This window comes from Phaseolus vulgaris, chromosome 5 (assembly GCF_051622355.1).
Source record: "Phaseolus vulgaris cultivar YP4 chromosome 5, ASM5162235v1, whole genome shotgun sequence".
Classification (NCBI taxonomy): domain Eukaryota; kingdom Viridiplantae; phylum Streptophyta; class Magnoliopsida; order Fabales; family Fabaceae; genus Phaseolus; species Phaseolus vulgaris.
In genome coordinates, this window is record NC_143502.1 from 13366865 (window position 1) to 13438953 (window position 72089).

The following is a 72089-nucleotide window of genomic DNA, read 5'->3' on the forward strand; positions in this document are numbered from 1 at the left end:
TTGTTTAAAAATATATAAATATTTGAACGGAGACTATTATTTGACCTTTTTTAGTTAATTGAGGATTAAATTTAAATGTTTTCATTAACTATAACTTGCTAACATAATATTAAGAATTTGCTAAAAATATATAAACGAGATACTTGACACAATTAAGACTTTAAAAAAATTAAAATCACATAATTGCAAAATTTAAAGAACTAGCTAGAAACACAAGTAGAGTGAATAAACTTGTACAAGTCTATCCAATAGAGGTAGAATTTAAGGATATAAGAAAAAGAAAAAGAAAATATGACGCAATGACTGTGTTACCTTTGTACCCTAAGTTTGAAAACACCGAGGGTATATGAAAAGGAGTGGTCAATGCAAACAAAAAAAAACTATAAAAAAAAGGTAGTAGTTATTATTTGATTGAATGGAATCACGTGACTATGACGTGCGGGAACTAAATCAAATCAACTCACGTTTCTCATTAACTAACTAATCCCATTCACTTTAATTAATCAATTATTATTATTAAAATTATCATTTTAATTAATCATCGCTATTAGTCAGCCTACCACCCACACTCTCTCCTTCGCGTGCATTCCACCGCCTCCAACATTTTCCCTCTTCTTTGCTTTACTTGTGTACGAAAATCCTGGGAGCAGGTTCAAAATTTCAAATCTGTCTAATTCAAAATCAGATTTTTATTTTTACGTTCATAGAATTTCTTTCAAGATAAAAAATAATAAAAAAAGGGAATATTTTTTTAATATACAGACTTAGTTTATACATACATTAATTAAAAATATGGAATATTTCATTACATTATTTCATTTTAAATACGTAGTGATAATGTTCTAAAATCAATTTGTTGCCAATAAGAATTGGGTTTAATAAAATCATCTAATTTTTTAATAGAAATTTAAATTTTTATAAAAAAGATATTTAGTTTCTGATCATGTGTCAAATAAAATTGTTTCAGAAAGGTATATGTGGAGAGAAAGAAAAACGTATATTTCTGAATTGTTTAAAAGTTAAGTGTTATTAATAATGAAAATAAATAAGTTGTCGCCATTGAAAACCATATTCATTATTTTCTTGACTATTACTCGTTTCACTTTTTAATTATTTTTCAAGAGAAAATATTTTTCAGTCATCGTTATTTTTATACGAATTGTTTGAGAGATAGTGATAAAGTTTTTATTTGTTTTCATCTTTATTATTATAAAATTAGAAGTATGTTTAAACATTTCAATCAATTAGTAGTTTTGAAACTTTTTGTTACAAAATGTATTGTTAAAACATGCTCTAAATATTTATTTATCAAAATATTTCGTGACAATAACTTGGTATTAAAACACTCTGCATGCATGGGTAAATTAATTAGCTTTTTCATAAATTCATAATTAAGTGATACGGACGGAACACCAAAAGAAAAGGGATGGCAATTAGCAATCTTAATGACAAAGTTTTGGATTCAAAATGTATAATAAAAATAAACTAATTCTGTGTATCTCTTTTATACTTCAATTTAATAAGAATAATATTTTGTTTAGATTAGGAAGTAAATTTGAGGGAGTAAATTCGAAAGAGTGAATTTGAAATGATTTGAAAGAAAATTATTAATAAAGTAATGTTGTTTGGATTAAGGTAAATAGAGTGAAAAGTATATGTTCTGAGTGCTCTGATGAGTTTGATTGAAATTATATTTTTTAATTGATAAAAAATATATGATTACAAATTTACACTTGTATATAAAAATAGAAAATTTAATATGATTTTTTTAATATCATACATTTATATATTCTAAACTAAAAAAAATAAAAACTTCATTCATTAAATTATTAATAATTTAATAAAATACACATGAAACCAATATACAACCCAACATGCAACCAATATACAAGCCAAATAAAGGAGCATGCTAAAAGAAAATAATTTTACTTCAAATGAACTTTGGCTGAGAAAATCATCCAAAACATAAAACATATTCACTAACAAACAATGATGCTTTGTTCTAACATTGATTAGCAAATAGATTGGGCTTCAAGGAAAACAAACACAACACACACCACCACTCCAACAACACCACAACATTGTGTTTTACAAGGACCTTAAAAGACACAACATGTGTCCAACTCATTCAAGTCAAACAACACAACTCCATCATACTTGAACCACCCCGCTACAGCACCACGTATGCCAATGTCGTCACTTAAGCACCACAACCTTCAACCAAGCACCTGCATCCCACCACGAGCCAACACCAACACTCCAACAACACCATAAAACTCAATTACAAGAACCTATTCAAACATAAAGCACACACTATTAAAATCTACAACCCAGTCAAAGAAAATAAGATAATCACACCTTACCTAGACCATCATAAATGCACATCATAAGGATCTTACAATATATGATTCTCACATACCATACATTCTATTATAATAAAGATAAACATTTACCTTTTGATCCATGAGAGTCCCTATGTGAGTAGTTTCTTCAATCACATTTTCTCAATCTATCTCTTCAAATTCTTTTCTCACACTCTTCTTGATGGTCAATAGTGAGACAACCTCATTTTGCATAGACAAAATCCTAATTTCTTAATGTTTCATAATCTCCATTAGATTAGGTTTTCATGCAGTATCATAATATATATATTTAACCTTCCACATTTTTCAATAGGCCATTTTACATTATTAAACACATTCATGCTCAATGTCCAAAATTTATTTCACACAAGTCACATTATAATTTTAATTTACATAATTTTTTAATATTCTCTCACTTGACTCATAAAGCTATAATACTTCATTATTTAATAATTACATAAATTATAACACACATTAAAATCCTTACATAAATTGGTTATATCATCAATCAAAATCATGGCGGTTACATGTCATTTAATCAACATATTTCCTTCCATGTACTACTATATCATCCTTTCTCCTTACTCTACAAGAAAAAGTACATTTAGCTGCAAAAAAAAGTGACGATGGCACTTGTGAACACTAAATAGTGTCAGCTAAGCCTTCACAATTAAAGAAAATAAAATAAAGTGTGAGAAAGCGTGGGTTATAATCACACAAACTTAAAAAAAAATTAATTTTTTGAAGGTTAAGCTCATGCTATGCCTACTTAAATTTGAAGGTTAAGCCCACACTATGCCTACTTTAAATTTTGAAGGTTTAGCCCCCGCTATGCATTTTAAATTTAAATTTAAATAAACAATAAAATTGTGAAAGTCAAAGTACGCAACTGTTCCATTTTTGGGGCGTAAACTCATTTTGAATGTGAGCTTGAGCATTTGAGTGACTGATAGCATTTGAGCAGTGGAACGTGACCGTGGGCTTGAGAATTTGAGCTTAAGTGATTGAGCGATTGAGCTTGAACGATTGACCATTTTGTACTCACAGTGAGTTTCCCTTCTCCTTTCTTAATCTTTGTGTGTTCTCAACTCTAGCTTCTCGATTTCTTTCTTCGTTTCTGTGTTTTTGATATCCAACCCTAATAGTAGCTTAATTAGAGCAGTGAGTGATGGTTATCAGATAGCAGATGTAGTGATTGTTGCTAGAAGTCTGGGGGCAACGCTTGTGATACCTGACATCAGAGGAAGCCAACTTGGTGACAGAAGGTTAGTGCTGAATTTTATTCTGTAAAAGACTATATACTTGGCAGAGGTCTCTATGGATGAGAGCATTTATTTTAATCATGTGTCCATAGTGTTCCCTCCTCCTTCAGTAATTTGACAATATTGTTTTCAAATGATTCTACGATGTTGCATCCTGTGTTTGATGTTGATCATCATTTTTTGTAGACTAAAAAGTAAAATAGAAAATGGCTTGTGAGTATTTAATTACTTGAGGGTATCTGAATATAATATTTTGTGTGTGGGCGAAAAGTAAGTCAAACCCATGGTTTTTTTTTATAAATTTATCAACACCTTGTAGGCTAAACCCACGTTTGACCTACACAAAAAACACTCGCCATGTGTCGCCCGCACCTGCCAATATCTTTACGTCGAGTACATTAGCTTGGAAAGTACCATTAATGCTATGCCCACGATAAATACCATTTTGCGTAGGTTTTTCATACTTAGGGTCTGTTTTTGGCCCATTTTAATAAACTTCTTTTTGTAGTGTTAATATGACTTTACAGTGAGAAGTCCATGATGACTTCAAACATAATGTCATTTTCATGAACAATAACATAATTTGTTTTCCACGTCATAATTACCATGCATATACACAAAGTGGAAAACATAGATTTCATAAACATGTATGTCAATGAACTCAAAGTGTCAAAATCATTAATAATAACATTCAACACACACTAGTAGACAAAATGCACATATTCTCAACATGGCCAGTAAATCTTTTGGATGATAACCCTTTTCTTAAAGGGTTAGCAATAGGGGTGGCAAAGCGGGCCAGCCCACCCCACATTGGCCTGCAAAAATGCGGGTTGGGTTGGCCCGTCTCGCAAAGTTATTGCGGGCTAGAATTCTCAACCCGCCCCGCATAAGAGTTGGCCCGCGGGTTTGTGGGCCAGCCCACGTTCTTTTTTCTTTTTTTTTGAATTAAATATTTTTATTTTTTTTAATATTTTGTTCTTAAAAAATTGTCAAATTAAACCTATATATTTTTTACTATCGAACCTAAATTCTTTTTCTTCCTTTTCAAACATAATCAAACATCAAAACATTAAACATTAAGATAAATATCAAATATCACTATTCTTCCACTTCCAAAACATTAAAAATACCTAATTCCAAAACATTAAACATAAACATAAACATTAATTCAAAAACATTAAACATAAACATTATTGACGCGATTGTGTTGTGTTTCTTTCTTTGAAATTTTGTGAAAACCTAATTGCGTTGTCTTGCTGCTGCTAAGTGCCAAATTTTTTTTTTTTGCGGGTTAGCGGGCTAGCCCGCCCCGTCCCGCTACTGGCCCGCGCGGGTTGCGGGCTAATGCGGGTTAGCGAGTTGAAAAAGTCAGTCCGCCCCGCGTTTTTTACCAGCGGGACGCGGGCTGGCCCGCACGGCCCGCCCCGCACGGCCCGCCCCGCTTTGCCATCCTAGTTAGCAATCATAATATTAGTGATAAAACGTTTTATTGACACTCTATGTTTCTGAACTTCTTCCCTAACGACAAAATATTTCAATTCTCTATGCTTAACACCTTTGAAATACTTGTCGTTCTTAGAAAAGAAAACAACTGAAAAATTATCACAATAAATTCTCAGTGGCTTGGAAATACAGTTAGCTACTCCAATTCCCGAGATAAAAATTCTACAACCAATTAGCTTGCTAAATTGTGGGATCAAAGCATGCTACAAATTCAGCCTCTCCATGGTGGATGCAACAATGATTAACTACTTTGCACTTTTCCATGAAATGGATCCTTTGGCTAAAAGATACACATAACCAAATGTAAACTTTCTTGTATCCATATAACCAACAAAATTTGAATATGTTTATCCAATCACCTCAAGATGATCAAATCTCCCATAAGTAAGCATGTGACTATTTGTACCTTATAAGTATCTTAAGACTTTCTTTGCACTTTTTCAATAATCCAATTCTGGATTCCCGAGCATACCGATATCAAAACTAATATCTAGCATTGTACATGTTTGAGGATACATCAAACTCCCAAAAATAGATGCATAAGGGGGTCTTCTCCATTTGTTTCTGTTCCAAATCATTCTTTGGACATTGCATGTGACTAAATTGTCTCCTTTTTGTATTAGAAGAAGAGATGTTGAACATTTATCTATTATGAATCTCCTTAAAACTGTATTAATATATGTTTTCTAAGACAAACCTATCAGTGCTTGTGATCTATCACGAAATATTTCTATTCATATCACATAGTATGTCTCACTCATATCTTTCATTTCAAATTTGTTAGAGATAAACTTCTTAGTCTCACTTAATAGACCAAAATCATTAGTTGTAAGCAAGATATCATTAACACACAAAATCAATGCATAAGGGGGTATTCTCCATTTGTTTCTGTTCCAAATCATTCTTTGGACATTGCATGAGACAGAATTGTCTCCTTTTTGTATTAGAACAAGAGATGTTGAACATTTATCTATTCTGAATCTCCGTAAAACTTTATTAATATATGCTTTCTGAGACAAACCTATTAGTCCTTGTGATCTATCACGAAATATTTCTATTCATATCACATAATATGTCTCACTCATATCTTTCATTTCAAATTTGTTAGAGATAAACTTCTTAGTCTCACTTAATAGACCAAAATCATTAGTGGTAAGCAAAATATCATCAACACACAGAATAAAAAATATAAATTTGCTCCAACTGACCTTCAGATATATACACCGATCAACAATGTTTTCCTTAAATTCAAAGGACACAATAATATCATTGAAATTAAGATACCATTTCCTGGAAGCTTGTTTAAGTTCATATATTGATTTCTTAAGTTTTACACACCATGTGTTATTTTCCTTCTTCAATGAACCCCACTAGTTGGTCCATATAAACATCCTCTTCTAAATTTTCGTTCAAAAAGACAGTTTTAACATCCATTTGATGCAACTCTAGATCATAATGAGCTACTAATGCCATGAGAATTATGAAGGAATCTTTCTTAGAAATGGTAAAACATGTTTCCTTAGAGTTAATGTCATCCTTTTGAGTAAAATATTTGGCAACAAGTCGAGCCTTGTAACATTCAATATTTTCATGAGAGTCACGTTTAGTTTTAAAGACTCATTTATACCTAACTCTCTTGCATCATTTTGAGCCATCGATTTAAGCTCATCTTTCATTGCATCTAACCATTTATCAGAATTATCACCATTAATGGCTTCCGAAAATGAAACTGGATCATTATCAATGCCTAAGTCATTTTTTGAATATTGTAGATAAACAACATAATCATTTGAAATAGTGAATTTCCTTTCTCTTTAAGATCTTCTTAATAATATTTCTTGTGGTTGTTCTACGCTTAGGATAATTAATTTGTTGTTGTTCTTCATCGTTGTGTGGTTCAACATGAGGAACACCAATTCTTGAAGTAGAGTTCCAAGTTAAATGAACTTGTATTCTAACTTCCTTAATCAACACATTTTGTGATGCTTCACTCCCACTGGTTTCACCATTCTCAATGGACCGAACATTTCTTTTATAAAAGCTTTCATGTTAGACATCACAATGCAACTTGACATCTCAGCTAGGCTGACACCTCAAGTAACAACAATCATCTACCATCACATGAAAAAAGTATTATTAAAAAATAAAAAAGAAAGAAAGAAAATAGACAAAAAAATACAGGGGGACTAGACCAAAACCCATATGTTAACAAAAACGATATATATATGTAGACAATACATATTCATAAAGAATTTTAAGAAGCCTATTATACCAATGAAATGATTCTCTATGAATAAATCCTAAATTAGCCAACTTATCAGCTCATGCATTCCTTTCACGAAAAACATGAGTAACCTTAAACCTAATTTTCCCACAGTAATTAAAATAAGTATTCCATAAATTGCATTTCCAGTTTCAACAATTCTTATACTATAGGTAGGACAGTAAAACATATACCCTTTTGAATTTACTGGATAACCAATGAAATATCCATTGATTTTCTTGCATCTAATTTTGTATTTTGAACTACTAGGAATCACGATCAACAAATACATGGTAGTTTTTAAAGTATACATCCACAATGATACATGTAAAAATGAATTACTTAACATGCTCCTGACCATATCCATTAAGGTTTGATTACGCTTTTTTGACACACCCTTTTATTGTGGTGTACTTGACATTGTGTATTAAGAACAAATACCTCGTTTCTCAAGGAAGTTAGCAAATGGACTAGGGTGTTGTCCACTTCCATCATACTTTCCATAATATTCACCACTTCTATTTGACCTAACAATTTTCACTTTTATGTCTAATAACCTTTCCACTTCATTTATATAAATTTCCAAGGCATTCACAACTTGAGATTTCTTATGCAATTAATAGACATAACCATAACGTGATAAAATACCTTTCTTTATTGAAGGAACTTACTTCAAAAGATTCACATATATTCGTGTGTACAATTTCAAGAAGTTGAGTGCTTCTTGCATAATTTGTTTGGAAATGTGTCTTAAACACTTATGCCACAAGTAAGCAAAACAATCATTCACTAAATTACGTTTAGCACCAACATTATGATGCAAGGTCGTAAAAGTTTCAACATATAAATTAAACCATCATAAAGTGTAATAAATCCAATCATACATAAAAGTACACTTACACAAATTGAAACAACCATTCCAAATTAAAAAAAGTATCCAACAACATCCACTTTAGACAAAGAAACTGAATTCCAAGAAATACTAGGTACATAAAAAGCATCAAACAAGTCTAAATGAAATTCAGTGTCAAGGATTAAACTATAAGTCCCGACAACTTCCATTGGAACCTTCACTCTATTGCCCATGAAGACTAACTTCTCATTTGAGTTGAAAGGAATCATTGCATCATATTAGAAACATGAGTTGTACATCTAGAATAAATCCACCAAATGTTATGTGGAACTTCAGTTAAGTTTGATTCAAAACATACATAATCATTATTCTCACATTTCTTTTTGAACCAAACTTTACGTTTAGGGAAATACTTCTGGAAATGTCCATATCTCCCACAGAAATAACATTTGTCATTTTTCTTTTGGATTTTAGTAGAGTAGTAATTAATCTTTAATGACCCTTTAACCTTTTCATGTTTCTTATGAACTTTCTTTCCAGCTCTTTAATTATTCACATAATGAATGGAATGACTTCCTTGATTCTTAAGTTTGGTATCTTCCTGAACTAACATACTGTGCAATTTATGCACATTTCATTTGTCTTCATGGTATTATAGTTCATTTGAAAGGCCAAATCAAGATCCAACACACTTAAGTGAAATTGAACTTATTCCCTCCAATTAGAAAATCCAATCCATTAAAGACTAGATCAGACTTAACATGCAAATGTAATATATATGAGCAAATACTTCAATTAACACATGCTTAACATTAATACTTGAGTCATGACTTAAACATACAATATATATTCATAGAACAAACAAATATTATATGCATACTAATGTTCTCCTTTGGGTGATACATTAATACACAAAACATAATGATGCTAATAATATTAACATTATTTTGTAGGTCATATGCATTAACTAGAATTATTTGTCATCTTTGAATATACAAATAAAACTAATAACAATACTTGCTACCAACAGTCATATTCATTTATTATAAGGACAAATAATCAACCTTTGGGTGATCCAAAAATGTCCTATAATAATGAATTTCAATTAACTCATAAACCAATAATTTAGCATCCATTCTATAGGTAATTAAAATAAAATTAATCACTAATTTGGAACTAAATAAAACATAAATATTTTATCACTATGTGATTACAAATCTATCATACAATTAATTCTAGAAATAATATCATTCATGAACAAAATATAAAAATATATATATTTATGCAATTACTTTTATTTATCGTAATCTTTCCCTCTTTCATTCAAATAAAATTCATGAGTTATAATGCAACGAAAGACTTCAGATTTCATGATTTTAATTTGAAATCAAATTCATAACACAACAAAATAAAGGGATAAATTAAAACTTTAAAATTTATGCTCAGATCATTCATAATTTTAAGATTAAGTTCATAAAATTGGGGAAAATATGATTAATGTAAAATCATAAATTTAAGCCACCATGGTATGATATCATATGTAAAATCAAAGCGTACAATAATGAACGCCATAAGGATCTTAAAATATATGATTCTCTCATACCATACATTCTATAATAGAGATAAATACTTATCTTTTGATTTATGAGAGTCCTTATGTGAATAATTTCTTCAATCATAGTTTCTTCAATCTATTTTTCCACACATGTGACTTTCTTTGCCTTTCTTCATATGTGAGTGAGAATCAACAATACCCATCCACACTCTCATTTTCCTTCACATCACTTGGTTTACCTATATACATCCCAGTTTTCCATCTTTATGAACAACCTAACACTAGAACCAAAGACATTGTAAATGCTTTCTTAAATACAACTATATAATAAATAAATAAATATCCAAAAATTATATAAATAACACAATTTATTTTATATCTAACATATAGTTATTATTGAAAAATGGTAAATAAGATTTATATGTAATGTGATATTTTAATTTACTTAAAGATGATGCATTTTATGAGTAAAATTTTTAACTTATGGTTTTTTAATTAATTTATGTTTATTTTTAACATACTAATAAATATGTGGATAATGCAAATATGCGTATATATCTATATTTATAAGTAAATAATAATTTACTTATTGATATAATTTAGAGATAAAATATATATGAATAAATTACTATTTCTTTCATAGATGTGACACATTTTTGAACATCCTAAATTGAAGCAATAGATTTGTTCCACCGAAAGCAAAGAAAATTGGATATTGACTAAAAGGGAGAGGTCAAACACAGTTGGTGAGATAAATTGTCAACGGTCTGAGAACTAACAATTCCTCCATTGAAAAATGTTCACACACTTTCACAATCTTTGTTATTTTAATTCAATGCATGATAAAAAAATCTCTTGACTAGTTTATAACCTAGTTTAACTCTCTATTTGAATCTGGATGTGAGAAAAAAGTGAAGAAAATAATTTGTTATTGATTTGATTGAGGAAAAAACAGAAAAAAAAGTTTTTGAAAATAAAAAGTAAAGTAATTTTGAGAATTAGTTTTTACCCTGGTTTTGACTTGAATGTGATAAAAATAGATGATAAGAGTGAAAAGAAAAGGCATTGTTTGTTGTGTTTTGGTGGTTTTGCAGAAGCAGGAGCAGGAGCAGGCATGGAGTAGCAGTGGAAAGGAAGAGACAAAATTAGGTGGACAGCATTGACAATGAGAGACAAAAATGGGGCCTGCATGTGTTCTTAAGTCACCACCCTTTTTCTGTTTTTTCTTCCCACAAACATTTCTTCTCTTCTCCACTTTCATCAAATCTAACTAACCCCTTTTCAAATCTACTAACTAATACTTATATAAATAATACTCTAATATAATACTTATACAAAGATTCTAATTTTGTACATAAAAACATTAAATGCATATTTTTTTTATACATAAATAATCCACAACATATATAATAAACTTGATAATTCTAATTTTAAATTTCATGCCAACAAATATATCTTACATGTGTGCCAAAAACATATGCATATCCCCGTTTCTATGGGTAAAGAAATATAAATAAAAAAAAATATTTTTTTTAAGGATAAAAATTGTGTGATATTTTTTTTAGTTAAGGGGTTATGTAATTAATTTGATTAAAGTGATTGTACTATTGTTTATTCTATTAAATAATTAAATTGTTTTAATTTAATGAAAGATTAAATTATTTAATTAAAAATAAAAATAAAATCAATTATAAAAAATATTTCTTTCATATAGTAATATGAATAATAATTAATTTTACATGATATATTATAATAGTTTATCAATAATCTTTTTTTTCTTTTCATATAAATATCACGTATGTTTAACATATTTATTTACATTAATAACAATTTAGAAGTATCCAAATGGATTATTCAAACACAATTAAATATATTATTTATGGTATATTGTATTTAAATTATGTGATAATAAAACAATTTAATTATATAAAAACTTCCTTATAAACAGTATTTAGAGAAAAAGATTAAGTTACATGGGAGTATCGTTTTATTATCTCTTAGCTGTTTTTTTTCTTAGTCAAAACTGCATAATGTATTTTTATATATAAATAATACATCTATTAAATTCTTACCTGAGATAATTAATATATTTTATAATGATTTGAATGCATTTGATAAAAAAATCATGGTAACACAGACTTAAATGATTTGATAAATTCATATACAAGTTTAGGAATGATTTAATAATAAAAGTGTGTTAAAGGAAATAGTTTATTTCTTCTAATAAATATTTAGGGGATTCTGAGTAAAGAGAGAGAACTTTCCTTTTCTGTCTTTTACCATCCTACATCTCTCCTACATCATGGTTTTTTGATTTGAGATTTCTGCTATCCTTGTCTTCCTCTAGATTCTATGGATCACTGTTTAGGTTTGAAAATCAGAGAGAGCTGACAGCTATTACCCTTTGGAAGAAAAAGAAAAGAAAAAATCAAAATCTTAAGAGGGAGAAAACAATAAAAAAAGGGTTTGGTTTGGAAGCTGAAGGGGACCCTTTGATGAAAGTTTGTTGAGAGTAGGTTCTCAGGGCACTGTTCTTGGCTCCCCTTTTCTTTCCTCTGCTCGCTTAGTTCACCCTTGTGCTTAAATTTCAAACCTTTCTGGTTTCTGCTGCACCAAGTAAACACAAACTTCATTGTTGTTTGAAAGGGTTGTCTTTGGGGTGTGCTTTGAGTCCCAAGAGATCCCGTTGATTTTTTTCATGTAACTAAATGGTAGCTGTTGAGTTGAGTTGAGTTTTGAGGTTATGGCCTTTTGTTTTTAAGCTCAAAGATCTCACATTTCAGGTTGGAATTGAGGGATCTCACACGCTCCACTTGCGTTGTTGATTGTTGTCTCACTTTCATTTTTTTAATGGCCACTGTTGGTTGCTTCGTCCGCAAGCTGTTGCCATATGGTCCCTGTTCTAATTACTTTGGTGTTTGGGGATATGGGATATAAGTATCTTCATTTGGGCATCTTATCTCTTTCTTCGAGGGAGGTGTTTCTGAATCTGCTTTCAGTTTGAGTTGGTGTTCTCCCACTGTCTAGATCTCTTGTTCTTGGGATTTGGTTTGAGTGGGGATTGGTAATCCAAAACTTTACCTTCAAATTGTGGCTTTCCTTTGCAAGTTGCAAGTTGTTTGTTGCAGTTCGAGGGTTGGAAGTCTTGGAGCTGTGACTAAAAGATACTTCATTGTAGTTCTTCTTCTCAAGCACAACGCTGCACTTTTCAGTGATACTAGCTTCTGCTGTGCTCATGGGAGCTTAGTCCTGATTTTGAGCAGAGTATATATCAGTTTGGTTTCAGCAATGGTGCTGCTCAGATGTTTCTCAATGACACTTTTGCAATGGTGTTTTTTGGCTTCCTTAGTTTGCTTGTCACTAGGGCTTAATAATAATCAAGCCCCTTGTGACCCTCATGATCTATCAGCTCTGAAGAAGTTTGCAGGAAAACTTACCAGTGGTTTTATCCTCACAGCATGGTCCAATGACACTGTATGCTGCAACTGGCGTGGAGTTGTTTGTGATAATGTGACTGGAGGTGGTGGAACAGTTACTAGTAGAGTGACCAAGTTGATCCTGCCTGAAATGGGTCTCAATGGCACAATTTCACCCTCTTTAGCACAGCTAGATCAGCTCAGTGTGCTGAATCTTTCATTGAATCGCCTTAAAGGTGAATTGCCTGTGGAGTTCTCCCAGTTGAAGCTGTTGAAGTTCCTTGATGTGAGCCATAATATGCTGTCTGGACCTGTTGCTGGAGCCCTTTCTGGTCTGCAATCCATTGAAGTATTGAATATTTCTAGCAATTCACTTTCTGGAGTTCTTTTCCCTTTTGAGGAGTTCCCTCATCTCATTGCTCTAAACGTGAGCAACAATTCATTCACTGGCGGATTCAGTTCACAAATTTGCAGTGCTACCAAGGAACTTCGCACCCTTGATTTGTCAGCAAATAATTTTGTTGGTGGTCTTGAAGGCTTGAACAACTGCACCACATCTCTACAACAGCTGCATTTGGATTCCAATTCATTTACTGGCCCTCTTCCAGATTCCTTGTATTCAATGTCAGCCTTGAAGGAGCTCTCCGTCTCTGCCAACAATTTTTCTGGCCAGTTAAGCAAGCAACTAAGTAAGCTCTCTAACCTAAAAATTCTGGTGCTTTGTGGAAACAGGTTTACTGGGGAACTTCCAAATGTATTTGGGAATCTTTTGCAGCTAGAAGAATTAGAAGCACATGGCAATTCATTTTCTGGACCCTTTCCCTCCACCTTGGCTTTATGCTCTAAGCTTAGGGTGCTTAACCTTCGAAATAATTCCTTGTCAGGGCCTATTAATCTTAATTTCACTGGCTTGTCTAATCTTCAAACACTCGACCTTGCTACTAATCATTTCACTGGATACCTTCCAACTTCCCTGTCCCATTGTCGTGAATTGAAGGTTTTAAGTCTTGCTAGGAATGGCTTAACTGGCTCTATCCCCGAAAACTATGCAAACCTAAGTTCACTTTTGTTTGTATCCTTGTCAAACAACAGCATTGAGAACTTATCTCGGGCAGTGTCTGTTATGCAGCAGTGCAAAAATCTCACCACTCTTATCCTCACCAAGAATTTCCATGGTGAGGAAATTCCAAAAAGTGCCACGGTGGGATTTGAGAGCCTTATGGTTTTAGCACTTGGAAATTGTGGTCTTAAAGGTCACATTCCGTCTTGGTTATCCAATTGCAGGAAGTTGGCAGTTCTTGACTTGTCTTGGAACCATTTGAATGGTAGTGTTCCTTCTTGGATTGGTCAGATGGACAGTTTGTTCTATATCGATTTCTCGAATAATTCTCTTACAGGAGAAATACCAAAAAGTTTGACAGAGTTGAAGGGCCTCATGTGTGCAAACTGTAATAGAGCAAATCTTGCTGCTTTTGCATTCATTCCTCTCTTTGTTAAGAGAAACACAAGTGCAAGTGGACTGCAATATAACCAGGCCTCAAGTTTCCCTCCTTCAATTTACCTGAGCAATAACATATTGAGTGGAAATATATGGCCCGAAATTGGTCAACTGAAAGCTCTTCATGTCTTGGACTTAAGCAGGAACAACATAACTGGTACCATTCCTAGCACAATTTCAGAGATGGAGAACTTGGAATCCTTAGATTTGTCTTATAATGATCTTTCTGGAGAAATTCCTCCATCATTTAACAACCTCACTTTCTTGTCAAAGTTCAGTGTGGCATATAATCGGTTAGAGGGATCAATTCCAACTGGGGGCCAATTTTTAAGCTTCCCAAGTTCAAGCTTTGAGGGCAACGAAGGGCTTTGTAGGGAAATTGATTCTCCTTGCAAAATTGTCAACAATACAAAGCCCATAATTTCTTCTGGTTCTTCCAAAAAGCTTGGTAGAAGCAATGTCCTCGGCATAACAATCAGTATAGGGATAGGGCTTGCACTTCTTCTTGCAATTATACTGCTAAGAACGTCAAGGAGGGATGACGATAAGCCCATCGATAACTATGATGAGGAACTCAATGGCAGGCCACACAGGTTATCTGAGGCACTTGTTTCCTCAAAGTTGGTGCTTTTCCAGAATTCAGATTGCAAGGATCTTACAGTTGCAGATTTGTTAAAATCCACAAACAATTTCAACCAGGCAAATATTATTGGTTGTGGTGGGTTTGGTCTTGTCTACAAGGCATATCTTCCAAATGGCACGAAAGCAGCTATCAAGAGACTTTCAGGTGACTGTGGTCAGATGGAACGTGAATTCCAAGCTGAAGTAGAGGCCCTCTCAAGAGCTCAACACAAGAACCTTGTTTCTCTGAAAGGATATTGTCGGCATGGCAATGACAGATTGCTAATATACTCGTACTTGGAGAATGGAAGCTTGGATTATTGGCTGCATGAGTGTGTGGATGAAAGCGCAGCTCTAAAATGGGATGCAAGACTCAAGATTGCACAAGGTGCTGCACGTGGATTAGCTTACTTGCATAAGGGTTGTGAACCATTCATAGTGCATCGGGACGTTAAATCTAGCAACATTCTTTTGGATGACAAGTTTGAAGCTCATTTGGCTGATTTTGGTCTCTCACGACTACTTCAACCATATGACACTCATGTCACCACTGACTTGGTAGGAACTTTAGGATATATTCCTCCAGAATATAGTCAGACACTGACAGCAACCTTTAGGGGTGATGTTTATAGTTTTGGTGTTGTTCTTCTTGAGCTTCTTACTGGTAGAAGACCTGTGGAAGTCATCAAGGGGAAAAATTGCAGAAATCTGGTTTTTTGGGTGTTTCAGATGAAATCTGAGAATAAGGAGCAGGATATTTTTGATCCAGCAATTTGGCATAAGGATCGTGAGAAACAGCTACTAGAGATGCTTGCCATTGCTTGTAAATGTCTAGACCAAGATCCTAGGCAGAGACCCGCTATTGAAGTAGTTGTTTCATGGCTTGATTGTGTAAGATTTGATGGTTCTCAACAGTGATCTTAGTTGCATTCGTTTCCTTGGGTTTTGGTCGGTGTATCATTGACTACACAGTTGTAAAGCAAGTTTGTTGTATGAAGGTGGAATGTTATTGATATAGTTACTGCCTTATTTCGTTTTTTAGTCCTTTAGTTCATTAAAACTGATAGGTGTAATATGTATAAATGATAATTTTAGCAATGAGATGGTCTTGCAATAAACAGTGTGAGTATTTATGCTTTTCTTTTTCCGTTGATAGTTTGTCGACAAATGTTAGTGATTTTAATGTAATGTCTTAGTCGGACTTGTTAACTGTGCCATGCCATGCATCTGCATGTGATGCTTGTGAGTTAGGACAAAATGATTTCTAATACTTCCAAATGTAGCTTCCTTCTCTCTTTGGGCTGACTTCTTTACATGGTCTAAATCACTCAGTTTTGGATTTTTTTTTTGTCTATTCCTCATTCTTAATAAGATTCACTTTCTGTGGCTAATACTTGTGTTTTATGCTTGTACCTAAAAGGCATGAATGCACCATTTCTTTTTCTTAACAAGAGTTGATTCCATTTATTTACAAAATGCAAAATTAGTTTGCACACTTCATTCCTTTATCCTTATTTCAACAGGGAGAAATAACTGCATGAAAACCTTACCTATATGCAGATAAACATCTGTCATTTGTCAGTAGCAGTATAAATCTCTGGCCTGTACATAAATTACCGAAATTTCTCTAGTAGGGGCAAAAAAGAGTTTAAAATATTTATACAAAAAGAAAAAAGATTATAATTTTTCACAAAAAATATACATAATTTCATGACAAAAAAATGTAAAATATTTAAGTTTGTGCAAATTATCAGTGTCTTGTCTTTTACACCTTTTTCATTCTTCAAAATGTTATAAGTTTTTACTGCCAACATCCAAATTAAAAAAAAAATCAATAGACTTATCATCTGACTCTTTACATGTATTTCAAAAGTTTGCGAGTGAGAATAGTGTAGATATAGAAGTGAGATTTCCTTGTTCTTTTCAGTGGAATCAAAAGCTATCCAATACAGGAAATAATATTTGCATGGCACCTTGTGTTCCAATCTCAATTTTAAAGTCAAACAGTATTTTTATGGGAAGAAAACAGTCACTAGTATCTTGAGTCACAAGAGTAAGTGGGCTAAGGGAGAATGGAAAAAACAAATTAGAAATCTGAAACGTGGGGCATGATGGGGATGAGAAGATGAGTGGAGTATGCACTGAGGAATTTGTGAATTGGGTGATGAAACAAACCCCATCATAGCTGTGATGTGAAATTCCACTGCCATCTATTATACATGGGACTGTCTTTTCCATCTCAAACCTTCCTATGCCATTACTTTAATTTCCAGGACCAGCCTGCGGAACACCAACGCTCCAAAAAGTGGCTTTCTGTGGGGAATGGAACAAATTTCTATGGTTGCTTGAAATTCTATATTACCCATAAAGTTTTGATTAACCTAAGATCCCATGAAACTAACCACAAAGTTGCAATAACACATTTAAATATATGATTAAGCTTTTTGGGCTGCTGAGACCTCTCTCTAGCAGCAACTTGGTGTGTGAACTCATCTAATGCTCAAATTGGGTGGTTATAAACATATCCAAGCACTCTCTTCCGCGTATGGTGACCAATAATGCCTTATATTTTAGGATGTACTTTAGACATCAAAAAGTATAATTGATATTGGTCAAGTCATCATCAATAAACCATAATTAATACTTTCACATTTTAAATTGGATTTTTTCAGCAAAATGAGTAAAATAAAGATAATTAAGTATATAAGTAAAATAAAAATATGCATAAATTTTAGATAAAACCTTCACAAAGTCGACTAAAATTTTACATTTTACTTTAACATTTTTATTAATGTGGAATCGACATAGAAGATTGGTGGCTTTGGGAAACACATTGCTAATTGCATTTATCAAGACAAGATCTCTATCATTGACAATTGCTTGAGGAAACATATATAATGTAACCCTCAAAATATTTAAAGGGTCCAAATGAAGTTATTTTCTCGTTCTGTTGCTCACAACGCAAAAGTAGTAGTGAAAGTCAATCCTCTGGGTGTCACACCAACTATTTCAAGCAAATGTTGTTGTAAATATGCGTTATATATTGTTCCTGCCGGTTGACCAGATTGTTGTTAGTGCGTAGCTGCGACTCGCGTATCAAAGACTCCCGCATTCTTGATTCCAGATCTTCACCCTACACCGCCGTGAGTACCTGAAACAGAGAGAACAAAGGGCGCCCTCGCAGCCGTTTGCACTCCGACGCTCAAGTCAGTAGGCAGAAAACACTATGCACCTCCGTATTGGAACACCGTAACTCCAATGTTCTGGAGGCGCGTAACTGTATTCTAACGAACTTCTCTCTCGTGCTCAAGTCACTCGTGTGTACAGTGTGTAAGCTAGCGAATGATTTGAGCGTGTGTAAAAGTGTCAGAACGTACCTCTCTAAGCTTTCAGGAAAGCTTATATACCTTGGGTTTCAGTGCTACTGCCACGTGTCACTTATGACTTAAGCACAACTCCACGTTGAAGGCCTTACGACGCTGTAACCCAACTTAGGGAAATCCCAACGCGTAAGTCTTCCCTCCTCGAAGTGCATCCGGTGCAGGGGGTGACTACCTAGATGCCAACTCATGCGTCCCAGCCTCTAGTCATTCGCCCTGGGAGTATCTCAGCCTTCCTCTCGCACCATGCACGTAGATCACTCGTGGGACGTGGCCCTCTCCCGGATCGTGTCTGTTCCAGCGGTTCTCCAAAGGTGGCGTGGGTACTTCATGAGTCAGGTCGCTCCCTGCTGGTACTGGAAATATGGCCTTGAAGCCACCTTTCTCTTCTCTTTATTACTGTTTTGAGGTACAGAGGCCTGAGGCCTCCACGCCCATACCGTGGCCTCTTACTGTGCCGCCCCCTCCACGGTCTTCCCTACCCGTGGGTATCGGGGGGTGGCACCATCTGGACCAACGCACGCTCTCAGTACAACGGGTCACGCCTTTAAAGGTGGGCGACGCCTAAACCTGGCGATGCCCAAAGCTGGCGACGCCCACACCTGGCGACGCCCATGCTTGGCGACACCCAAGGCGGTCAACACTAACTTTCCTCCTTGGATCCCCTTGGTGGGTCCCATCGTATGTTTGACTTTGGTCAACGCTCGAGGACGGGTCGGTACACAAGCCCCCCACTCTTGAGCTGATAACTGTTTTCAGCGAAAAGACTAAGGCCTCGCCCTACCGTCCCACGTGGCATTCTAGTGACGTGACGCTCTCTGTGTTGGTGACGTGACACTTAAGTGGCGCATTAATCTCTCGACACATGGCCCAATCCTGCGACTGAGGCTGAGCGTCGCTAGCGCTTCTCAAGGTTTACGTTATACCTTTCAAAATCGCGCGCTTTGAGCACTGTTCCATCAATTCCCCCATTTCTTCACTATTCATCTTCTTCTCGAAGCTTTCTCTGAACTCTCTCCTCTCACCCAAAATCTTCCTTCTTCCGATCATTTAAATGTATGGTTTTTCTTCTTCGATAGCTCTTTCTCTCAACTTTATGTACTGATATAACTGCCTGGGTCTGTTTATATTCCTCGCATTCGCGTTCTTCCTCCTCGCTTCTTCGTTCCCCTGTTTCTGAGCTTCTCGCGTGGGTAGGGTTTTTCTGGGGTTTCTTCCCCTTTTGCGCCATAACCCTTGTTTGCTAAACCTTTGCTATTTCTTCTTCTCAGCTTTCTTTGCTGTGCAATGGCGCGTACCAAAACCACCGCCAACCCTCCACCCCCAGCGTCAACTACAAGTCTCAGTACCCTTGGGCTTCTGATGAGTTGCTGGCTGAGACTTCAACCTTAACTACCATAGCTGATTGGAGGGCCCATGTAGGCGAACCAGGTGTTTACAAACACGACGCAAAGGCATGATGCCTACATCTTTGTGCTCCCTTGCACACCCGGGGAGCCCGTTTGTGTGGACGACCGGTCGAACAACGGGGAGGCCTTCTTCTTCTTCTATCAGACCGTGTTCAAGCGCATAGGCCTGCGTTTGCCCTTCTCTGGGTTCGAGAGAGAACTCTTAACCGAAATCAACGTCGCCCCTGCCCAGCTACACCCCAATAGCTGGGCCTTTGTCAAGGCGTTTGGAATTCTTTGTGGGTACTTTGGCGAACCCCCCTCCGTGGACATATTCCTTCACTTCTTCGAGGTCAAGAAATAAGGAAAAAGCCTCTGGGTCAGCTTCAGCGGCATCGCCGGGAGGATCCTTCTATCTTTGTTCCAACAATCCTACAAGGGATGGAGGGGCAAGTTCTTCAGGGTGTGCTGCACTGATCATGACCGCACAGCGCTGGATGGCTTCCCCTTGTACTGGGTACAAAAACTGAAGCTGATCAAACCCAAAACCTTAGACGAACTACCCTCAACAGATCGAGAGGTTTGCCTGATTTTGGCCAACGTGGGGGTCTTGGACAGTGCTGAGCTGATAGCGCGTGAATATAACTCTGAAGCCCTCACCCAATACCTTAGTATGGGAACTACTCCCCACTTATTTTCTCTGATTTCTGCTTCTGCCAACGTTTACTCTTGTTCGTGTGTGAACTGCTTGTTTGCCTTAGGTCTCCATAGAGTATATGATTATGCTTCATGCTTTGACTTAGTTTGCATCTAACCTCTGCTTTGTTTGCTTTCTTGGTACATATTCAAAAATGGATATGAACAAGAGGTTGAGGCTTGCCAAAGCTTTGGCAAACCGGGGCAAAGCCACATCCAAAGGAGCTAATGCTTCCACGCAACCAGCCCCTGAGTCTACTCCTCCAACTTCTCCAACATCTCACCCTCAAGACCTCCCAACAACAACAACTGCCCAAGACCTTCCTTCCCCTCATGCCACTCCCAACCCTAGCTCTCCACCTCCCATCGTGGCCGTGCCCATCACCATGGTCGAGACTGCAACCGCACCAGCCCCATAGACAAAGGCAAAGGGGTGGTGATGATTCCCTCTGAGGATGATGAAGACACCGAGGATGGGCAAGTCTTCAAGAGGAGGAGGACCAACAAGGTCGTCATCTCCCATTCTTCCTCCCACCATGGTGTTGAATCCCTGAGGGAGCACCCTCCAAGTGCCACATCATCGCCCCATCAACTGGCTTTGGGGGGTGGGGTTGAGTCCGCACCCACACCTACACCTGCGCCGGCCTCGGAGCTTCCCCCACCATTCCAAGGCTTCATAAAAGGCTTCATGCACCAAACTGACACGACCACAGAAGAGGGTGTCGCCTACTGCGTTGGGGAATACCTTTCCAACGCCCGCTCTTGGCGAGAACAAGCTGAGGCAAAAGCCAACCGCTGCCTTGCCCTCGAGGAGGAGTTGACCTCGCTGAAGGAGCAAACTCAGGCCCAAGAGCGTCACTAGTTCCATCAAGAGGTTTCCTACAAAGAGACTTTGAAGGAAGCTCAAAAAGCGAAAGATGCCACCAACAAAAGACTCTATGAAGCAGGTCAGAGCTACACTGAACTTCTGGGGGCAAGTTGTGCCTCTTCGCACGGAGGTTGCTGAGCTCAAGGATGCAGTTGAAGCTTCCAAGATCAAAACGAAGAAACTCGAGGACCAATGTGTTGATCGAGAGGTAAAACTGGGCGAGGTTGAAGCGGCGCTCGACGCCAAGACCAAAGCCTTCGACTTGCTGGAAGCTGATTTTGCAAAACTGCGGGCAGAGAAGGACGAAGCTTTAACATCTAAAGACAAAGAGCTGGCCTCCCAAGCCGAGCGCTTCGAAAAGGCGGAGAAAGAGCTGATCGATGACGCCGCGGGTGCCTTCGCTGATGGGTTCGCAGAGGGCCTAGCTCAAGCGGCCTGCGCAAACCCAGGGATCGACACCTCTAGCTGCGGCCCTCTCAACCACATCGTTGAAGGCAAAGTTGTACCCTTAGATATCCCTGAGGATTAGCCTCCTTTTTAATTTTGTAACCTCAGGGACGCCCATTTCTTTGTACTGCTATGCTTGAATATAATTAGTTATTTTGTCTTCATATTCTGGTATACTCTTCTTTTCCTTTACTACTTGGTCAACGTGTTTTTACTTTATCTTCGTGTCGACCATTGACTCTCCTTGCTGTTTTCAAAGGTGTATCTGTTACTTTATCTTGGACTTACTTCGACTTGCTTACTTACTTTGCGAACTATAGGCAGCACGTGCCCTTCTTCGTGGCACTGTGACGCCTACCTTCGATCTATACTTAACTCTTCTGGCCTCGACATTGCTTAGAGGCGAAGGAGGACTTATCTTGGCCGAAGCCTACCTGCTCGTACTGGGTGCCCACACTCAAGGAGAGACCTGCTGAACGTAAGGTCGTATCGTCCTCAGCGTGCCTAGACACTTGGGACAAAGTTGCGCTTTGGTGCCCACGCATGAGGAGAGGCCTGCTGGAAGCAGCGCCGTATCGTCCACGGGGTGTCTAAACACCAAGGCAATTGGTCCTTATCTCTGCGCACTTGGTGCCCACACTCGAGGAGAGGCCTACCTGGAGGCAGCACCGTCTCGTCCTCGGTGTGTCTAAAAACATCGAGGCGATTAGTGTACTTGATGCCCACGCCCGAGGAGAGGCATCCTGAAAGCAGTGCCGTATCGTCCCCGGTGTGTCTAAACACCAAGATGACCAGGGACTTGGTGATTACGCCTAAGGAGAAGGTTTCCCGAAGGATGGCGCTTCTCCTACAAGGCGTGTATCTGCACCAAGTCGCCTGGCTCTCCATTGCTCCGAACTTCCTCACTGCCCGATGCCCACACTCGAAGGACGCGCCCCCCGCCACTTCCTTGCGAGGTGTCTAAACATCAGACACAGGGGCTAGCCGTTCTTACCTGGGGAGGGGACGTCCCGAAGGAATCCTTTAACCCCTGCCTAGGGGCTAGACGCCCGGATTTAACTATACTATGCGTACCTTTCAAACCTGACGCCCTCGCCCGAAGAGTGCGCTCCCGGCACTCCCTTTGGGGGTGTCTTCACGTCCAAGTTGGTTCGCGCGCTTGGTGTTCACGCCCAGAGGAGATATCCGCGTCCCTCCTGCTGAGGTGTCTACACACCATGGTGGTGGGCTCGTTCTTAATGAACCGCGCCCTTTCCTTTTAACGTTTCTTTACATTGTGAGAAAGGGAAATTCGAGACAATGTATGCTTAAACTACTTTTTACTCGGGTGACCTCATTAAAAAACCCCGTGAGGGAAAAAGAGTGTCCCCTTTAAACTGTGTTCTACATAAAGTTTTTAACTAAAGTAAAACTTCAAATAAGCTGCGTTCCAGGTGCGTGGAATGGGGCCTGCCTCCAGAGTTTCAAGCCTGTACGATCCGTTCCCCTTGGCCTCGGTTACTCTAAAGGGCCCGGTCCACTTGGGAGATAGTTTGTTCTCTAACTTGTACGGGTGAGCCTTGCGCATGACGAGGTCCGCTACCTGGAACTGACGAGGCCTCACCTTGGAGCTGTACTGGTGCTCCACCCTTCTCTTCACTGCCTCAGCCTTTATTCTCGCCTCTTCCCTGGCCTCGTCCAATAGGTCTAGATTCACCCTCCTCTCCTCGTTGGACTCCTCAGCCACAAAGCTCTGAAAGCGCGGTGAGCTCTCATGGATTTCCACCGAGATCATGACATCCGACCCATACACTAGGCTGAATGACGTCTCCATGGTGGAAGACTGGGGCGTGGTGTGGTAAGCCCACACAACCCTCGGTACCTCTTCCGCCCACGCTCCTTTGGCTTTCTCAACCCTCCTCTTCAAACCCCTCAATAAAATTATGTTTAAAGACTCCACCTGTCCGTTCGTTTGGGGGTGTTCGACAGATGTGAACACCTGCTTGATGCCTACTTCTGAGCACAACTTACCCATTTGCAGACTGGCAAACTGGGTACCGTTATTTGAGACGAGGCGCCTCGGTACACCGAAACGACACACAATGTTTTTCCAAACGAAGTGTTGTACCTTGTGTGTGTTGATCTATGCCACCGACTCTGCTTCTATCCATTTCGTGAAGTACTCGATAGCAACTATCAAGTACTTCATTTGTCTTATGGCCAAGGGGAAGGGCCCCAGAATGTCAATTCCCCATGTGTGGAAAGGCCACGGGCTATAAATTGACCTCAGCTCTTCTAGATGCGCCTTGTGCCAGTCAGCGTGCATTTGGCACTGCTTGCATCGCTGGGCATACCTCACACAATCCTCCCTTACTGTCGGTCAGTAGAACCCCGCACAGATCATCTTGGACGCCAAAGACCTCCCCCCTACATGGCTTCCACAGATCCCTTCAAGGAGCTCAGACATTATCCTTGTGCACTCGCCTCCGCTCACACATGTTAGAATCGGGTGCGTGAACTCGTGCCTGAATAGTGCTCCATCCACGAGAGTGTACCTCGCAGAGTTTTTCTTATCTTCTTGCCATCTCCGGGCTCTACTGGGAGGATCCCGTCTGCGAGGTAGCGCCTATAGGACATCATCCATGCGTCCCCCTCTCCTCTAAGACGCACACCTGCATACGATCCTCTTCTTTAGGCGAGGCCAGATAAACGCTGATGCTGGGGACCCTCGTCGTGTCCTGAATCAAAGACTGATGGCTCTTCGGCTTTCCCTTGGTCGTGCTGACATGGAGGACATCCACCCTATTATCTGCCACAAACGTTCGTGGCGCCTTGAGGGTCTCCTGGATGACCGTCCTCTGCCTTCCCCCCTTGTCTGAGCTGGCCAACTTGGCGAGCAGGTCAGCTCTGGCATTCTGCTTCATTGGGACGTGGACCAACTCGAATGCCACAAACGCTCCCTTCAGGACCTGGACGTACTTCAAATATGCCGCCATCTGCGGGTCCTTAGCTTGGTACCCCCCAGTTACCTGCCCTGTGACCAACTCTGAGTCGCTCTTCGCCAGCAGACTCCGCACGCCCATATCCTTAGCTAGGAGCATCCCAGCTATGAGAGCTTCGTACTCTGCTTGGTTGTTGTTGGCTTTGAATGCAAACCTCAGGGCCTACTCAATCAGCAAACCCTTTGGCCCCTCCAGGACCACGCCGGCTCCACTTCCTTGCTGATTGGAGGACCCATCCACCGAAAGCATCCACTGTGAGCCTACCTCCTCCTCTTGTTGTGTGCTTCCTGGCGAGAGTTCTGCTAAGAAGTCAGCGTATACTTGCCCCTTGATGGACCCCCTAGGCTCGTACTGAACGTCAAACTCAGACAGCTCTATCGCCCAACGAACCATCCTTCCTGCGACGTCTGGCTTCTGCAACACCTTCTGGATAGGGAGGTCCGTCATCACAACTACCGTAAAGCTTGGGAAATAATGGCGGAGCCTCCTAACCGAGAACACCACTGCCAGAACCGCCTTCTCCAATGATTGATACCTCGTCTCCGGCCCCTGCAAGACCTTACTGACGAAGTATATGGGCTTCTGAGTCTGGTCCTGCTCTTGAACCAGCACTGCACTAATCGCCCACTCAGTCACTGCGAAATACAACCTCAAGGGCACCCCCTCCCGTGGCTTGCAGAGCACAGGAGGAGCCGCCAGATATTCTTTGAGCTTGAGGAATGCCGCCTCGCACTCCTCGGTCTATACGAACCTACTATTTCGCTTGAGGCATTGGAAGTAAGGATGCCCCTTGTCTCCTCCAGCTGAGACAAATCTGGACAGTGCGGCCATCCGCCCTGTCAGCTGCTGTACCTCTTTCACCGAGGCGGGATTCCTCATGGCTAGGATCGCCGCACACTTGTCAGGGTTCGCCTCTATACCCCGCTCGGTGAGCATGAATCCTAAGAACTTTCCTGCCTCGACCCCAGAAATGCACTTCTCCGGATTCAGCTTGAGGCGGTACTTAGCTATCGTGGCGAACAACTCTTCCAAGTCAGCTGTGTGTCGCCCCCTCTCCTGAGAGGTCACCACCATGTCGTCGACGTAGGTCTGCACGTTTCTACCCAGCATAGGTGCAAGGATTCTATCCATCAATCTCTGGTAGGTGGCGCCTGCATTCTTCAACCCGAACGACATGACCTTGTAGCAGTAACTACACGTCTTGGTCATAAACGCCGTTTTGCTTTCATCACGTGGATGCATCTTGATCTAATTGTACCCCGAGAATGCATCCAAGAAGCTTAGCATTTTGTAGCTCGAGGCGCTGTCCACTAACGCGTCGATGCTGGGAAAAGGATACGAATCCTTGGGGCATGCCTTGTTCAGGTCTGTGAAGTCTACGCACATCCTCCACTTCCCATTCGCCTTCTTCACCAAGACCACATTGGCCAACCACTCAGGGTGCTGAATCTCCCTGATGTGTCCCGCAATCAACAGCTTCTTGGTCTCTTCCTGTACGACAAGGCGCCTCTCCTCATTGAACTTCCTCCTCCTCTGTTGCACAGGGCGGACCTTGGGGTCCATGGTGAGATGGTGCCACAGAAAGTCGGGGTCGATGCCTGGCATGTCCGAGGCGGACCATGCGAATGCGTCCAGGTGATGCGAGATTACCGCTGCCACCTCATCCTGCTCCTCTTGGCTCAACAGTCGCCCCAACTTGAAGATCTTACCCCCAATTTGCCTCTCAACCACGTTCTCCACAGGCTACTGAGTTCACTGAGCGCACATACCTCTTGCGCTGAGAGGCAGTGCATCCTTCTCCTGAGAAGCCACCAGAAATGGTGTGCACTTCCCCATGGATCGGCATCTCGTGTGTTTGATCCTCTTCTGGTACTGCCAGGGCCGCGGCCGTAGAAGACCCGGCCAGATAGTCCTTCAGGAACCCATTCTTTACTAACTCGTCCAACTGATGACCCAGCGCCAAACAGTTGTTGATGTGATGCTGAAATGCTTGATGGAACTCGCACCATGCGTCCTTGTGAGGTCCCAACACTTTGTCAGTCTTCGCTGGGGCCCTTAGCCTATATGCTGTATTAGGCACGATGATTAGCTCTTTCAACTCCACCACAAAATTATGCCTGAACGGCCTATTCCCCTCCCTCACCGACCTATTCCCCTCCGATTGCCCCCTTACCTGGGGCCTCATCGCCTCATATGGGTGCTTCCTCTCCTGTCCTTTCCTTCCAGTCGCGGCCTTGTTCACCCTGACGGGCTGTGCACTTCTCACCCACCTCGCCCTCTGTTGCGATGTGCTCCACCGCGCGACGCCTGATTTCTGCAAAGGTTTGGGGGCGACTTCGGATGATTGATTCGCAGAATGGTCCAAGGCACATCCCCTTCCTGAATGCATAGACAATCATCGGTTCCTCTGTGGTGCCAACCTTCACCACCTGCGCCCTAAAGCGATTGATATACTCTTTCAAGGTCTCACCTTGATACTGCTTCACATCAAAAAGATCATACGACACCGGTGGAGGGGCCCGGTTTGCAATGTACTGCTCCCGGAACAGCTGTGAGAGCTGTGAGAAGGAGGTTACGTGGCCATCTGGAAGGCTGATAAACCAATCCATGGCCATTCCTGTTAACGTGCTCATAAAGAGCTTGCATCTCACGGCGTCAGAGCCGCCAACTAACATCATCTGCGTGTGGAACGCAGTGAGGTGGGCCTCAGGGTCTTCCATCCCCGTGAACGTCACCGTCGGACCTACGAACGTGGGAGGAATTACCGCCTCCATGATCGACTGCGAGAACGGCATGGGAAACTCCCTAGGTGGTGTGTAATACTCGCGGTCTTCTGCTTCACGACTCCTTGGGTGATTGCGCAACCCGCGGCGCAACTCCTCGTTCGCGTGACATAACTCTTCGTTCCTCGCTTGCGACGCCGCGAGGTCCACCTGTATGCGCTCCTCCTCTGCCTTTGATGCTGCCATGGCCTCCTGAAGGCCTTGCATCATTTCCATGACCTGTTACATGGTCATGTCATCGCTCTCAGCGCGCGTCGAACTCTGCCTTGTTGTCCTCATTCTTTGCAGTTTCTTGGAGAACTTCGAACTGCAACTGTGATTCTTGAAATATCCTTTGGTGAAAACCGAGCGAAAACACAACGAACGGTAGAAACTTAGGAAAACTAGGAAACGAACGGTTAAAACTAAGCAAGACCGAAGAGAATCGGTAAAAACTGAGCCAAACTGGAAAACGATCGGTGAAACTGAGCAAAACCACGAACAAACGGTGAAACTGAGCGAAACTTCAAGATGAACGGTGAATCTTGCAAGATTCTTGGAAAACCTTCACAAAATCTACTTCTGAACATTCAACAACTTGCGGTGGGACTGATGTTTTAGATCGGGCCCCACGGTGGGCGCCAAATGTTCCTGTCGGTTGACCAGATTGTGGTTAGTGCGTAGCTGCGACTCGCGTATCAAAGACTCCCTCGTTCTTGATTCCAGATCTTCACCCTACACTGCCGTGAGTACCTGAAATAGAGAGAACAAAGGGCGCCCTCGTGGCCGTTTCCACTCCGACGCTTAAGTGAGTAGGCAGAAAACACTATGCACCTCCATATCGGAACACCATAACTCCAATGTTCTGGAGGCGCGTAACTGTATTCTAACGAACTTCTCTCTCGTGCTCAAGTCACTCGTGTGTACAGTGTGTAAGCTAGCGAATGATTCGAGCGTGTGAAAAAGTGTTAGAACGTACCTCTCTAAGTTTTCAGGAAAGCTTATATACCTTGGGTTTCAGTGCTACTGCCACGTGTCACTTATGACTTAAGCGCAACTCCACGCTGAAGGCCTTACGACGTTGTAACCCAACTTAGTGAAATCCCAACGCGTAAGTCTTCCCTTCTCGAAGTGCATCCGGCGTAGGGGGTGACTACCTGGGTGCCAAGTCATGTGCCTCAACCTCTAGTCATTCACCCTGGGAGTATCTCAGCCTTCCTCTCGCACCATGCACGTAGATCATCTCTGGGACGTGGCCCTCTCCCGGATCGTGTCTGTCCCAGCGGTTCTCCAAAGGTGGCGTGGGTACTTCATGAGTCAGGTCGCTCCCTGCTGGTACTGGAAATATGGCCTTGAAGCCACCTTTCTTTTCTCTTTATTACTATTCTGAGGTACCGAGGCCTGAGGCCTCCACGCCCGTACTGTGGCCTCTTACTGTGTCACTCCCTCCACAGTCTTCCCTACCTGTGGGTATCGGGGGGTGGCACCATCTGGACCAACACACGCTTTCAGGACAACAGATCACTCCTTGAAAGGTGGGAGACGCCTAAACCTGCCGACGCCCACACCTGGCGTCGGCCATGCCTGGCGACGCCCAAGGCGGTCAACACTAACTTTCCTCCTTGGATCCCCTTGGTGGGTCCCAACGTACGTTTGACTTCGGTCAACGCCTGAGGACGGGTCGGTACACTATATATTGAAGAAGAAAGTGAACCGTTGCAGTTCACATTCCGCAGGGTCGTTGCAGATCGACGAACAACGCGAGATCTCCTCCATTTTTTCCGGCGATCCGTTTCTCCACTCGCTTTCTGTTTGAAGTTCGTGCCTTTGAGTTTGAAAGGGTTTTTGGAACGTTGCAAGACCTGTTCCACGGTCTTCCTTCTATTTTGGTGGTCTTCCACCATTTCCGGCACGTCTCCGACGTCACCTCCGAACCGCCAGAACAGCTTTCACCATATCCCCTTTTTCGTGGGTTTTGAGCTTCTCTCCTTGCCTATAAATAAGAGGCACGAGAATGCTCAAACACACTGGCTTACTGCACATCCTTCTCCTCTTCTTCTTCCTCATAGCATTCACCACCGTGCCTTCTTCTTCCTCCCACCTTCTTTCACTTTTTCACTTTCTCTCTCCTCACTTTCTTTATTTTAATTATTATTATATTTCTGGATTCCATTGGGTATTACTCTTTTAAGAGTAACTTGCTAGTTCTGATCCTCGGAAATTACCGGGAAGTTCCTGTTGTATCCTGGGGGACTTGCGCAATATACCGCGGATAAGTCCTTACGGACAGTGATTACTCACGCCTCAGGAAACCATTATTTTTGATCATTTTAAAGCCTAGTTTACTACAATTGTAAGGACTTATGGCTGAAAATACGAACGACAACAACAACGTTGCTCAGAGAACATCAAATGTTGTTTCCGCAACGCAAACCATTTTTACAAAACCATTTCCAGATTTCTCAAAAATTGAAGTCTTCACCAGTCAGAATTGTCGATGTTGGGAAGAACGCATGTCCACCCTATTGGACATGTACGAAGTTGCTCTTGCACTTACAACTTCCAAACCCGACTCAACCACAACTGCGAAACAAGTTGACGATTGGATCCATGCAAATAAGGTATGTCGTGACACTTTACTCAGTGTGTTATCTAATGATTTGTTCGATGTTTATGCTTCTTATAAGAATGCAAAAGATATTTGAGATTCTCTTATCCTCAAATATACTGCTGAAGACATCGTCAGACAAAGGGTCGTAAATGCAAACTACTACCGTTGGGAGATGATCGAAGGCAAAAACATCACAATCCAGATAAATGAATATCACAAGCTGATTGAAGATATCAAAACTGAAAGCATAACCTTGCCGGATGAATTCATGTCCGAACTCTTGATCGAAAATCTTCCGCAATCTTGGACGGATTACAAACAACAATTGAAGCACAAACACAAACAGATGTCACTATCAGACCTGATCACCCACATCATCATCGAAGACATAAACAGGAAGGAGTGCGCTGCTGCAAAGGCCAAAACTCTGTCTGCCAAAGCAAACGTGGTAGAAGACAAACCAGTTCCAAAAAGGTATGAGAAAAAATTTGATCATAAAAAGAAATACAATAAATTCTCTCATCCCAGTGGAACTAACCCCACTTTCAAGAAAAAGGGTAATTGCTTTGTCTGTGGAAAGTCAGGTCATCATGCACCTTAGTGCAGACATAGGGCTAAAAACGACTATCCTCCTAAGAAAAATCCAGCCGAAGGGGAAGATACAATTGTGGCAGTCGTTTCACAAGTAAATCTTGTGACAAATGTGAGCAAATGGGTGGTAGACTCTGGGGCTACCAGACACATATGTGCAAACAGATTGTGTTTACCTCCTACACAAGTGTGGGGGATGGAGAAAAACAAGTATATCTCGGTGACTCCAGGACAACTCCTGTCTTAGGAAAAGGAAAAGTTCTTCTGAAGCTCACATCTAGTAAAACTCTGGCTTTGAATGATGTGCTGCATGTGTCATCAATTAGAGTTAATTTGGTCTTCGTGGCATTGCTAAGCAAAGTTGGGGTGAAAGTGTCATTTGAATCTGACAAGATTGTTATGACAAAAAACAATGTTTTTGTGGGAAAGGGATATTGTGATCAAGGCCTTTTTGAATTAAACATTTATGAAATTATGAATGAATCTAAATCTTCTGCTTATATTGTTGACTCGTATGATATATGGCGTGCTAGATTAGGACATGTGAATTCTTCGTATGTTATAAAATTGCAACGACTAGGATTAATCAACATTCATGACAAACAAAGTAGTAAATGTGATGTATACGTAGAATCTAAAATAACGAAGAAAGCATGTCACTCTGTAGAACGTCAAACTGAAATTCTTGGTTTAATACATACCGACCTTGCTGATTTAAAACAAACCATGTTTAGAGGTGGTAAAAATTATTTTGTAACTTTTATAGATGATTTTTCTAGATACACCAAAGTGTATTTAATTAAACATAAGGATGAAGCTTTTGACATGTTTTTAACTTATAAAGCGGAAGTAGAAAATCAACTGAATAAGAAAATTAAAAGAATTAGATCAGATAGAGGTGGTGAATATGTTTTATTTAATGATTATTGTGTAAAAGAAGGTATTATTCATGAAGTAACCCCACCATATTTACCTGAGTCTAATGGAGTAGCTGAAAGGAAAAATAGGACTTTTAAAGAAATGATGAATGCAATGCTTATTAGTTCTAATGCTCCAGATAATTTATGGGGTGAATCTCTACTTACTGCGTGTTTTTTGCAAAATATGATACCACATAGGAAAACTGGTAAAACACCCTATGAGTTGTGGGAAGGTTATCAACCTAATCTGAAATACCTAAGAGTGTGGGGGTGTTTAGCTAAAGTGATGTTACCTGATCCTAAGAAAAGGAAAATAGGCTCTAAAACATCTAATTGTATTTTCTTAGGATATGCAGAACATAGTGTTGCCTATAGGTTTTTAGTTCTTAATAGTGATATAATTGAACGTAACACTATAGTAGAGACGAAAAATGCCGAGTTCTTTGAACATATCTTTCCTCTAAAGAGTAGTGGTACATCTAAACAACCTATAGATAGTGCTAGTGATACCTTGAGTGAGTATGCTAGGAGGAGTAAAAGATAGCGAAAGGAAACATCTTTTGGAGATAACTTTTATACTTATCTAGTTGAGAATGATCCAATAAGTTTTGTAGAAGCTACTAGTGCTCCTGATGCTAAACATTGGGATAAGGCCATTAAAACTGAGTTTGATTCAATTAAGAAAAATAATACGTGGGCCTTAGTAGATCTGCCTAAAGGAGCAAAACCCATTGGTTGTAAGTGGATCTTTAAGAAGAAGTACCATCCTGATGGATCCATAGAGAAATATAAGGCAATATTAGTTGCTAAAGGTTTTACTAAAAAACATAACATAAATTACTTTGATACTTTTGCACCTGTTACTAGGATTTCCTCTATCCGTGTATTGCTAGTAGCCTTAGCATCTATCCATAAGTTAGTAATTCACCAAATGGATGTTAAAACAACTTTTCTGAATGGTGAATTAGAAGAGGAAATTTATATGACTCAACCTGAAGGATGTGTAGTTCCAGGTCAAAAGGAAAAAGTATGCAAACTTTTAAAATCTTTGTATGGTTTGAAACAAGCACCAAAACAATGGCATGAAAAACTTGATAATGTTTTACTTTGTGAAGGTTTTTCTACCAATGATGCTGATAAATGTGTGTATTTTAGATCTGAAAATGGTGAATATGTCATTATATGTTTGTATGTGGATGACATGCTAATCTTTGGTACATGCAATGATATAGTTTTTCAAACAAAATTGTTTCTTGGATCTAAGTTTGAGATGAAAGACATGGGTGAAGCAAGTGTGATTCTAGGAGTTAAATCATAAGGAAGGGAGATAATATATTACTATCCCAAGAAAAATACACTGAGAAACTTCTAAAGAAGTTTGGTTACTATGACTTTAAGTGAGTGAGTACCCCTTATGATGCTAACTCTAAATTAAAGAAGAACACAGGATAATCTATTTCTCAAACTCAATATCCCCAGATAATTGGGAGCTTATTGCATTTAATGAGCTTTTCTAGACCAGATATTGCTTATGCAGTAGGTAGATTGAGTAGATACACTCAATGTCCTAGTCAGGATCATTGGGATGCACTTGCAAGACTCATGAAATACTTGAGAGATACAATGGATTATGCCATTGAATATAGTGGATTTCCCGCTGTGCTAGAAGGGTACAGTGATGCTAACTGGATCTCTAATTCAGATGAGACAAAATTCACTAGTGGTTATGTATTTACACTTGGGGGTGGTGCAGTTACATGGAGATCAGCCAGGCAAACTATTATTGCAAGATCAACAATTGAATTTGAGTTTGTTGCTCTAGAAATGGCTGGTAGTGAAGCTGAGTGGTTGAAAAACTTCTTAGCAAACATTCCTTTAGGAATGAAACCAACCCCATCTGTATCAATGCATTGTGATTGCCAATCAGCAATAGCTATAGCTAAAAATAAAAGCTACAATGGAAAGAATAGACATATACAATTGAGACATAATTTGGTGAAACAGCTATTAAAGAGTGGAACGATTTCTATTGACTATGTCAAGTCAAAACGGAATTTGGAAGATCCTCTGAAAAAACCCCTAGGAAGAAAAATGATTTTAGAAACATCGAGGGGAATGAGACTTAAGCCACTTGCAAACAAACAAGTGATGGAAACCCAATCTTTGTGATTGGAGATCCCATGAATAAGGTTCATATGGGTAAAAACAAGTCACTTGTTAGTTCTGCTAGCACTAATATTGATTCAAAATCAATTTTGTCCATTCCTATGGTGTGTGTGAAAGTGCTAGTTAATGCATTATCGAGAGGATAAACTTTGTGGTTAAAATTTAGAGGTAAAAGAGTTTTAACGATTTACAAAGTTTTAATGATTTTCATATCCCTTATGGGTGGTGTATGATTTGCAGCATACGCCTGATGAAATCACCTATATGAGTGTCAAGTGGGGCCGCTTGCATGAGATCTTGACAAGATCTCTATAGCACTCATGAATACCGGGCACGCGCATGGCCTAGTAGCGCAACACAATGATAACAACAAGTGATGTGGGGGTGTATTGTGAATGATAAACCTCTAACACATACTAAGTGTCTTGGTTCATATAGCTTGCTAAACCAATTACACTATGTGTTAAGTTCATCAATCTAAGACTGGTTCATATAGCTTGCTATACCAGTTCTGATGCATTACATCTTAGATAAACCTAGAATTTCCTTTTTTCTTCTTTCTTTCTTCTGCAATATATGTTAGAATGGATGACTTTAAACTAGAGGGGGAGTGAATTGTTTAAAGAGGGTTTTCGCAAACTTTTAAAACAAGAATGAAATTATCACAAGAAACAATTGATAAGAAATTCAGTTTGCCAAAACAGCAATAAAAAACAGCAGTACCAGAAAAAACAATCGGTTGTTTCACAGAAACAATCGGTTGTTTATACCAGCAAACAACAAACAAAACTGAATTTAAAGAGTTAGGGATAGAGAGATTGCACACAGATGTTTATATTGGTTCACTCCAAACCCAGAGCTACATCCAGTCTTCTCAGAAACCCTGAGAAAATCCACTAAGCAATCACACTTTGATCACTTACACCACAACCAAGAAAGTGACCTTGAACACCTCAAGACACACACTCTTTTTGGCCAACACACCAACACTAAGATTGTTGATCTTGATCCCCTCAAGAACACACAACCAATCTCAGCACACACAGAAACGAAACTTGTTTCACAGAGTACAAGGATTACACTTGTTACAGAAGATAATCTGAAATCAATACAAGGAGAATCCTATTCCACAAACTTTGATCAATCACAAACTTTCAGCAATCTCAGCTCTTTGAAAAACTCAAAAACTCTTAGCAAAAATCTTGTCAAAGATTAATTCTCAAATCTGTTTTTCTGAATTTATTCAAAGATGTAGTTTGTTATCAAATCTTAACAAACTCTTAAATTGCATTAAAATATTGGTCAAAGCATTTAATGACTGGAGCGTAAGCAGTTAAATCATTTAAAGCTCAGTCAAAGATAAAACAGTTTTTCTGTTATGGTTCCAAAACAAACAATCGGATGTTTCCTCGAATCAATCGGTTGTTTTGGTTTTAACAACTTAACCATTTGAAAAACAGTTTTCAAATCTTTTCTCAAAATATCTAAGTATAAACAATCGGTTGTTTCGATAAAACAATCGGTTGTTTAAACTTAGTTTGAAAACATTTTACTTTCACAAAGATTGAGAATGCCTATGCTTTAGATTCGATCAAGGGGTGGATTACAACACTCAAACTACCCCAGAACTAGACTAAACCAGCACAGCAACAGCAAGCACAACCAAGGCTTCAACATCCTTCAAAGGGTTTGGATTCTTCAAAGCTTGAACACCACTTGGTTCAACAGGGGATTGTTGTAAATATGCGTTATATTAAAGAAGAAAGCGAACCGTTGCAGTGCACATTCCGCAGGGTCGTTGCAGATCGACGAACACCGCGATATCTCCTCCATTTTTTTCGGCGATCCGTTTCTCCACTCGCTTTCTGTTTCAAGTTCGTGCCTTTGAGTTTGAAAGGGTTTTTGGAACGTTGCAAGACCTGTTCCACGGTCTTCCTTCTGTTGTGGTGGCCTTCTTCCATTTCCAGCGCGTCTCCAACGTCACCTCCGAACCGCCGGAACAACTTTCTCCATATCCCCTTTTTCGTGGGTTTTGAGCTTCTCTCCTTGCCTATAAATAAGAGGCACGAGAATGCTCAAACATACTGGCTTACTGCACATCCTTCTCCTCTTCTTCTTCCTCACAGCATTCACCACCGTGCCTTCTTCTTCCTCCCACCTTCTTTCACTTTTTCACTTTCTCTTTCCTCACTTACTTTATTTTAATTATTATTATATTTCTTGGTTCCATTGGGTATTACTCTTTTAAGAGTAACTTGCTAGTTCTGATCCTCGGAAATTACCGGGAAGTTCCTGTTGTATCCTGGGGGACTTGCGCAATATACCGCGGATAAGTTCTTACGGACAATGATTACTCACGCCTCGGGAAACCATTATTTTTTTATCGTTTTAAAGCCTAATTTACTACAAATGCAACCTATGTTTGTTGGTTTTGTATGTGTTGTCTATCAAAAATACAATGTTGAATGCATTCACCAACTTAACCGCATCGGGATGTGTCCGAAAAAGATCTTTAACAACCTGTGTAGACTCATTACACTGACTCCAATGAATATAATTGTCACGCTTTAGCAACATCATCAACTGTTGCATTTCAGTTCTACCTTCTCTATGTGATCTTATATGCCTATCTAACACTATAAATTTGCCTTGTTGTTGTGATGTTGTCCTTATCATGATCTTTCAAGGTAAGTAATATGTTTGCTGGCTTCACTAAACTCTGTTAATGACCATCGAATGCTCATCCACTTTAAATCTTATAGGGTAAGGGTGCTAACTAATGTATTAGACAAATCATGGTTATGATTACCACATATTAGCCTCAACATCTAACCTTCTCCGTGGGCAATTGGTTTACCTTGTAATTTAAAAGGACGATCACACTATCTTGTACCCGTTACAATCACTTCCAAATTATTTATGTATTTCATATATTTACCACCATTTTCACAACCTAACAACACACAATTCTTCCTTCCCTGTTGTGCATTTGCTTTGTCAGACGTTAATATAAAAACTACAAACCTAATCCAAATGCCACCTTACGCACCCATTAAAGTACGTTATCTCGCATAACAAGTGTCTACACAAATACAACAAATTTTTATAATATCGGATGTCACATATCTTTAACTGTAATAAATGAAATTACAACACTTACCTCATTTTTTATAAATGGTCGAACGCATTCTCCTCTAACTGATTCATTTTTAGATGGCACTCACTTCATTGTGTGTAAACGCATCCACGTTAGATAATTTATCTACTTCGTCAGATATTTTGCTCTAGTGTTGAGATTGTATCTTTATATTCAACAACCACTATTAAATACATTACATCACATTTTCAATCAAAAACATTTATACAAAAATTAAAATAAATGTTAAAATGCATTACAACTATATTTTAGAATCTGAAATACAAATATGTATTCCAAAACGTAGAATCCAAAAAATATATATGCATTCCAGATTCTAAGTTATTTCATATTCTAAATTCTAAGTGTCGGAATATAAAAAATCAACTTCTAACATTTTGGAAAGTGCAATTTGGAAGATCATTGTCATGTACATTATAGAATTCAATCGCAAAACGAAAAAACGCAGATTCAGTAAAATTATTATAAAAACCACCCTTCAACTAAATCGGCACCACCCCGAGCCACCAAGCACACCAACCACTGCCTTCAACCACCACAAGCCACCATGAATACTCCAAATGATGTAAGCACCCTTCAAGCGTATGCGAAAGGCTCAAAAGAACTTCAAACTTTTCCCCAAGTTTCAAAACAGAAACTTGAGAGGTACCAATTTCCAAGGAAGGATCCTTGGTGGAAAACTTATGAAAAGAATACTCCCATTTTTAAGTGACTTTGAAAAACAAGAGGACAAACCTTAATGCATTTATTTGAATTGAGTAAAAAAGTTATGCCTAAATGATGTCTCACTTGAATCAAGTTCACTCTATGTTACCACCAATTTGTGTGTCTATCCTAGGACTCTTTAGAAGTTGGTTTCACCTCTCCTAAATCTTTACTTCCACACCTCAAATTCATCTTTCTATTCTAAATTCTACCTTCATCCAACTTTTGCATTGCCTCCATTGAATTCACTCAACATTAGAAACTCCAAAACAAGAAAGGATTCAAGATCGCATTAACACCAAACCTAAAGTATGTTCTAGAACAACACATTGCCATCCACATTTGAATTTTTATTTTTAGAAGAGCAAAATAGTCATTTAAAATTATATGAAGATATGTAGGTTTAAGTTCATGGGAATGAAGAATGCAAAACCTTACAAGAAAACAAGTACCAAAACCTACACATTTATTATTTTTATATTTAGGCCCAACAAAAAGCAATACTTAAAATATCACAAGTAGTGCTTGAGCATAAAATATGTCATTTATTTTTTTAAAATATTTTATTTTATTATTATTGAAGTTACAATTGTATTGTGATAATCAAAATTGTGTAAGGGGTAAAAATATATACTAGTAATGTTGCCTTCATCACCTTGTGCTATTCTTATATATCAAAGCTAACAACAACACTAAGGTAGCAATTTCTATAAGAGATTGCAAAAGAGCATCACCAACGTTGTTACAATGTTGTCAGCCAAGAAAACAATCATCAATATCTCCAAAGCAATTCACTTTTACATTTTCCCTCGCCTTTTGTAAAGAAACATAGTGAGAGAAAATAATGATAGCATAAAAGAGAGAGAAGAAGGAAAACAATGATAAAAGTTTGTGTTATTATTATACATTGAATAAAAGCTTACAAGTTATATATAGTAGCTAAACGATAGATGCTATACAGACTAACTAACAACCCCCCTTAAACAATTGGTTGGATTTAAAACATCCATTAGTTTATCCCAAAAAGAGAGTGAAAAGAAGAAGTTGATAAAGGCTTGGCTAGAATGTCTATTGTTTGTATTGTGCCACGAACGTGAATAAGATTAAGTTAATGTTGTTGGATTGAATCTCAAACAAAATGTAGATCCAAATCAAAATGTTTGGTCTTGGAGTGCATGATTGGATTAGCAACGAGAAGCAAAATACCAAGATTATTAGAATATAAGGTTGAAGTTTGAAACGTTATACATAACTCATGAAGAAGATTATATGCCCACTTGATTTCGGTTAGAGCAGCTGCAATGCTTCGGTATTCAGCAGCTTCAGTTGTGCTGCGAAAGGTGACCTTCTGTTTGTTGGATGCCCATGTTTTTTGCCAAGAAAAACTGTATAGGATCCTCAATCTGCATCTACAAAGACTATGATATTTAGCTGAGAAGACTTGCGAACAAGAATACCATGAGTTTGAGTTCCTACAACGTAGCAGAGGATTCCCTTGACAACTTTTCATTGATATTGTTGTGATGAATACATGAATTGAAAAACCTTGTTGATGTTGTATGATATCTAATGATGTGTTATGAGAAGAGCTTGAAGAGATCCCGAACGATATAGGGAAGCATCATTAACAACAGTAGTATCATCCCGAGTTAAACGAGTGGGCGAAAGCACTGGTGTTGGTGAGACTTCGACTATAGTATTCCAGATTTAGTTAAAAGATCTTTGATGTATTTATTTGGAGATAATTTAAGAGAACCATCAGAGGTCCATGAAACTTCAACACCGAGAAAATAGTGGAGCTTGTCGAGATCCTTCAAGCGAAAATGTTTTTACATATATTGAATGAGAGATATGATAGTAGCAGAGGAGCTTCCTCTAATAATTATATCATCAACATAAATGAGAACTAATAAAGTAATATTGTATGGAAATTTGATGAATATGATGTACCTTATATAGTGGAAGAAAAGCCAAAACATAAAAGAGTTATACTTAACTTCTGGAACCATGAACATGGAGCTTGTTTGAGCCCATAGATTGTTTTATTCAATTTACAAAACAAATTAGGATTGGCAATTTCAAAGTCAGGTGGTTGAATCATGAAGACATTTTCTTGAAGATCACCATAAAGAAACACATTACTTATATCTATATGATTAATGGGCTAGTTATTTGATAAATCAAAGGTTAGAATGATACAAATTTTTGTTGGTTTAACTATAGGACTGAAAGTCTTGGAGTAATCAAAACCTCCAACTTGATGAAATTTTTGTCATTATAATGTTCCATCAACATTGTACTTATTTTTTGAAAACCCATTTGCAGCCGATGGATTGAATCCCTGGAGGTAAAGTAGTCAGAGTCCAGGTTTTCTTTAGCACATAAGGTAGCGTAATCATCTTGCATTGTAGAGTGCCAATGTGGATGTTGAAGAGCATCTGATGTAGGAACAAAAAAATGAATTGTATAGCCTATAAAGGTACAAGGTTTAAAGATCCCATATTTTATGTGATTAATCATGGAATGATCATTGTGAACAGTAGGTAATCATGAGGAATGAACATCTGAAATCTCTTTAATTTGAGCAGTTAAAGCCAAATTGGCATCGATAGTAGATTGAAGACTACTCCTGGATTCAGCAAGCTCTCTCTTTAAATTTTTATGCTCAGTGGTAGAAGCATCATTTACAACTTCTTCCTTAAGTTTCTTTGAGATTAGCAAACACCGAGTTGAAAGCTCAATAATTGCATCCACCAAAGAATGAATGGTTGCTGACCAAAAGACTTATCATTCAGGTCCATTTAAATTGATGTTAATAGATTCGAAAATCTGCATGGAGGCACTGAAAAGACTTTTTGAAAGAGGTAAAGAAGAACTACCAACACCATGAAGATGATGCCTTGGTGATGAGTGGGATCGTCTACTACCTATATCCCTTTTCTTGCTCTTCTTTTGAGGTTCAACATGAGTGCCTTCAAGAACAGGATCAACCCAAGTAATGGGCTCAACATTTTTGGCTTCTCTTCTTGGCTGAGGGGTGGAGCCATCACGCTTATTCAGAATTTTTTGGAAATTTTCTCGACCTTTCGGATGAGTAGAAGCCATTAAACCTGCAATTCAAGAGAAAATTTAGCAAAGTTAAAACTCTTCTATAAAGCAAGTCAAATTAGAATAAAGCATACTAATCAAGTTTCTTTCCGGTTTGGGGGAGAGGTAAATTCTTAGCAAGCCACGAGTTGGAAGCTTCCGAGATAAGTGATCAAGAAACGAAAGGACTTGAAGATCTCCCGGCTTCCATGAATGGCGCGACCAAGAGTTGAATTTCAAAGGACTATTAGTCCAATAGAAAGGAAACTTTTGAACATTTCCATCATAAAAATATTTTTTATTGGTTTCCTCTATAAGAATTTTAAAATTCCTCCTTTGAAAATTTTGATAAGAGGAAGTGAAAGGTTAAAGTAAACAAGCCTTAGACTGACTAATCAAAGACAACCAGCCAGGACGCTTGCCAAACTGAGAGCTATAAAAATGAAGAAAACTTTTAGGAGTAGGAGTTAATGAAAGAAATTTACACACGATATGAAAAGCTTGCATAGAAGCCCAAGTATTAGGGTACAATTGAGTAGAAGCTACGTTTAAAAGGCGAAGAATGCCCATTTGGAAGTCATCAAGAGGAAATCGAACATGAATGTATGTAAAAAGGAACTCAAAAAAAAATAAAAAAAATCACAAGTCTCACCTTCACGGCCATGGCAAACATTGTCGATAGCCCGACAACGCCGAAAATAAATGATTTCCTCAGTAGCTTCAGGATAATAAATGGAAATATTTGACAAAAAACTACGTAAGGCAGATGACCACAATATTGGGAAAAATATTCTTAGACTCTGTAGTTAACCCACTCATAAGCTCTTCTGAGGCTCTAATTTTCTTTCGTCCTTTTAGCTCGTTCTTCAGCCTCAAGATTCAGAGCTTCATTACTTGAGGTTAAATCAGTAGAATTTTTATTTCTTGCCATTGATAAAGTTGTTGATGAAGCAGACAAATGCACACTTCTATTGATATCCTCAATCACTCTTCCTACAACTTGTGCACTCGCGCTAAAAAACCCCGAATCCTCATTATAACCGAAAACAGAGCTTGAGGAAGACATAATACCTTCTTAAAAATTTGAAGAAATACTTCTTCGCATCAACAAGACAAATCCAACAGAAGCAGTGGGCCATTGTCATTCAAGAACGGCTATTTATAGAAATAAAAAACCTCTTACAAACGAAACGACACAACATCTTGACCATTGATTTTCGGTGCATCCAATGGCCAAGGGTTAGAGACATTTCACATTAAAGGCACAATATTCATCACGCACACGAAATGATACGATCTTCCATACAAAATGCATTTAATATATAAGATACCCTAAAAATTAAAAGGGTAATGTCAATCAAATTCAAAAAAATAGGTGATTCTTATCGGCATCTCGTCATTTCCAAAATCCTCATGCATGGGGGCTAGTGTACTGACTAGGTCGAGAGGTTGTCAACATATTAAAAGTTAAAATAATATAAATAAATAATAGAATAAAATAACATTGTATCAAAGCCTAATAAATAGGCCCAAAACGCTAAAAATATATTTAGTAATTGTAAGGTGTGAAAAGTAAAAGCCCAATCAAGTTAAAACCCAACAACAATCCCTATAAATAGGCGATTTGTTTAACAGATAAGTAGAGTGTTTAATCTGATAATCAAACAAGTTGATTTTGACTTTATCAAGCGCCTTGCAGGTACACACACCCATCCGAGAGTGATCATGGACCAAGAAACCAAAAGTTTACCCAAATACAATAGCTGAGAGCAAGCTCAAACCCACGTAACAAAGAGTCCAAACTAGCTAATCCAATAACTGAAAGCCCAAGTCATAAGTAAAAGACTGAGAAACCTAGAAGAGGAGAATAAAAAGTTAATTGTTTGTAAAGCCCGGTAAGAACAAGAAATATGTTAGAATTTAAAACTCAAATAGATTGATGATTTGTAAATCAATTCTTGATTAAATCAAAAATTGGAACCATATAATATTTTCTTTTCATTGTAAGAAAATCATAAAATAAAAATTAATTTTATTGTAAAAAAATCATTAAATAGAAATTAATTTTATTGTAAGAAAATAATTAAATAGAAATTAATTTTAAAGACAAAAAATAATTAATCAAACTAAATTAGATACAACAAATTATTGATATATCTAAAGTAGTTTTTATTATTAATGAACTTTATAAAACTATTATTTAATTAACTACAAAGGTTTAACTACTAATTACTTTAGATTTTAAAATTGATAGCTAAAACGTTGGTAGCTAATTAAATACAAATTTACAAACTAATTTATAAATTTTATTAATAATAAAACTATTTTAAATACCAATAATTTAGTCTCTAATATAATATCAAATTTAATTAATATAGTCACTAATTATTTTTTTTAAAAAATTGTTTTTTATTTAATTATTTTTTTTAGAAAAATAAATGATTACAAGACACAATATTATCTTTAAGTTTAATGAAAAATTAATTTAATATTAAAAGTGAAAATATTTTAATTATCATTGAACTCATTATTTAAAAAAAAATCATAATTTCCGACATGATTTTTTTCTTTTACCAGAGAAACCTTAATATTATACATTCTTTCAATTATGGAATTAAAATTTAGTGTTGGATAAAATATTAACAGAATCTCCCCAGCGTACGGTAGGGTAGGCTACCAGTTCCAACTTTCTATTGGACTTCTATTACGAGTCTACCAGCCCAAATTGGATTGCTATACATCAAATAAGATTGGGCCTGTTTAACGCAAGGTTGATTTGACCCAGATTAATTTTGTTTACTTTTCGCAATTAGTTTTAGGTTTCTTCTTCCTGCACCCCTACTTTTTTCTTCCTGCACCCCACAATTTCTATATTCGGAAACTAGTCTTGACCTTTTATTTGAAAAAGGGCACCGTGGTTACCGGAAATATGGATTTGAGAGTGTGCTACGGATTCATCAATTCAGAACTGAATATTTTTTTTCTGAATAAGGGGTGTTCCGGAAGCGATTTTTGCATAAATTATTGATTTCTGGATTGCTGAATCCGGAAGCCTAATTCTGTTACGGATTGGTGGATCCAGAATGCTTTTTTTGAATTATAGATTTCTGAATCCGGAATGCATATTTCTGTTACGGATTGGTGGATCTGGAATGCTTTTTTTGAATGATGGATTTTTAAATGTGAAATGCATATTTTTGAATTACAAAATTGGTGGATCCAAAATTTTACCGGAAGTGTCAATCCAAAAAATTTCTGGATTCCATAATCCATAATGCAAAAAGATAAAAATATTTCTAGTGCGTTTTAGGATTTTTAAAAAATAATAGGAACAATTTGATCTTTACATAATATTGAGAGAGGTACAGGAAGAAAAATGTAGGGGTGAAGGAAGAAACTGCCTTAGTTTTTACATGATTTATTCCTGTGCCACACACTCAAATCTAATTTAAAATACATTTGATGTGGTAGAGGGGAAATTTTATTTTTCTGGAGAATTTGAGTCAAGTTTTGAAAAATTTGTTTGGTCAATTTTTTTTACAAAATTTATTTCTAGAAAATAGGAGAAAATCTAACTTTCTTGAGTTAAAATAAAGTTTTTAATTGAAAAGTGTTATACTCTTACAAAATAATTTGTTGTGATGAAAAAAATTAAAATTTTAGGAAAAATAATACACGACTTTTTAATTTTAAAAAAATCATGTAAATAATTTTTAAGAATCCACCAAATTTTATCTAGTTATAAGAATTATAATTCTTAACATTTGCAACTTTTATAAATTATGATTTTGGGGCATAAAAATATTTCTGAAGTACTAAAAACCCCGTAATAGTATAGTTGATATAAAAGAGAAAAATATGTAGATGAAAATAAACAAACAAATAAAAACATATATGAGAAATAAAATTGAAGTTTTAAGATAATTAGAATGAAGAAAAATTGTGTGTAGATGGTGGTACAATAATTGGAGACAAAGAAAAGGTTCTAACAAATGTAATCAGAAGATTCATCGTATAAATCCCTTTATTTTGGGAAGATGTGTCTGCCAAAACAAAGTGTGTTTTTATGTTATCCCTTTGTTCTTGTCTCTTCCTTTCAATTCACCTCATTTCCACCGATGAAGCTCTTGACATGTGTCATGCAAATACCACACTGAACGTGTTGAGTTGCTAATTCACCATTCCTCATGACTCATGTTCACCATATTCCTTTCTTCCACCGCCTCTCTTTCACACTCCTTTTTCTTCACTTCCCTTCTCTCTACTCTCTCTTATATAACCTTCCCTAGCTCATCATCCTTTTAGGTATGAATCACAGTTGTTGTCACATCTACAAATACACAGAAAAAATGGCTAAGAGATTTCCTCATCTTTTCTCCAACAAAAACTTGTTTAAACACCTTCAATCAACTACTCCTATGCCTCCTATAGTTTGTAGCAGTGGATTGTGCATCCCAAATGCAAATGCTCATGTGCATACTCAAGTACAACCCTTCCTTATATTAATCACATACATGAAAAATTAGATTATGCAGTACAATTCTTTTACACTAATATTTAACTACAAATCGTTATAAGTTATAAACTTGTTTATTCTTATTTGACTAGTTTAAATGTTATACCATCCATGACTTTTTATCGCTTTATGGTAAACCTGTTTTAGGATTCATAGTGTTAAACTGTTCTAGTTTATACATGAAACTCTAAACCTTAAAACTGTTTTTTATCACTGTGTATAGTTGTTAAATTTGATGATATTGTTGTTTACTTTTTTTAATTTTTCAGGGTGGTGACTCAATTGTGGGAGCAGCAGCAGAAGGGGCAGTGAAGGCAACAGAGACAGTGGTGGAGAATATGGGAGAAAGGGCAAAGGAGACAGTGGAGACTGCTTTGAATGCAGCAAAGAATACTGCAGGATTGGTTGCAGAGTCAACCATAGCTGAGGCTGAAACCAATGTTGTGGACACAGCTGAATACAGATGTTCTGAGGATTTGGGGGGGCATCTTGGAGATGGCCATGATAGTTACAATTGAATGTGAGATAATGGTTTTTGCTCTATGACTTTTAAGATATTGTATAGTGTTTAGAAGATTGAAGAAAAGTTAATGTTATTCTCTATTTTGTTGGTGTAATATATGAACATAACTAGCTTTCTTTGGAGATAAGAAGCAATATGGTACATATTTTGGAACAAGTAATGTTATATAATTAAAGCCATTTTGAATCATCTTTTGATATTGAAATCAAACTCATAACCACTAAATACACTTCACTAGACAATTTTCTTTCCTCATACTACTTTATATATACTTTGTACTACTAGTTCTCTTTGACAAATTCTTCTTAGTGTGATGACCACACTAAATTAAGTCAAAATATAAAAAACACTTCCACTTCACAAAATAATTACTTACATGCATTAGTTTTAAATATTTATAACTAATAGTATTAATAGTTAATAAATTCTTTCATATTAATTTCTTTATTTTTTTATAATATTAATAGATGTCGAAAATATATATACAACTATCAGAAAACATAGTTGAAAATATACATACAACTAATACATATCTATGTAATATATACTAATTATATAAAAATATATATATGTTATAGAACGTGTATGTAATTCTTGAAAATATTAAAAACTCCTTTATGAACTAAATAGTTTCTTAGTCCCGCTTGATATGATGAGTTTTATTATTATTTATTTGGGTGACTTTTATTATTTATTTTATATTACTAGTATAAAAATGTTGTCTAACGATGTCTATTGATTTGCTGCCATTTAACGCCGTTTGATAGCTACACATGGTTTAAAAAAATGTGGATTAATAGCTATATGTCATTTATTAAATGCGGAGATATTTTTGATCTTATGAACGTATAGACGTTGTGGGAAATACATCATTTATATAGCGGATTATAGATGATGGTTGTAGGAAATACATCATTTAAATAGTGGGTGGAAAAAAAATGTGATTTAATAGCTATACGTCATTTATAAAAATGTGATGGTATTTTTGACAAAAATGTGAATGTAGAGATCGTGGTTGTGGAAAAAGATCATAATTTATATTTAGCAAGAGAAAATACACATTTAGCAAGAGACAATTATTTGAGGAGAATAGGCAATAGGCAACGAAGTAGAATCGTCATCTATACGCATCATAAACAATAATTTTGACGCATCATAAACAAAATAATTATATGATTTTTTCAACCTGTTCCATAATGATGTGAGTTGATTTTTAAATGTTTTCATTTAGGTGATATTTTACTTTAAGATTGAGATTTTAGGAGTTAATAGTGACAACTTTAGAAGAATTCTCACTGGACACTAACTTAACCAAGTGGTTAAGTAGGTGTGAAAGTGCATTTCACAAAGGCAAAGATAAAAAGACACTGTATGGTGACATGTATGCAATTGTCGAAATAAAGAAGAAAACTAGGAAACATTAATGGAAAGGAAACACGAAGAAAATGGAAGAAGAAACTTATGGAGATGGTGGTGGGTGGTCACGCCACTTGATAGGTGGAAATCGTCAAAATAAGTGCTAGGCCGCCACTTGAGAGTTTCATTCTCATTAAGATAAGACCAAAAGGAAGAGGAGACAATACTCACTCAAGCTCTCACAATATTTGTGCAGGGTTACTTTTCTATTCAGTTTCAACAAGTAAAATATAATGGGTAAGTCTCCTATTTACAGGTGAAGGAGCCTTGGAAAACAAGCAAGATGAGTAAGATGGGAAAAGGGAAAAAATGGGCAAACTTAGGGTTTGACTAAGTCAAACCCGCATCCTAGGCTTGTACTTCTAGAAACTAGGTCAAATTATCTTCCTAAAGGGCTAGGATCAAGCTAAAATGATACCTACACCCCTATGCTAAAGGCACCTTATTCTAGCCTATCTTTGCTATTTGGACCCCTAAAGTGAGCCCAATTTATTTACAACTTGTTTTATTCTTTAAGAAGACCAACATGAAGAATATTAGATGCTCTGGTTTGTGTCCATTTCTTCCTCTGGTGAGGTCTGCTAAATCCTTGATAAGGTGATCACTTGATTGTTAAGATGACTTCTCATAATATGCATCCTTAGTCATCTCCTTGTTGGCTTGGTTTGCATCACATAATCTCTCTTTACTTTGCATTTACTGAATTTTTCGAGTTTCAAAGGCTTTTCTCCTCTCCGTATCGTTGTTGGTACGAGTTTGTTGTGTGTTTTTAGGTTTTTGTTTATTAATCATGTTTGTTTGTTGTTATTAGGTTATGTATTTTTAGGTTTTTGTTCATTAATTATATTTGTTTGGTGTTTCTAGATTGTGTGTCTTCTTTCGTTGTTGGTGATCACTATTTTCTTCTGTGTTTTTAGGCTTCTTTGTCACTTGTTTTTTCTATTTGAACTCTACCATCTTAGTTTTTCTAAATTATATTTTATTTACTTAATTTTATTATTAGTTTTGAAATAATTTTATAATTAATTTTAGAATTTATAACTAATATTATTTTAGTTATATATTAATATTAATAAATATAACTAGTATTAGCCAAATTTTATAATTAATATTAGTATTTATAGTTAATATTATTTTAGATAATGTTGTTTTATTTATATAATTAATATGAATAAATTTTAGTTTTATAATTAATATTTTAATTAGATTATTATTTATATTATTAATTTGATTATTGATTTTAATTGTTATAATTTAGAAATGTATAAGCATAATTATTTATTTATTGAATTGGATGCATATTATTTTTTTTGAATTTATATATATATTTTAATTTTTTAATATGTGTTGATCAGGAGGTTCCAACCTTCGAAAAATTGTTAGATTTTGGACTGATAGATCCAAATTTAGTAAACTCTCATTGAGAGATTCTTAGTTTTTCGTTTGAGTTTTAATACATGTATTTGTCTACTATTTCTCCAATTATATTTTTTTCTTAATATATTTTTAAAAAAGTTGAAGAGGTTGTAGTGACAGTAATTATAATGATTCTTGAATTGTTGAGCTAGTTTGAGAAGAGAAATAACTTTTATTGTTTTATTAGTACATAACTTGTAATCTACATCTTACATATTTTAACGTAATTTTGGATAATTAAATTTTATGTGATGCATATTTGAGTGGAGATTTCGTGTCATCATTTTCTTTTGGTGTCACCTAAAGACCAATGCGAGATGATACCGATTTTTTTTTTTTTGAAATATAAAGGATGATGATTAAAATATATGTGCAAGTTAGAAAGTATGACTTTAAATTAGAGGGGAGGGGGGGGGGGGGGGGGTAGTGAATAATTTAAAGATGGTTTTCGCAAACTTTTAAGTCTAGAATGAAATTACTTCGAGAAAACTTGATTCAGAATTCAGTTTGCCAAAAACACAAAGCAATTTAGCACAGCACCAGAAAAACAATCGGTTGTTTTGCATAAACAATCGGTTGTTTATATCAGTTCACAATATAAACTGAAATTAAAGAGTTCAAGGGATAGAGAGATTGTACACACAGAGTTATACTGGTTCACTCTTAAACCAAGAGCTACATCTAGTCTTCCCAGAAACCACTGGGGAATCCACTAAGCAATCAACCCTAGATTACTTACAACACCACCAAAGAAGTGACATTGATCCCCTCAAGACACACACTTCCTTTGGCTCAGCACAAACACCACTAAGAATGCCGATCTTGACAACCTCAAGAACACACAACACTTCTCAGCTTCACAAACAAAGTTTCTTCAAAGTACAAAAGGATTACACTTGTTACAGAAAGATATGAAATCAATACAAGATGAAAATCATATTCCACACTCTCTTGATCCAAGAAATCTCAAAGCAAACTTCAACTCTTCAAAAGCCAAATCAGTGAAAAACTCAAATCTTTTTTTCTTTTATTAAATCTCAGTTCTTGTTTGTTACGTAAACATAACAAACTATTTATTACTTTCAAAGAATGGTAAAAGCATTTAAAACTGGAGCGTAATCAATTATAAAATCATTTAATGCTCAGTCAAAGCACAAAACAGTTTTCTGTTATGGTCCCAAAACAAACAATCGGTTGAATACTCGAATCAATCGGTTGTTTTGGTTTGACAGCAAGTCAACCATCAAAAACAGTTTTCAACCTTTCTAAAAACATCTAAGTATAAAACAATCGGTTGTTTCGATAAAACAACAGGTTGTTTTTCACTTAGTTTGAAAAACACTTTCAATAAAAAAAGGTTTAAGAATGTTTAAGCTTTGGATTCAATCAAGAGTGGATTTACACAAAAAATCTACCTCAGATCCTATTCTAAAACACCTCTGCAACAGCAAGCACAACCAGCCTTCCACCAAACTTCAAAGGATTTGGATTCTTCAAAGCTTGAACACACTTGACTCAACAATCTCCCCCTATTTGATGAAGACAAATCCCTGGTTGCTTGTGTTGGATTTGATTGAATCTGAAGCAGTTTCTGCAAGACAAATTTTAAGCAAAGCACAATATCTCTGATAGAAGGTTAGAGCAAAAACAGAAACAGTATATCAACAGCATTAAAACCAGCAGAAATAAGGCTTACTTAAACACTCATACACAATCATAGAGTTTGCAGAAATATTAAACAATAATGAAAGACAACACAACATAAAATCTCCCCCTATTTGTCTTCACAAATAGACAAAAAGAAAAGATAAAAACATAATTGTTCCAAATTATACAGAATTGAAAACAAAAGCACTTAAACTGATACAAAACCAAAAAACAATTGGTTGTTTCGTGAATTCAACCGGTTGTTTTTCCTTTAATCATCCTTGCCATACTGGAGTTCAAAAATCTGATTCTGAACAGCTTCTATATGTTCATCCAAGGTCATAAACCGTGTATCCATGCTGTTGAATCTGTTGTCTATATTCTGGAAGTTGCTTACACACAAATCATGAAGATTCCTTTGATTCTCGGCAAAACCATCAAGCCTATTTACCATGTATCTTTCAAAAGAAGACATGGATGGCATTTCATCTCCTTGATTTCCTGCACTGGTTCCAACACCTAGATTGGTTTCAGGTTGTTCTTCATGGTGAAAATCCATGTCAGCAGCTTGATTTTCTTCATCAAAATCAGCAGTTGCGGCACTTGATGAAGCACCATGATCACCATCTTTGCTCACCCATTTTCCATTTATTTTGGTGAATCCCATCTTGCTAAGAGAGCCATTGTTCATCTCTTGTGTTGACTTAACCAGCTCAGATGTCTCATACTCAAGATTCACTTCAAAATAGAGCTAGAATTTAGAGATTAAAACAGCATAGGGATAGTGATAATCACTTAACCTCATGGCTTTTTGCATGTGTTCTTTGATGATGTGGATCCAGTTGATTTTGATCTTCTTCATGATGCAGTAGATGTATACAAGGTCTTCTTTTGTTTGGACAGAATGGTTGCTCCCCCTTGGAGTAAGAATCCAAGTTACAATAAGAGCAAGCACCCTTTCATCTAGCTTTAAGCCTCCAACCGAACAAGTTCTCACTTGGGCATTTTGATTCTTCAAGCAACTCTTGTAGTATTGAACTTTGTTAAAATCCTCCACTACTCCAAGATTTCCCTTGTTGATTCTTAGTCCAACATATTTCAGACCAGCAACAACAGTTCACACATCATAAGTGATCTCCATGTCAACTCCCTTCACATGAGAAACAAGATTGTTTCCCTCAAACTTGAGATTGGTGTAGAATACCCGGATCAAATCAGGGTATATGTTTCCCTTCATCTCCAATAACCTTCTTAAAGATTGATCTTTGAGCAGCTTGCTCACATTGTCTAGGTTTTGGCTTTTCAGCCAATCAAAGGAAACAACTTTGGGTTGTTGATCACCTTTGTGCTAGTTTCAAACCTATACCTTTCAATGAGCTCATTGTCTCCAGAAAACCAGCCCTCTAATCTCCCTCCAGACCTCACAGCTCTGGTTTTGACCCTCTTTGATGTAGGAGGAGTTGATTCCATGATAGCAGAAAAAAAAAGCAAAGAAGACTCACACAAGGAGAGCAAGAGATGGCTCAATTGATTGTTCTTGTGAGAGAGAACAGCTGCAACAGAATTTAAAGAAACACAGAACCAAACTGCATTCAATGATGTGAGTGGGTTTCAGTCTTCATAGAGAAAAGACTTGACCAAGACCTGCACAGAAAACATCAGAAAAAGCAGAAAATCACATGGTCATCACATGTGATCTTTGACTAGTCATAAAGGCTCTTAAATTTTCAAGATTTTGGAATATATTCCTTTATGACATGTTGTAACTTCCTCCAGAACGTGATTAACTTTCAACACTGCTTTATTGACTAAGGATTCTTTCATAATTGAGATCTGCAACAAACATAATTCAAAAAAGAATTAAATCCATTCTTTCACAGAGGAAACAATCAGTTGTTTCGAGGAAACAATCGGTTGTTTTTTTGCAACAGCAAAATAAATTTTGAATTTTAAGAATTTGCAGATAGAATTCAGTGTAGATGAAATTAAACATTTAACCAGATATATTAAGCATGAATATGAATTTTAAAAGGAATTAAAGATAGAGATAAGGAAGGTCTTATCCTTTATGATGTTCCTTCAATGAGTCATATAACTTTGATCAATAAGCCTCTTTTGACTATTTAGAACCTTGGACTGATACACAACATTGATTCAGCTTCAATGTTAATCTTTTTCTTCCAAGAACCTGTTCAGATGACTCAGTTCCTCATATTCTTCTAGATCATGAATTCAAGCAACAAGGTTTGGTCCCCTTACAAATGTGGGTCCATTTGGTTTATTTTTATCATATGAAACCTCACAACCTTTGGGAATCCATTTCATAAAGCCTCTGGGAACATAAAATTTTCTTATTTTGCAGAATCTAACAGAATGGTCTTTCTTCATGCAATAAAAGCATGTAACAACCGGTTGTTTCGACTTAACAATCGGTTGTTTTACTGGCTGTTTTGGAAAATTCTTTGAAAACTTATCTTGCCTGTTTTGTGGATTAAAACCTAATCCAGCTCTTCCAAAAACACAATTTTGAGATGCTAAGACATTCTCAAAGTTGGATTTTCCTTTTGAAAGCTTATCCACAGTACTCACGAGATAATGCACTTTCCTTTCAAGATTTTCACAATTTTCACAAATGAGAGTGTCACACTTGCAAGAAGAGTTTTTGCAATGAGTTTCTAGATTTTAAAAATCACTTTTTATTTTTTATTTTTCCAGCTCTTCTTCAAGTGTCTTAACTCTCTTTTCAAGCCAATTGTTAATCTCTTTCAATCGGTTGTTTGAAAGCTCTTTCAATCGGTTGTTTGAAAGAACCAATCTATTAGCTTCATCGTGTGTTTCTTGAAAAGCTTCAAGCAATTCACTATAATTTTCAACATTTAGAGAAGCACATGAACTTACATCACTTGAACTGCATGACTCATCATCCCCTTCTGCAATCAAGCATATGTTTGCGTTTTCTTCTTCACTTGATGATGAGCTCGATGAGGAGACTTCATTCTCATCCCAAGCTATGTAGGCCCTTTTTGACTTTCCCTTCTTTTCTTTGTAGCTTGACTTCTTCTCCTTGCTTTCTTTATTTGGGCAATCTGCCTTTATGTGCCCTTGCTCACCACAACCAAAACAAGTATAGTTATTGGGATTAAAATCATTGGATTTTTTGTTTCCATACCTTTCTTTGTTGGTGTCTTTGTTGCGGTTCCTTTTCAAGAATTTGATGAACTTTCTAGATAGCAAACTAAGGTTCTCTTCATCACTTTCATCACTGGATTCTTGCTTGCTTTTGTGCTTGACAACTTTTAGGGCAATGCTTCTCACATATTTATCTTCACTTTCTTGAACATTGAGTCTATTCATTTCCAACTCATGTTCCCTAAGCTTACCAAACAAAAAAGCCATACTCAATGATGTTAGATCTTTTGATTCAGATATAGCAGTTACCTTAGGTTGCCACGACCTATCAAGACATTTGAGGATCTTGATGTTTAGCTCTTCTTTTTCAAAGGTTTTCTCAAGGCTCATGAGGTGATTGATGATGTGAGTGAACCTCTTCTGAACTTCAACAATGGTCTCACCCTTGAGCATTCTGAACATTTCATACTCTTGGATTAGAGTATGCTTTCTGTCTCTTTTCACCTCATTGGTACCTTCATGAGTTACCTCCAAGGTATCCCACATTTCCTTTGCTGATTTGCATTGAGAGACCCTGAAAAATTCATCTGAATTCAAGGCAGAAGTTATTATTTTTTTAGCAATGCAATCAAATTTGGCCTTCTTGCTTTCAGAATCAGTCCATTGAGACCAAGGTTTTTCAATGGAAGATCCATCTTTTTCAAATTTTCGAACAAAGGGGCCATTTTCAATTGCATCCCAAATACCTTTATCAAGTGATTGCACAAAGATTTTCATTCTGACTTTCCAAAATTGGTAGTTCAAACCACAAAACAGAGGTGGTTTGTTGATTGAAGCACCTTCCCCAAAAGGTAGTCTATCAGCCATATAAAAACAATTTTAGGATCACACTTGAATACATTTCAAGAACCAAGCTCTTGATGCCAATTGTTAGAAAGTATGGCTTTAAACTAGAGGGGGGGTGAATGGTTTAAAAAGGGTTTTTGCAAAATTTTAAGTCTAGAATGAAATTACTTCGAGAAAACTTGATTCAGAATTCAGTTTGCCAAAAACACAAAGCAATGTAGCATAGCACCAGAAAAACAATCGGTTGTTCACAATATAAACTGAAATTAAAGAGTTCAAGGGATAGAGAGATTGTACACACAGAGTTATACTGGTTCACTCTTAAACCAAGTGCTACATCCAGTCTTCCTAGAAACCACTGGGGAATCCACTAAGTAATCAACCCTAGATTACTTACAACACCACCAAATAAGTGACCTTGATCCCCTCAAGACACACACTTCCTTTGGCTCAACACAAACACCACTAAGAATGCCGATCTTGACAACCTCAAGAACACGCAACACTTCTCAGCTTCACAAACAGAGTTTCTTCAAAGTACAAAAGGATTACACTTGTTACAGAAAGATCTTGAAATCAATACAAGATGAAAATCTTATTCCACACTCTCTTGATCCAAGCAATCTCAAAGCAAACTTCAACTCTTCAAAAGCCAAATCAGTGAAAAACTCAAATATGTTTTTCTTTTATTAAATCTCAGTTCTTGTTTGTTACATAAACATAACAAACTATTTATTGCTTTCAAAGACTGGTCAAAACATTTAAAACTGGAGCGTAATCAGTTATAAAATCATTTAATGCTCAGTCAAAGCACAAAATAGTTTTCTGTTATGGTCCCAAAACAAACAATCGGTTGAATACTCGAATCAATCGGTTGTTTTGGTTTGACAGCAAGTCAACCATCAAAAACAGTTTTCAACCTTTCTAAAAACACCTAAGTATAAAACAATCGGTTGTTTCGACAAAACAACAGGTTGTTTTTCACCTAGTTTGAAAAACACTTTCAATAAAAAGGTTTAAAAATGCTTAAGCTTTGGATTCAATCAAGAGTTGATTTACACATAAAATCTACACCAGATCCTATTATAAAACACCTCTGCAACAGCAAGCACAACCAGCCTTCCATCAAACTTCAAAGGGTTTGGATTCTTGAAAGCTTGAACACACTTGATTCAACACTATTGCATTATAATAAAAGTGAATATTTTCGAATGGGATAGGTTCATTCCTTTAATAAAATAATGTGAGATTTTACATGCATTAGCCAACACTTCAACGACTGGATCGAGATTGGATTAGTTCATCCCACGTAAGTGATGAGTATGAAAGAGGAGTACAATTTGTGGAACGTAATGTCAACAGTAATGGTGATGGAGTAAAGTTTAGGTGTCCATGCATTAATTGTTTAAACGAGTGAAAATTGGATGTTAACAAAATTAAGGAGCACCTTCTATGTGATGGGTTTCTACGACCTTGTACAGTTTGAACATGACATGATGAATTATTACATTTAATAAGTGTGTCCATATTCCAAAAATATGTTCAGTCCACCATGGATGATGATTGATTAGAGGATATGATTTGTGATGTTGGAGCTAAGTCTTTTATAGAACTGCATGGATACGAAATTATGTCCACCAATGTAGAGACTCCACTATATCCTGAATCAACTAACTTTACATGATTGTCGACGATGTTAAGATTGACAAATTTGAAGACAATGAATGAATGGAAAAAATAAAAACTTCACAGAATTGCTTCTATTGTTGAAGGAAATGCTTCGATAGAGAAATACTTTACCTAACCAAACTTTTGAGTCCAAAAAGATTCTTTGTTCGATTGGTATGGAGTATAAAAAGTATATGCATGTCTTAATGATTATTTCGTGAATTTTGTGTGCTATCTTCTGATTATTTGAAGGATTAAGCGTTTGTTTTCAAATTTAAATGATGCTAAAAAATTCAGATAACATGCAGATGAGAGGAAATATGATGGCATGTACTATCATCCATCTAATTATATTCAATAGAAAAATTTTGATGACGAGTTTTCCGAGTTTGGTAAGGAGTTAAGAAATATTCGACTTGGTTAATGAATTTTTTTGGCAATTTGAGTACGAACCGTAGTTCATGGTCTGTTTTACCGGTTATTTAAAACTTACCTCCTGGATTGTGCATGAAACAAAAATACATGATGTTGTCTATGATGGTATCCTGTCCAGCCGCCTATGCCTCCCACTCTCAGGAGCACAAAGAAGAGTTGTGCAACTCCTGCAGGATCAGGGGATGACATTGGTGAGATAAGCCAATGTGAGTTACTTGTAGAGGGCGGATTAACTCCTCGAGTGATGGTCTTAAGGAAAGTATTTCAATGAGGGCATTACCTCACATAATGTGGCTCTCCCCTTATGTGGTAAAGGTCATGGTAAAGAAAGTATGAGTTGATGATGCTTTTGTTCCTTTGCCTACTAATGAAGTCACTACTGTGGTTGAGACATTTTAAACATTCATAGCCTAACCAAGACACCTTGTTTGACTTATTCCTAAATCACCAGTAAGAAATTAACTTATGATTATTAATTTATATTTATGTATTATATTTAGTTTAATGAAAATGTTTTTTATTTTGTAGTAATTGCATAAAAAACCAAGTCTGCAAAGAAAGAAGCAACCAATTTTCATTGATGATCATGTAGCCGCAATATTAGAGATTTTGTGGCTATAGATACAAATCTAGTGGAGGTTTCGTGGGATGACATTGGTTTTGAAAGAAACATTGACATCCCTTTATACATACACATGTCTGATGTGTTAGAGGTTGTAGTTGGCAACGAGTACCTGAATATATTTATCATTCAATTGAATGATGTAAGTCTCTTCCACCTATAAATCAATTTACTTTATTATATTAAAATTATTGATTATGCTTTAACTAATTATACTTGTAGGTATTTGTTTCGACTTTGTATTAATGAGGGAAAATATGATGTCTCTAAATATATGGATCTCCAATCAATTATTCTAATGGGAAATAAGAAATATGAAACGCAGACATACAACACCAAGTGTATGCTTACAGGAGAAACACATATATTTTCCCCTTTTTATTTATGAGTAAGTATAGTCTTAAGTTGTCAATTATTAGTATTTTATCCCTTAAAGTTTTATTATTGTTTTCATGGATGATGCAGACGTCTCTAACAGTTACTTGTGATATTCTTATTTGATAACATTGTTGTGTGGTTCTATTCATTGCACAAGAAGTCACCTGTATATTTAAATCAATTAGTGGACATGTAATTAAATTATCAACTTACCTATGTATATTACTTAAACATCTCTTAACAAGTTTTTTTTTATTAATTAGGTCATATACTAGACATAACATATTGAGAGGTTGACCATGTGCAAGATCTCAAAAGCTCAAATTGTTGAACCTAAAGGTTTGTAATTTCATTAATTGATTTTCTGTCTTTCTATCTTCCTTGTTTGTCAAAATGTCAATATTAACTTTTCATTAATATTAAATTGTAGTGTAATAAACAACCAGGAGGTTATGAGTGTGGCTACTATGTAATGCAATGGATGACTACCATTATTAGAGTTGGTATTAGCAGAGGTTGAGAGCAGGTAATCATATTTAAATTATTTTTAATAATAAACTATGCATACTTTAAACATTAATTTTAGCTTATTCTCTATTGCAGTATTTTATGGATGTTTAATCACTAAATTCATAATCAATAGATTATGTAAGTAATTTTTGGGCCACATATTTTATTAGAATAAATGATGAATGATGAATAGTATAGGTAATTTTTGGGCCACATATTTTATTAGAATAAATGATGAATGATGAATAGTATAGGTTCAATGTGTATGTTTTTAAGTGTTATTTTATATTACATGATTCTAATATATAAAAAAATTAGTCAAATAGATAGAAATATATATTAGTGGATGTAATTTATCAATATATATATATATGCGATGATTATGGACATAATTGTTGCCTATAGTGGATCACAAACTACGATTTTGGCTATAATTGTAGTCTATGGTGGCTCCATGCAATAAATAATACAAGACCTAGAAAAAGGTATATGCAACGAATCCTATGAGAACCGTCTCCAATACCCTTCTTTGGGTCTTTTATGTTTGTATTTCACATACGATATAAGTGACAATTCTATTACAAACCTTCATATATAGTTGTGTAATAGAATATGATTGTTTGACCTTCGTCTATAATTTTGAATTATAAACGACGTGTGCATAAACTATGATTCTAAATTCTTCGTTTAAAGGCTTCAAAAATCATTGTCTAAAGACTTTTTTTACAGTAGTGACCACTACAAGAAAATCATTAAATAAAAATTAATTTTAGAAATAAAAAATAATTATTTACTATATTGACTAAATTAGATGCTATTTTATAAACTAAAAAATTATTGATATCTAAAATAGTTTCTATTATTAATGAAAATTTATAAATTAGTTTTTAAATTGATAAACTAGTTTATAAATTTTCATTAATAATAAAAATTATTTTAGATACCAATAATTTTTTGGTTTATAAAATAGTATCTAATTTAATTAATATACTAACCAATTATTTTTTATCTCTAAATTAATTTCTATTTAATAATTTTTTTATAGTATACCATTACTAAACATTTGTTATTAATATTATATTATCACACTATAAAATATCATAACAAATTATATTCTAATTAGACAATATCATTATATCATATCTAAGTCACTTTTTTTCTAGTAAAACAAAGATTACTTAGGTAAGAAAATACAAAATACTTTAAAAACTCGTTACAAACTAATACATAAATTACTAAAACGATAACATTTTATTACCAAACACTTCAAAAAAAATTTAAAAAATTTGTAACCAATTTTGATGTGGTTATACAACGAGGTATCACAATTTGTTTTTACAAAATATGATTATCACATTGTCACATGAAACATGTTACATAAATTTATTTATTTTTAAATAATTAAGATAATAACATTACACGTCTTTGTTAATTATGATAGAAACATTCATCACAAATATATTTATTATTCACTTAAAGGGGCCATGTTTAAGATGAAAATATATGACTTGAAACAATAATATAATCATTAGGCGATAATGTTACTTAAAGTGAAATAATGATGCTTTAAGTGAGTAATAATATTTTGTTTTTGCTTGATGTACTTCTAGATTTATTACATGTGACATTAATTATCTCATGGTGAATACTAAATAGACCAAGTTACAATTGAATTGTAATGTTTGAACTATTACTTTCTTAAGCAGAAAGAGTTGTATCTTACTCTCAACTATAGTTTTTGGCTTGATAGTAAATGTTTCCAACAATTGATATCAGAACCAAAGCCACGAGTTTGATTCCCAACAGTGAAATTGTGAAAGGTTGCGAGTAACATCAATTATCCCATGACAGAGGCCAAGTGAATCAAACCACAATCGAATCGTGGCGTTTTGGCTACTACACTCTTAAGTAGAAAGAGTTGTACCTTGACTATCAACTATTACTTTTATTAAAGTGGTAAATGTTCAATCTAACAAAACTCGCTTAAATGTGACATACACTTGTCTATTGAGGTGTGCTTGGATGCACTTAAGCGACATTGCACTTAGATGACTAAGTCAAAATATGGTCACTTGGAACAAAATATTGCACTTAGATGACTAAGTCAAAGAATGTTGCTTAAAATTAGTATGTAATGCTTGAAGTGACATTCATAGGAATGCTTGCTTACCTGTGTCATGTTTTGCGTTGAAATCGTTTCTTAATCAAATAAGTTATGACAATTTTAACTAATATTAATTATAAAAACATTACTTTATACAACATGTTAAATGACATGTGTTGCGTGTGGTTTGCATAAGACTGTCGCTTTACGCTTTGTGGTGCCCAAATTTATGATGTTTTATAAAACCTTCACACACGTATATAGTTGCGTTCATAAGCAACAATATATACAAAAATAAACGTCACCACATACACGAATTTTTGTAGTGAGTTTCATTTCATTGTAAATATTTTGAAAGTTGTAGACCTAAGGTTGAAAACCAAGAGTTTTCATATTAGACTTAGTATTCAAACTATTAGTTATTCTTTGAATGCTTGTTTCCATGCAAATATTATGTTTAAATAACAAAGGGATTAAAATTTCTATTTTAAGATTTAGATTCTTCCCACTAAGGAATTAAGGCTTAAGTAGGCTATGAGTATGGATGAAAAAGTTATGTTAAAAAGTACATTGAAAGTTTGTAAACTATTGCCTTAAGTTTATGAAATCCAACTGTAGTGGTTTCTCTATATTGTGTAATCAAATTGAACAATAAGAAGAAGAAGAACTTGGTGAAAGAACCTATACCTTGTATTCGTTGAAAAATGTAACCCCTCCCTAGGATGCAAACAATTTGAACTCGGTGTAACTATATTGGTTAGTCAGGAGTGGCTAGGTGTAACTCGATGTTAACAAGGATTGGCTTGAGTAAAGAATACTCAAGGGGTTATCCAAGAGTGGGTATGAGCCCAAAGAATACTCAAGTGTACTTTGTAGCAATAGTCTTCCTAGTTGAACTTGGTTTGTTGGCCAAAAACTGGATACAATTTGTTGTGACACATAAACCAATATACATTGTTATGTATATTTTCTTTCTTTCTTACGAAAGTGCTTTCAAAAGTAAGTATTTAATTTACACCTGTGGTTGTATAAACGTAAGAACTATGACCAAGTGATTCAATTGAGATGCAAAAGCTACGTCTGTTGGGACCTCTCAGAAAAAAGAGCTAAGTTTAAAATAAGATTTCAAATATGTTTTTCTGATGAAATATATTATGAAGTTTGATGTTGCATCTTCTATATTTCATCGAATGTGCCTTATTGAAAACTATTTGTGAAAACACATTTCGTTAAGTTAGTTTGTTTCAACAAATTAACACAATTCTACCTTGCATATGAGTAAGTTCATAAGATGAGACACTTACTGATGACTTTTCTACGACAAGTGCACCGTGTTGTTAGAAGTAATAATTTGTCCCTAAGGACTGATATCGAACCCACAAGGAACAGTTGAATAATCAAGTAAAAGATCCACTAAATAGAAAAGAAAACAATAAAGTTTGCTGGGATTTGTTACGATGACAATGATTAATAAGAAAACAAGTCAAATAGTTTGTTGTTTCAATTGGAAAAATAGGGATTGAGGTTCATCTTTCTCACTCTTTTGTATTTTGATTAGCATGATAATATTGTGTCATTTGATTGATATTGATGCCTGTATAAAAATCAGTTATATCGATTCCTCGCATATAAAATTATTAAGATGCTTCCAAAATATTGATTCCTCGCATATTTATAAAAACTTCTTCTCAGTAAGATCAGACGTTGATAGCAATTAACATTTCAAATATATTCCTAGCACTCCAATATGTTAAGCATTATCATTTGGGTCAAAAACTTAGAAGTACTTTCCAGTCAAATCTAAATTTCGAGAATAGAGCGAACAAGCATTACTAACAAAATGATAATAACAATCATCAATCAAGAACATGATATTATGTTTAGATATCACCTCAATACATAAGGGTCTGAATAGATTACTCGCAATCCCAAATGGTAGAATTAGCCACACATGTTGGCTATTACAAACAGGGAGAGCGATAAAGGAAGATTCTGAATGTTTCTCCTTGACGATTGCCTAGGATTTCTAACACCTCTTATTCTCCCAATTAGATTACAATTCACTCAATGGGGTTTTCCTATCAATCTTGCACGTCTAGGGTTGTGCCTCAAGCCTCCTATTTAACCTAATTTTCTTGGGTTAAGTGACTTCTCGCTTGGGGTGGGCTCACTTGGGCGAGTTTCACGAAAAAAGGTCCAACATCACTAGAGCAATCTCGCTTGGGCAAGATCCTCTAGAGGCGAGTGGCTTAGGCGAGTTTGGGCGAGCTTTGGTGAGTGCTAGTCCGTTCCAGCTTTCCTTTTTGGCTTTATATATTCTCCTTTTTCTCAATCATCCCCATTCTTCCCTAGAATCCTGAAATTAACACAAATATGGAAATAAATCGTTCTTATTCAAATTAAAATCACAAAATATGTAAAATGGTATAAATTCATAAATTAGGGATTATTTTATCAATTAATATTCATAAGTGTCTGTATTTTAATATGAAATATTACTAAAATCTGACACTTATCACTTACCATATCATATTTTAACCAAAACTTTTGTCTGGAGACTCACAATGAGACTATGATAGTGAAAATATTTTAGAAATTAATTATGTACTCCCTCTTGTTGTGATTTCTCTATGTTTTACAACATATGTAAGGGAAAGTGACACACCCATGATTTTGATTAAGTATTAAAAATAACTATGTAAAACATGGTCATACTTTATCTAAAAAGATGATAGCTTTAATTCAACAAACATATCATGTAATACACAAATGCCTCGTCTATGTCTGTCAGACAATACAACACTATGTTATCTTCTTTTTAGTCTGAAAAGCATGAATATGCTCAAACGATACATGCATGAATATAAGCTAACCTTGCATCATATATATATATATATATATATATATATATATGTTTAACAATATTCATCAAGCATATTCGTTCAAGAAATGTATGTTACTTTCTTGGATGAAGAGCTAAGTTGTTTTCTTCAACATCTCTCTGATACAAACATATATTTATTCTGACCTAACTATCTGCCTAGAACGATGTGAACCTCTACCATGTTTTGGTGTAGAAGGCTATGCAACAAAGGGAGATAAGTATTACTAGTTATCAAGGGTCTTACGTAAAGAGGTGACAATTAATGTTACCTGGACTACATTTAATGCATCCTTCACGAAAAACAAGCTTATTATTAGACGCAAAAAAAAAAAAACATTTAAGTGAGTTAAAGTTTCTCAACGGTTAGAAACAATCTTTGCATCAACTACATTCTTCAATGTGTATATAAAACCATTACTGAAGAAGAATAACAAGTTTAATAAAGTTGTATGGTGTTGAAACTATGTAAAAATCTTCTATGCCTTAAAAAGCTTTATAAAGAATAATGTAAGTGTAGCGAACTAGAAGAGTGCAAAAATATCATATACATCGAAAGATATTTTCTCTCTCTAGTGAGCGATCTGGTGATAAGTTTGATCACTAATAAGATAACTTATCTATCTTAGACAATGGTTGTCTGGAAAAGAATACTCAGTTTTAGTCAGGGGAGGCTTTGTTCCCAAACAATACTCAAGAGGTTAGTCAAGAGTGGCTACGAGCTTACATAATATTCAAGTGGTTAACCAGGAGTAGCTACAAACCCAAAGAATACTCACATTGTAATTCAGAACATTAGTCTACTTAGTGGAACCCAATCTCTTGATTGAGAATTGAATGTAGTTTGTTGAGTCAAACGAATCAATATAAAAATATTGTGTGCATCTCTCTTTCTCTTTAGCTCTTTCACCTTACATGTTGTTATCATTTATACTAATATAAGAAAGAAAGTCATTATAAAAACTAAGTTAGAAAAATTCTTTTGAACAAGTGAATATGTTACATGCAAACCTACGTTTGATGTATCTTATCAAAGACAACTCATTAAGAAAGTAATTGAAAACTCACTTACAGAATAAAACTATCACTTGAATAATGAAGTATCAAACGATATTTATGTGAAAGTTTTTTAAAATAATTATTAAAATACAACTCAACATCCCTTGTGTTTTTCTAGTTTTCTACAACATGATATAGTCATTTAAATACATCATATGCACATAAACTAAGTGCACTTATCTCGCTCGAACAATCTTACTCCCTCACAAAGAGAAAGACTTTCCTACCAAAGCAACATCTCATCGCTCGAGTGACACTTACTCTAGAAAATAGAGAATTGGTTGAACTCCTCTCTCGCTCGAGTGATCTCTCATTACCTAAAAAGCCATTATCTTCTCTTATCGCTCAAGAATCACACAAATGCATGAATGACGAGACTGGTTGTATATTCCAACAAGTTACAAAATTACCAAGCACACTAGCTCCTCCAATGATTGCATAATTGTATTATTACAAAGTGGCATGGTTAACATCTTCCAAAAACACCATGCACCACCACCACTTCTTACCACTTGAGTGATATGTTTTTGCTTGAATGTACTTATACTAGAGGAGAAAGAATTGTTTTCACATCTCTTTCCCTTAAGTGTCACGTCATAACTTGAGTAATATGCTAACGCTTGAACAATATTGAAGGTTTCATGCAATAATGACACACTCCTTGAATAGTAGTTAATCCTTTAAACGATCACCCAAAAAGATAAATTCCATAAATAATACATACAAAATATCAACTACAATACCTATACCCGATTTAAAATACTTCTAAACATCAATTAAGCTCTAAATATATACTTTATCATATGATTTATTTTATAATCATACTCAAATTTTCAACAATTATACACGTACATGCCTAATAATCATATTTCAAACAATAGTGTATCAATATTTCATTTGAAGTAGATACTATAATTAGCTCATCTTACTTAAAAGGTAATCCAAGTTGAAATTCCAAAGGAAAGAACTTTCCTATATTTAGAGTATCTCTCCTTAATCATAATAGCAAGGGAAAAAACTAAAAAGATTAATAAAAAACTATATTTTTATACTTTAATTAAAAATTTATTTAAACTATCTTTATCTACTAGTTGTGACCTTTTAAAAGAAACAGAAAACTATAAAATCTAATTTTCTAGTATGTGTAAAGCGAATTTAAGAAAAGAAATAAAATTCTTATGAAATAAAGAACTAAAATGTTATATTTAAAAAGAAAATTATCAAATTTTTTTATTTCTTATACATCAATACAGAATAACAGATCATGCTTTTGTCATAATTATTTATAAAATTAAAAACATTATTATCAAATATTAAAGCTTTTCTTAAACTAGTATGGGAAAGTAATAAAGCTATTACATCTTTCTAATAAAACTTGAATTATCATTAAATATATATTGGGTTTCTTACACTTGAGATGATTTAAAAACATTACCTATGGGGGGAGAAGAAGTATGAGTTCGCATGGGAGACAACACAGTATGGACAAAATTATTTATTATTTGGATCCAATCTTAATAAATGTGAGTATGTTTATCATATTTATGAAATTTTATTTTTGTAAATAATGCTTCTTAAATAATCATTTCATAAGTTATATAAATATAATTTATGTGTCTATTTATCTGTATTTATATGTTATTTTTTTAGTGCATTCACCAAAACAACATGTGTATATGTTAGTTTCTTGCTGTGTTAACCACATCAACGTATCAAAACAAATTAAGGAAACCTTTATAATTTTAAATATACTATTGACTTATCACTCATCCTTAAAATGACCAGCTTTCAAACTTTGTATTAAATAATATTTATTAATTAATAACTACAAAACTAAATGTATATTTAGTTATTTTCATTTTAAATAAACAATTATACATTTGTACTGCCTTTATTAAATAACTAAAAAATACAAATTATTATGGATTTTATTTAATAATCATCTTTATTAAATATGTAATAAATTTTCATTCACAAAAGTATTATTGATTCAACTAGTAGTTAATATGATTCTAATAGTGATGTGAAAAATTATAAAAAATCTATTGCTCTTCTTAAATGGAAAAATTCACTTTAAAGGCTAAAATAGATACTTTAATAGTTAACCATTAACATACACGCACATGAATTACAAAATATTTATTTGTTATTTAATTTATAAATAAATAAAAAATATATATTTCTTTTTATTGTTCATATATATATATATATATAAAGTTAATGAAAATTAAAATAATAAATATATGATGAAAGAGATTTAGACAACTAAAATTAAAAAAGTTAAAAACCAAAGCATATTTTATTAACATAAAGATTTTAATATATATATATATATAAATTAATTTTTTTAATTTTTTTAATCTGAAAACTTAGTTAAATTGTTTTTTCTTTTATATGATATAAAAACTTTAAATTTAATCTTAATTAATTTGTATCTATTTCTGTATACTATAATTAAGTGATAGGTTTAGTAAATATAAAATTTGAATATTTATTTATATAGTAGAATTTTGAGTGGTTAAAAAGAGAATATATAGGCATGTATGAAAGAGAATGGAGGCAGAATCAGATACTGTTGTGGGTTTGTTTCGGAAAAATCTCAAGTATAAAGGCAAAAGCGAGAAAGTGTTGATAAGAGAAAAGCAATTGCATGCAAAGAGCCAATGGTTTGTTTTTCTGTATCTTTGAAGAAGACACAAAGATGACTTAAAACTAGATCATGTATCTATGCTTCAAAAGTGTGCCGTAACTAGATTTTGATTTTATGCCTTTATTCTCACAGGTTACCAAAATCTTGGGACCAACAATAAATTCCAAGCAAGCTTCTTCAATCAGATGGATAGTTATGAGTGCCCATGCAAGCTGTCTCTGCACTATCCCTTCTTTACAAACACCAACCACGAATCTCACTACCACTCTTTCTTTGTCCTTTCACTATACAATTCTCCTTCTTCACACTTTGCTAAACACACAACCTTCATGGACCATTTTACATGGGATCACAATTCCACATTACTTTCGCATATGGGATCATTGTGCTTCTGCTTACTCACATTTTTCATTCATAATCTCATGTTTGAATCTTATGTATGTAAGGTGAAAAAAAGAAAAAGAAATATCACAACATAATTTAGAAAAAAATAGATTTTAAATTAATCAAATCTTATACTATGTAGCACAATCTTATACTATGTAGCACAGACACTGATACGACACAGACACGAGAAGAGACGTATAATCTCTAAAATGTAGGATACGGGGACACAAATCTATATATTATATAATTATGAATTATATAAATTGACAATAAAGATTTATGTGCACAAGTATGTTCCAGATTATTTTTTGGAGAAGAAAGATGTTTTTCTTGACGGGTTCAAAATGATTTTTTTCTTATTTTTATAATCATAATAAAAATTTATACAATAAGTTTGAGTTTTTAGAAAATTAATGTACTTTTTTTAAATTGTGTCAGAAATCCAACAAATATTTTTTAAATTGGACACTTCACGCTACAAATGTCAGTGTTCAATATGAGTATCCGACCCCGACACGCCATTTGAGAGAAGTGCATGAGTTTCATAGATCTTATAAAATTAATTAAATTATAAAATATATATTTTAAATTTAACTCAACAAAAAATTAACTTATAAAATATTTATTTTAAACTTAACTCAATCTTAACAAATCAATTTACTAAATAAAATTTAGAATTATTTATATATATTATATGAATTGATTTTATTTATAATAAGGGCACCAAACCAACTCATTCGAGTGATGGGCATGATTATTTTGGAGAAATCTGTATATTGTGATATTCCGATTCTCATGGCCAGAAGGGAAATTAAGAGAAGGCAAGCAATAATGTTACAACTGATTCTACATTTGTGGCCAAACATCATTTATACCAACGAAAACTGAATTTGTATCCATTAAGTTTTCTACCTTTACCATGGTTTTTGTCGTTATCTGGGCAACTTTTCACCTTAAATATTGTGACTAATTACATTGTGCAGGATAGACAAATTTGGATTCAGTGACATAACATATAGTAAGGGTATCTAAAATCCTTATCAAATAAAAGCCTACTGGAACAGATCATAAGAACATTGTGCAAGTCTAACTTGCTTTACCTTTAAAATGTCAAGATAAAAGCACAAGGAAACAAAGTCAAGGTAAAAGCTTAAGGTTCATCTTCCTATATCCTTTACACAAGCTTTTATGAAGTTTATTTGAATTAATAAGTGAATAGTTGTGTTGTGCTTAATTATGTTTATGAAAATGACTTCAGATCCTCTTCTAAAAGTGTTTTTTACATTTATTCAGTACATTTTAGAGTGAAAACATACCAAAATAAGTTATAAATTTAACTTTCATTTATATGAGTTTAATTAGAATATAGAGACATTTTGGTAAATGAAAATATAATCAATTAATTTTAATTTTTTCCTCTCATATCAATCAAATTTATTACAAACTATTATCTGACGGTGGCAAAAATGAGTCAGTCCGTCAGTTTTAGTCTGATACGTCATTAACCCACTAAGATTATACGGGTTGAAATTGGTAACTGGTTATATAGTGGATTAGCGAGCAAGTCCATCACTTTTCAATTCTTATATCACTTTTTGGACAATAAAATTATAAAAAATAGTGATAAAATTGAATCAAACTTTAATATTCTAATCAAAGAAGGTTTAAAGTCTAACAAAATAAATATCAACAATATTTCAATCAATCAAATTATGTATAAAATAATTAATGTAAATAAAGTTCTATATAAAACATTGATCACTACCAATTTTAATTCCAAAAGTATGATATTTCTCTTTAAAAGTGTAAAAAATAAAAAAAAATCGTCCATCTTACTTGATTTGTAACCTGTCGAGTTGACAAATTATACAAATCAGACTAATACGAACTGACAAGTTCAAAAAGTTGACTCCCTTATGACGAGTTCAAAAAGTTGAGTCGCTTCGCCTAAATGATCGCCTAGCCTATGAGACTCTATCCACTTTCTCTCCTTATTCTTTTTTTTCTGTTATCTTTAATATAAGAATCCTCACTTTCCACTTTTTTTCTTTCTTTCTATCCCCACCCAAATTCAAACAAACTACTGAAATGGCCTGTTATCTTTAACCCCAATAGAAAATAAAATCTCTTTTATTTCTAAAATGTTTTCTTTGACACTAGATATATAAACATATACTTGACACCATATTATAATAATACAATAATATTTTAAATTAAAAAATAAATTAAAATATTATTTTAATAGTTTGTTAAGTGAATGTTTTTTTTACTGGTTGTGGTGTTATCACCACCCTTACTTTTAACACTGATAAGACTGAAACTATTTGGTTTTGTCTGTTGCAGCTAGAAGGCATCCATGGTGAAAACTAACATCAAGTGGCAAGTACAATGGCATCTTGCCGTCTTGTGAAACCATAGTGTTAGCGTGCTGGGTAATGTCAGTACCACATGATTGTTGTGGCCAAAGTAGTACTGTTCAAACATGCATGCGTCAAGATTACCAGCTAATGCGGAATGCTATCCTCCCAACTCTGTTACATCATTTGATGTATCAAAAAAAGAGTTTATGATATCATTTTATGCCAGAGTGGTTCTCCAAGTACACTCTTCACATTCCCAAGCACTCCATATTTTAACCGTTTAATCAAATATGCATCATTAAATCTATTTCTTTGGACTCATTTGCTTATAATTAAAGACAAAGTGAAAGAAACAAAGCCATATAATGAGTGTTTGATTTGATATTTGAAATTTATATCTATGTTTCTGATGTGAAAGTTTAAAAGTGATTCATAGCAGAATCTGCATTTAACTTGATCCATGGTGAAATCAAACGTACCCATGTTTTCTTGGGAAGTTACAGAGGTGATTTTCTTGTTTATGTTCCCTAGTCCTTTGGCTTCCATGAAAAATATGACATGTTTCTTTCAACTTTCTACCCTTTCCCACTGCCATGAGTACTTCACAGGCTTTTTTATTTAAAATCCAGTTCACAAGTACATCTGTCACTGTGCATCTCAATAAAATATTTTAGTGATACAACAACTAACAGAGAAAACAGACCTATATACCTAAACCCTAGGCTTAATTTTATTACTCCTAGTAACTTCCATATTGGGAGTGAACAATAAGAGCACTTCTTAATTTGCTATGTTGGATTAGTTGGAATTGTGGTGCAGTGCAGTTAGAATGGAGTACTTGATTTCTGTTTACTATCATCTAATTGAAAAAAATTCTCTTGTCTTTCTGATTCCGTTTTTAATCATGCAGATTTTTGCATGAGGACATTAGTGAGTTCAATATATCTTTAACAGTAGATGAAGGCTTGGGAAGACTGTGCATGTGATATGGGTCCTTCACCTGCGTATCAGAAATCACATCAACCAACAAAAGGAAAAATCCTTCTCTTCTAAATTGTAACTCCTTGAGCACCATTAGATAAGCATTTAACTCTAAGGAACCTAAATTGACAGCACTATCACTTTCAGCACATCATTCATGCAAAATCAATCCCCACTTCCCACTTATTACAACAAGTGATATTTAAACTTTGCTTTATTTGCTTATCATTACAGACAAAACAAACCACATCCCCATGCATTACTTCCCCCACCCTATGCTAACAAAGCAAACAACCAACAAAATGGAGTTTGTGGTCCACACCCTTCCCCCTTCTTTTTTCTACCTTTTTGGCTCCATATAAACTCCCTCATTCACTCGCAATGCTCCCAGAGACAAGGCTCTAACCGTTTTCTTACCCCAGCATCTTCTTCTTCTTCTTCTTAATTGCCAGAACTCATAATGGACATCAAGAGCAGAGATAGGAGGCAAGTGTCAATTGAAAAGGTGAGGAGGGACAGCCCGGTTGAAATAGAAGATGAGGAAGAGGAGGAGGATGAAAGTGTGGCTGGAGGTGAGGGCTTTCTTGCAGAAGATGAGAGGAAGAAGGGTGGTGGTGGTGGTGGTGGGAGAAGAGGGTCTACTGGAGGTGGAGTTTCTCCACCTGCTTGTCAGGCTGAGATGTGTTGTGCTGATTTGACTGTTGCAAAGAGGTACCATCGCCGCCATAAGGTGTGTGAGCTTCATTCCAAGGCACCTTTTGTTATGGTTGCAGGAATGAGGCAGAGATTTTGCCAGCAATGTAGCAGGTGTTGATTCCTCATCTAAACTAAAGCATTTTCTCTTAATGTAAATCTGTGCGTCTTCATTATATATAGCAGAGTTGATAATGCTTATCCATTAAAATTTTGAAACTAAGCACAGTACTACTACTTTTGAATTAGTCCTTTAAATTCAAACTATGAACAGACTTCTTATAATTAGAGGCATGCCTTGAATCTTAATCAGTGACTAAAATATTTGTTGTTGTGTTACTCAAGAAACATTTTTCATGCATACATCAGAAACACACCTTAAAAATTCAACTTCAGTGCTTAGATCTTTTACTTATCTTCCATTCAAAGAAGTGTCAACTATTTCAAGGGATTTCTTCTATGCATTTGCCTTGTTAGAAACCTGTGATGAGTTTGTGCAGGTTCCATGAGCTGGCAGAGTTTGACGAAGCTAAAAGAAGCTGCCGGAGACGGTTGGCAAGACACAATGAGCGGCGCCGGAAGAGCAATGCTGAAACTTGCAATGAAGGATGCAGCGGCAGCAAAGGGCAGCACCCTGCAGAAAGCCTCTGCAGAAATGCTGATGACTGGGGAAGAATTCAGATGAACATGGCAAGGAATTCTGGTTACAGGTCCTTCCACTTCAGATGAATTGAATGTGTTCATCAGCATGCTCCCTCTCTTCTGTCAATGG

At 35.6% G+C, this 72089-nt stretch overlaps 4 protein-coding genes across 4 annotated transcripts in view; all 4 read left to right on the forward strand.

Moving 5' to 3' along the window:
• Positions 1-12007: 12007 nt before the first annotated feature.
• Positions 12008-16455, forward strand: LOC137835184 (phytosulfokine receptor 2). The gene has a single exon (XM_068643559.2). The coding sequence runs from the start codon at positions 13091-13093 to the stop codon at positions 16253-16255; it is 3165 nt and encodes a 1054-aa protein (XP_068499660.1). The 5' UTR covers positions 12008-13090; the 3' UTR covers positions 16256-16455.
• A 14726-nt stretch (positions 16456-31181) lies between these two features.
• LOC150027490 (uncharacterized) lies at positions 31182-34398 on the forward strand. Its single transcript, XM_090302871.1, has 6 exons — positions 31182-31797; positions 32002-32214; positions 32329-32496; positions 32596-32774; positions 33461-33812; positions 34388-34398. Exons 1-6 carry the CDS (start codon positions 31182-31184, stop codon positions 34396-34398), a joined length of 1539 nt encoding a protein of 512 aa, XP_090158997.1.
• A 10899-nt stretch (positions 34399-45297) lies between these two features.
• Positions 45298-46291, forward strand: LOC137834066 (uncharacterized). Its single transcript, XM_068642132.2, has 2 exons — positions 45298-45580; positions 45882-46291. Exons 1-2 carry the CDS (start codon positions 45404-45406, stop codon positions 46128-46130), a joined length of 426 nt encoding a protein of 141 aa, XP_068498233.2. The 5' UTR covers positions 45298-45403; the 3' UTR covers positions 46131-46291.
• A 24672-nt stretch (positions 46292-70963) lies between these two features.
• Positions 70964-72089, forward strand: part of LOC137835186 (uncharacterized) — a 1378-nt gene continuing 252 nt past the window's right edge. The window contains exons 1-2 of the mRNA XM_068643560.2: positions 70964-71431; positions 71818-72089. The exon at positions 71818-72089 is cut by the window's right edge and continues 252 nt beyond it. Of these exons, the coding sequence (XP_068499661.1) occupies positions 71085-71431; positions 71818-72046 (576 nt within the window). The 5' untranslated portion in view covers positions 70964-71084 and the 3' untranslated portion in view covers positions 72047-72089. The remainder of the gene's footprint in view (positions 71432-71817) is intronic.

Coding starts and splice junctions, on each gene's coding strand:
- LOC150027490 (XM_090302871.1), top strand. CDS start 31,182: ATGGGTGGTAGACTCTGGGGCTACCAGACACATATGTGCAAACAGATT. Junction 31,798..32,001: donor AAAACAAACCATGTTTAGAG/GTGGTAAAAATT, acceptor GTGTAAAAGAAG/GTATTATTCATGAAGTAACC. Junction 32,215..32,328: donor ACCCTATGAGTTGTGGGAAG/GTTATCAACCTA, acceptor GTATTTTCTTAG/GATATGCAGAACATAGTGTT.
- LOC137834066 (XM_068642132.2), top strand. CDS start 45,404: ATGAATCACAGTTGTTGTCACATCTACAAATACACAGAAAAAATGGCT. Junction 45,581..45,881: donor ATGCTCATGTGCATACTCAA/GTACAACCCTTC, acceptor TTAATTTTTCAG/GGTGGTGACTCAATTGTGGG.
- LOC137835184 (XM_068643559.2), top strand. CDS start 13,091: ATGGTGCTGCTCAGATGTTTCTCAATGACACTTTTGCAATGGTGTTTT.